The 72,089-nt window shown below is 31.2% G+C and overlaps 2 protein-coding genes across 2 annotated transcripts; both read left to right on the top strand.

The window, feature by feature from the left end:
- Positions 1 to 41,330: 41,330 nt before the first annotated feature.
- Positions 41,331 to 56,532, top strand: LOC136979490 (uncharacterized). Its single transcript, XM_067275498.1, has 4 exons — positions 41,331 to 42,859; positions 47,205 to 47,396; positions 51,831 to 51,971; positions 56,278 to 56,532. The coding sequence occupies exons 1-4, from the start codon at positions 41,348 to 41,350 to the stop codon at positions 56,530 to 56,532; spliced, it is 2,100 nt and encodes a 699-aa protein (XP_067131599.1). The 5' UTR covers positions 41,331 to 41,347.
- A 2,274-nt stretch (positions 56,533 to 58,806) lies between these two features.
- On the top strand, positions 58,807 to 67,816 carry LOC136979489 (glutamate receptor ionotropic, delta-1-like). Its single transcript, XM_067275497.1, has 8 exons — positions 58,807 to 58,924; positions 62,281 to 62,345; positions 62,416 to 62,513; positions 63,319 to 63,409; positions 66,810 to 66,968; positions 67,031 to 67,178; positions 67,244 to 67,473; positions 67,559 to 67,816. The coding sequence occupies exons 1-8, from the start codon at positions 58,807 to 58,809 to the stop codon at positions 67,814 to 67,816; spliced, it is 1,167 nt and encodes a 388-aa protein (XP_067131598.1).
- Positions 67,817 to 72,089: the final 4,273 nt, after the last annotated feature.

Raw genomic sequence — 72,089 nt, 5'->3', positions numbered from 1 at the left:
TATATTTTATAACGTTATCCATATTTACTGAAAAATTCAAATATTTATCTTATATTTGAGATCAGTAAATTCATTTCCCATAGAAACTCTTCCCGGATGGCTTTCCTTTTGCCGAACGTCCTGTGTGTCGCGTTGCCATATCCTTTCGAGCCGATATTTTAATTTAAAAACAATTATAAAATATGATTTTACATTTAATGTTATTCTGAACAACATTTTCTTTATTTCAATGGAAAACACAATTGACAATAATACTACGTACAATCCAGTGCTCACCCTTATGTTAGGACACCGTTGAGTGAAGAAATAAATATGGAGTTTTCTGTAGGTACTATATAAAACTTTTCTACAAATAAAGTATTATATTTAATTTTCATGCATTTCCTTTCATAAAGTATAGAATAAGTGTTCGGATCATTTCCGCTCGTATTGATACTTTATCAGTTAAGTGTATTGCTATACAATCGGAAGTGTATTTGTTAACTACGTTCGCTTGTGTGAGATAAGCAGAGGGTCAGGGGTTTATCCTCGCTGACCACTTACACTGCACGGGTTGGCAAAACCCGATCTCGTTGTCGTTTCGGATGGCTAAGAGGGCAAAAAAGTGAGTGGGGAGGTGCATCGGTAAGTCGACAGGCGTCTTGGATTGACAGGAGACAGGTTAACAAATAAAACATTTATTGAATAACTAGAATAACATACAAGGCGATTACAAACTATTCTACAATACTATGCGATTAAATACGGTTATATGCAAGTAGATATAAAGCTCTACAAGTTCTAAACAAACAGGTGGCTATAAGCTAAGGCCATTGCCGTTGCGGGACAGAGAGTTTACAAAGGTCCTAACAAAATACCTCTTGGTGTGAGATTGGACGATATAATTCGATGTATGGCGGTCGCCGACGATGTGGAAGAGTTGCTGTAGGTCTTCTCCGACGGGACTTCGTTCCTGGGCATGGAGACGGACACAAGTACAATAATAACTTCCTATGCGAGCGCCCCAAGTTTCCGGTGGCGCGAGCTTTTATAGTGTTAGTGTGGGAAGCTGTCGGTTGTTGACGATGACTTGCGAATTCTTGACAGCTAAGTGTCAACTTTCCCATCTAACTGTTGATAGTTACTGGAGACCTCTGCTCCGTTTCTCCGCGAGGAGTTTTTTTTCTATCCGTGGTTGTTTACAAAATTCTTGAACAAAAAAAAAATGAAAGTTTTCTTTCATTTACACAAATTTTCCCGCTAAAATCCGCGATCTCACACTTGTTTACTTATTAATTATTATTTTTTCGGCAACATTGCCAATTGCTGGTTGACAAACGGGTCGTTTTAATAAAATCTTATTTAAAATTCAGTGTCAGTTCAGATTGGCCTGAATGAAATGTTTTTCATCTCCCCGGTTTTAGTAAATGGAATTTTTATAAACTGTTCTGAATACTGCTATTGTTGGGCTGTATTTTTATTCTTCTTCTTTTATTCGTCTCCTCTCAGGTTCATATGGAGTTTATAGCCTTAATTCGCCTTTCCTCCGAAGAGTGGTGTAATGATCGCTTCGCGACCGAAGAGCCAGGTGTTTATCTCACGGCCTAAACGTACGCGCGGGAAACCGTGCCTTCCGGGAGGACTTTTATGGGGAACTGGCCTCCTATTCAGCTGTTATTGGCTAGGAGAAAACCCGGAAAACTCCTAGCAGCCAGCCTGTCCGAGTCGCGGCTCGAACCCATGACTGAACTTCCCAGTGTTTAGGGTCCGGTCACCACCGCTATGAGCGGCAACGGAGACTACTCGGCCACTGGTGGGCCTGGGCTATAATTTGAAAAAAATATAAACTCATAAATTCTCACTGTCGGCGTCTGTCCGTCCGAGTTAGTTTGGTAAAAGTCGAGACCATATTTGGAAAGTTCAGGGACAGGAGAGTCTGATTAACTATAAAAGAAACCTCCGGTTTGGCGTTATTTCAATTTACACCTTTTCCTCTTAAAGGTGTTAGGCAGATGAACGGAGCGATTCGTATGCTAAAGAAAAAGTATGATGTACAGGGGCAAGCCACTACTAAATTAAGATGGAAAGCATATATTTTAAAGTCAATAAATTAAAAACATGATTAAAAATTTCTGCTTGGCATTGTGACAATGCCACAATATATAATTACTCATTACTTAATAATTTTTTTTACTGATTACCTAATGAAGTAATTGTGAGTTTGTAAAAAATGTATTCAAATATCTATTTAAAATTTGACTTTGTTCTTTCATGTAAATTTAAGAAAAATACGAGACTTGTTTATATTGTAAATAAGAAAGATTAATACCTATTAATATAGGGAATGTCCGGGAAGTCTGTACACTTAGAGTTAGAGAAACTGCAGTAAGAATTAGAATGTTATTAAATATTACACACATTAAATGTAATGTTGAATAGAAAATTGCGTATAATGTAGATGTATACTTATCATTTAATGAATTTGAAAATATGTTAAAGGTTAATAAGTTCTTTTCCAACATTTTTACCCGAAAAACTAATTGTAACAATAAATTGTATTAAACAAAGTTATATTTATTGAATTTCTATTTATAACTTTAAGTACAACGTAAATAGAAAAAAAAACTTGCGAAAAGAATTATACAAGAAAGCAAATAATACTTTCTCCTCTTATGTTACCTAATTATACCTTAATTCATAACAAAAATTCAAATTCACAACGTATTTAGTTAATTACAACAAAATGTTTAACGATATAGTACAATTTGTGATAATCGTTTGTATATTTTGTAAACAAAATAATAATTATTATATCGTAATAAGAAAATTCTCGCTCCTAACGCTTCTCTTACTGATACTTCTCATGAATTAAATTACTGCGATTTGTTCTCTTGAGATATGAATTTCGAAAAAAGCGACAAAACAACCAACCAAGTGAAGCATATAAAAAAATCAACAACAACAGACTCGTGTTGGTCTGTTCGCAATATTTCCCGCTATAATACATGTATGCTGCTAACAAATTAACAAAACAACCCATAACCATTTGGGCAATTTGCATTGTAGTAATGGTCATTGCAATAAACACAGGTACTTTGACCTTCATCGCTGTCACAGCGTAATAAGTATACATGAAGCTGTGTACAAACATGTTTATTGTAGCGAACAAATACAGAGTAGACGCTTCAGTGGAATTTACATACCATACAATAACCACAGCTAAAGAGTGATGATACCAATGCAAAAACATTAGCTTTCGTTTACGAAGGACAATAAATAATGTATCTCCGAATTCAATAAGTTTTGACCATGTAAATACAGATAACCAGAATGGAAACGGGTGATGTTTTAATGCAAAGCTGAGGTTGCATACGGTGAACATAAATCCGAAATCTTGGAGTAAAATCCACAACCCTGGAAGTAATCTTAAGGTGCCACAAATACTGAATGCCGCCAGTAGTATATTCCAGATGACAAGTTGCCAACGAAGCTGAAACGGAGGCCTGGACTTCATATAATTTTGCAAAGAAAAGATAATTATTAAGTATGCCAGTGACATTGGAATAGTGTAAGGATAAAAACTCTGAGTCCACTTATTGTCAACGTATTGATGTAAATTTTCTTCTATATAAAGCGATTCAAATTCTCCTTTTCGTGTGAAATTTTCGACTGTCTCCATAGTATTCTGAAACAGGAATATTTATAATTAAACACAACTAGTATGTATTTATGGTTTAATCCTTGCATATGAAATATTTATATATAAATCATATCTGTTCTAAGTTTTGACTTGCTAACTACACAATTGTGACGTCCATCATTATTACAATTAACCAAGTTATATTTGCCAATTCAGAAATTTATACCTAATATCGTAATTACAAAGTTATAAGAATAATTTTCGATTATCTTTTTTAATAAATAAATAATCTTCTATAATCTATAATATTGACTTGAATGCAACGAAAAAATATTTTAAAATTAAATAGTCTAATTATATTTATTTGTATTTTCCTGATAAAATAATTAACATATGTTAAAGTTATATTAAGCGAGGTAAGTCTGAAATTATATAATAATATGAACTCTTTTTCATATTGAGTGAAAACATAGCCTTGAAGTATTCTACTTCGGACATTTCTGCATTGAAGAAATAAACAACGTTTATCCACGAATTAAAAAGTCGTTGATTATGGTCACCTTGAACGTTCGTACGGATCTTATTTCAAGGCAGTCAAGATAAATCCATACCGAGTCATTAAATTGAAGGAGGACCAATTCTTTGACTTCCAGTCTCACTCAATGTCCTTTCCATATCAACGGTTCTCTATACTGAAATTCTGCTCTGAGAATCTTTTTTTCCTTGGACTCAGACAAGCTACGAGAAAAATGAATCTTTCACCACTATAGACATTCAGATGCACAAAGATAGAAAATACCAACAACAACAGCATTGCTCAGTTTTAATGCTTTCCCCTACGATAAAAAAAGTGATATCAAATCCATGTTCAGGTGAATGCTACAGAGTGTCAACGAATACTACAAAGCTGCCTAAAAAAATAGAATAAACAGTGATGATGATGCTGCTTAATTGCGACGTGGCTTTGTGACAGTAAATTTCCTATACAACTTTTATTATAGGGAAATCCTATGTAAAGAATATAAAAGAGGTATAAAATACATACTTTATTTGTAGATACTTAAGAAATAAAGCTCATTAATGAAAGCAGATCCCTGTTGAATTTAATTTAGTTAATGCAAGCCTTGCAGGACCATACCCCTTGAACACGAAAATACCTCTTTTCAATGCCCATTCTTAATTATCCCTATAAACAAATTCAGCCAGGAATACAATGGAGTGTTGGGAACCATCAAAATCTCCATTCTTTTCTATTGATATAGCCTACAACTCGGTAAATTTAAATAATATTTTTTAAGAAACGAGTTTGTAATTAACAAACATATTTAATAATCCTCACTAGGCATTGAGATATTTAATTTTTCAATATAAAAATTAATTATTTATATATTATTCTAATGTGTTCTAATAAAAAAAAGATAAGAAAAACAACCGAAAAGCATTAAGTAAAATGTAAAATATTCTATTATTCGTGTTTTAAAATATAAATACAAAATAAATATCTTTACCTGCTGTAAGGCTGATTGTTTAAAAACAACTGAACTAAACAAAAGGAATATTCTCATTATATATTTTTGAAAAATTTTCCTGCTAATCTGTATTCATTACGACACTGTAGGTATATATAAATATATATAAATATACAGGCAGGTCTCTTGAGCAACTTTCCTGTCACATTAACAAAAAGTTAAGAAAACCGGAAAGGAAATCCGATATGACTGTTAAATATATATATATATTAATTATTATAATAAAGCAAAAGCCCCTTTTCGGGAAGTAGGGATGAGTTTTTAAAGTGATTGTAAATGCTAATAAAGCGAAAAATTTTTATTAAGTGTTCCGCCACTCGAAATATGGACATTAAAAGTTCTAGTTGACTTTTAATATCCATAATTAAACCATATCAATACTCCGAATATAGAAATAGTGCTAACAACTTTTAAAATTTTTGGTTTTAGCTTGCTCTATCTGTTCAACTTAAAATTTATTTACTTCTACTGAGACAACAAAACGTAAATCAATTCTTATGATTTAAGCAGAGTGTTAGCGAAGTCTCTTCTATATGGCTTATAAAATTTTGTTTATATTCAAAATTTGTTCAGTGGATTTTGATAAAACTTGACCACATTACATTTACTTCCTAATGGAATTTAGAAAACATAGAAAAGAGCATTACGTACGTCCTACTAAAAATACGTGTCAAATTCCGAGCAAATGTAATTTTACCAATTCCTTGTATTAAAAATTTATGTTTATTTAACTTATCTTTATAACAATAAGTAGAATATAAATGTATGAATCCAAAACAAAAATTGCAATACGACTTACATCATAAAACAAACAATCCTTACTGTTATTGTGTTACTTTATTATACTTTAATTCAAAAGAAATTCAAAATCAGAACATGTTTAATTAAGTACAACCAAATACTGAAAGATAAATATTATTTATGATAAATTCATTTAATATGCAAACAAAATATTAGTCAGTGTATAATTATAAAAAAAATTCCTCACATCTAAAATATCCATTAGTAAAATTTTTGATGAGATATATTAAAACGATCTGTTTTCTTGAAATATGACTCTCGATAGAAGCGACAAAACAACCAAGCTAGAGAAAAAAATATAAAATTTAACAACAACAGATTCGCGCCGGTCTGTTTGCAATATTTTCCACTATAATACATATATGTGGCTAATAAATTAACAAAACAGCCCATATACATCTGTGCAATTTGAATTACAGTAATTGTAATCGCGATAAACACAGGTAGTTTTATCTTTATTGCCGTCACAGCGTAATAAGAATACATGAAACTGTGTACAAACATGTTCATCGTAATACACAAATATAAAGTAGATGCTTTGTTGAAATTAAGATACCATACAATAACAAGAGGCAAAGCGTGATGATAACAATGCAAAAATGTCAGCTTTTCTTTATGCAGGACAATGAATATAGTGTCTCCGAATTCAATAAGTTTTGACCATGTAAATACAGATAACCAGAACGCAAGCGGGTGATATTTTAATGCAAAGTTGAGATTGCACACGGTGAACATAAATCCGAACTCTTGGAGTAAAATCCACAATCCTGGAAGCAATCTTAATGTGCCACAAATACTGAATGCCGCCAATAATATATTCCAGATGATGAGTGGCCAACGAAGCTGAAACGGAGGTTTGGACTTTATATAATTTTGCAAATAATATATGATTATTACATAGGCAACTGACATAGGAACGGCGTAAGGTAAAAAACTCTGAGTCCACTTATTGTCTACGTATTGATATAAATATTCTTCTACATAAAGCGATTTATATTCTCCTCTTCGTGTGGAATTTTCGACTGTCTCCATGGTATTCTGAAAATGAAAAAAATGTATATAATTACTTATGGTTCAGTTTTATCTGTGCTTGTAAACTAAAATCAACAAAGCAGTTAATAAATAAACTTTCAAAATGTTGATTATGCTACAATGAAAATTTCAAACAATTTAGCAGCATGGAGATAACTTGTAGTGTGACGAAAATACATTATGCATAAACTCCATTAATTTATATTATGCTATGTAGTAAAATTATTAGTAACGTAATATTGCTTTGTACAAAATTAAGTGTAAATCCGTAGTTTTATAAACTTTTGAATTAAAATATTGGTTCTAAAAGATAACGCAGTACAACATACGGGATATCCGCTAATTGGAATCTCTCCCATAAAGAGTTTCTATAGGAAACTGGTTTACTAATTTGAAATATTTGCTACGCATTTTATTTTCTTTAGTGAAATATGGATAATGTATTAAAAATAATTTAACGTATAATTCGGGTGCATATTTGAGTGCGCATGCGAATGTAGCATAGCAAGACTCCCACGAAATGCCTCATTTCGCCTCAGGCTGCAGTATGGAGACTTATGTCACGTCAATTGTAGAGTATTGCTTTAATTGTGCGTGAGTAGATTGATCTTTGAATGTCTGCTTTAAATACGATCACACCGAACATGCTGTAAAATCGATCGGCTGTGCCATGTGAAGTGCTATGCTCATATGTCCTCGTTATGCTTTATTCGTGTGCTTGCTCTAATGAGTAATTGCCTGAAAAGTGAATATTTTAAAGCACATAATATATTGAAAGTCTCTATTCACGCCAAAACATTTAACTTGAATACAGATTTTTGTTTGAGGAAATGAAATTTCGATGGCATGTGTTTACTGTTTCCGTTTTAATTATGCAATAGATAAAAGTAAGCGTTATTGGGCAACAATTTGAAAAAAAAAATTGCAGATCTATAAATTTCCATTGTAATCCGTCCATCTGACCGTCTTTTCTTAACCTCGAGAACGGAGTTAGGTAAATGAACTTTTTTTTTTATTTTTAAACTCTTCCCGCCCTGTGGACACTAAGAGGGCCTCTTATAGACGGCCCATTGTGGGTTCGGTCAGGCCCACAATGGGCGACCGGGTGGTGAGGGACGGAAAGGTAGATGAACTATGAGACAATATCTGAAAACCTTAGGGTAGGAGACCCTGTATGACTAATTATAAGCTTTCAATGCAAACCGAAAGTCACGTTATTTCAATTCAAACGTTTCCCATGATAGGAGTTACTGTAGATGACCCGCACGACTCTATTGTTAATAGAAAAGTATAATGTACAGGAATAAGCCAAAACTAATTTAAGGTGGAGAGCGTATATTTAAAATGAAATAAATTAAAAATATGATTAAAAAATTGCATCCTGGCATTGCGAAATAACAGAATAAATAACTGCTTGTTACATTTAACTTATTTTTGTTATAACTAAATAATATTCAAGTAAATATTTATATTATGACAATTAGAACAATCATTAAATGATCATGAAGTAAAAAATTATAATAAATTTACTGCATAATATGAATCATTTTCGAATTATTGTAATAAGTTTGATTTATTGCTAATAGACTTATTTAATATTCTTTCATCTGTATTTATAATGTAATTCGGTAGTTGTTTGGCTTATTATTCTTTTATCTGTTTAATTTATTAAGAGTTTTTTAAAAAATATCTTGCGTTAAAAATTACTAACATTATATAAATTTTTTTCTTATTGTGATTGCGAATTGTCTTGATTAATTCTAATTTTCTTTATGGTAATTAAAATTAGAAAGAACACAGTACGAACATAAATCAGCTAATTTGATGATGTTTCGCAGGGATTCTAGAATTTCTTTAATGGGCTCTCCAGTATGTCAGACCCCCTTCTTCACTCCGCAATCACTCAGACTGGTGATCTAGCAAAACACGTGATTAATATGGTGAATCAAATCATGGTTCGAATGGAAAAAATGTGAATGATCGGGTTACAAAAAATGGGTGTTTATAAACGTTACTGCATCCACGGTGACTGAAGGGGTAAAAATCACTGAATATTGGTCACTGAGTTTGCGACTGACCGACGGGCTGACCACGTGAAGTTTGACGGACTTCACGTGAGTAACACATATATTTGGGCGTAATTTTCTATAGAAGATCCTACCGGAAGGCACTCTTTGCAGATCTTTGTTTACTCCCAAATATTCTTTTGCTTATTTCATCAATTATATCGTTACTACTGCCCTCAACGTGGAAAGATCCAAAATTAAAATATGGAAAACTTCATATTCTAAAGTGTTTCTTAAATATTTATTATATCATCCTTAATTTAAATTACTCTATTTAAGAAAAATATTATTAACAATAATTTTCTTCTACATATCAATATAAAAGGTTTCAAATAAAAACAAAACTAAAATATTATAAACTTAAAAGAAAAATAAATCAACCTAGTGTATTGCATAAACTTGTTTTCTCGATAATAACTCTCTTGCTAGTATAAGATGTAATTAAGTTTTAAAACATTTTAATTGATAATTTAAAGAACATAAAAGTATTTTTAATTCATTTACTTACAAACTAAATTTATATTATTGCGAGAGGAGAATTCATAAATATATTCCTTATGAGGAATTAAAAAAACGACATTATTTATTGTTACATCGTTACAATTCTGGAATGCAATTTTTTATTATATTTTTAAATAATTTAATTTAAATTATATACTCTCCATCTCAAATTAGTACAGTACTGTAGTGTCTTGCCCCCGTATAGTACATAACAGTTTTTCGTTAGCAATAGAGTCGTGCTAGTAATCTATTAAACACTGTTCATGATAAAATTTGAATTGAAATAACAAGACTTTTGATTAGCATTAGAAGATCGTATACAGTTAATCGGGCCTACTGGCAGAACCCCTACTAAAACTTGTCTTTTCTTTTATGTAACCATTTCCGTTCCAGAGATTAAAGAAGAACAGACGGACGACGGACGGACGGACGGACGGACGGACGGACGGACGGACGGACGGACGGACGGACGGACGGATAACAGTGATAATTAATAAATCTACAACATTTTAAAATTGAAGTCCAATTATTTTCTTGTTCAGAATACGAGATTTAAACAAGTTTATTAACTTTTTATATTGTTTTAATGTTTTTAAAACAATCGCATTTTAAGAAAAATTTTAAATCTAATGCTCCCTTATTTTTTTATATATATTTGAGTAAACACAGTTACTTTTAGTGCTTACATTTAACTAAAATATGAATTTTGATTTTTAAATTTAGCAGATTCCTCGCATTTACTATCGTAGAAAACGTCATTAAGTAAATTGTCTTGAATTGATTTATGTTTTACAATAGGTTTGATGTAATAGTACATAGAGATGACCAACAAAATGATTAGAATCTAAACCTGATCCTATATATTTTGTTGATTCGAATTTCATCATAAATAATCCCTATCATAGGTTTGGCCAGTAATATAAGGTAGTAGTCATGCGGACCATCTCTGAAAAATTCCTGTGATCATTGTCCTGGACGATAGGAATAGAATTTCCTGTCATACCGCCTCAACCTCACGGCTTTCATGCCAGATATATAAAATAACTTAATAGATGTAAGTACAGGGTAGCCCATAAATTTGTAAATAGTTTAAAAATTCATAAAACTTTTAAGAATTGGTATATTTGAATTTTGCGGTTTGCGTAAAAATTATTATCACGTAGGGGGATTTTTTTTGGTAGAGAAAAAGAAAATAGTTCAAATTTTTGTTAATAGAGGGCGATGAACGCAAGAAAAATCACTGGAATTGTGCAAATCTGAGTCTTATAAAATGAAGGGTGTACGATTAACAGCTCATTTCTGAATATTCCTGTTACTGGCACTGACATACGGTTTTCATTAAGACGTTGACGTTGGTGTATAAAGCACTGTTGGTGAAGTCGTTTTATCTCAGCCACGAATCGCCGGCTGAAACTTTACAAAGATTTAGGACACAGAAGAGAATGAACAAAGCAGTGGCGTGCGGTGACATTTGATGATAGGGAAGCTGTGTTTCTGTAAGAAGCCGACTTACAGGGGCTATCAATTAATTGCGCGTCAGGGCCCGTTCGTATTCGTTTGTTCGATAAGCCAGTAAAAACCGTATACTTCTTTAAATGTATTTTTAATAGATTATCTGACGTACTTAATAAATAAGAAAGTTCAATGTAATTACCTCCGTTATTAGATTCAATAAATTCCCTATGCCCTCTAAATGCCAATTCTTGCTTTGAAAAAAAACATATAACATCTATTAATATAGATATATCTATTAATCGTAATTATCTTGTTATAATTTTCAATATTTATTTTATATTGTCTACCAATGTTATTTTGTCTACCATTCTATTTTGATTTCCAAATTGCTTCAATTTTACGAAAGAATCGTCATTCGTCATAAATTTTATCGTCAAAATGTCGAAATATTTTGTTAACGTATTTATATTTAATTTAGACATTGGTCTTTCTCTTTGAATAATGTTTTCTTTTTCATTATATGGTCTTCAGCCAAAACTTTTTTAAAATAAATTTTTGAATCACTAGCCACGATATAAGGGCTAAAATTAAAATTATAAAAAAAAACTTACTTGGTAAAACAAAATGTGTGATGAATATACATACCTAGTACAAAAAATTCTTCAATTGTATGAATATACTTTTAAAGAAACTTATAATTAAATATAACTTTGTGAAGAAACGTACATAAAAATAACAAAATATTCTTTACTTTTGTAAATCTTAAAACAATCCACTTAGTGAAATAGCTCCCTACGAGTGGCTAATGAATGGAATCAGAGACGTTCTGGTAGGTGCGGCGCGTGCATGCACGCAGGTTGCCAAATCCTGAGGGTGCCGATACTGGTTAATGTCAAATGTCTCTTTTGTCACATCACTAGTATATCTCAAAGACGCCACAGGGCTGTTGTAAATTTTAAACGTTTCTCACCATAGCTGTAAAAATCTAAATATGTTAAACTTAACAGTCATTTGTTTTCAAACTAATTAGTTTTAATACCAGGTGTACACGGAAATCAGTTTCCCCACTGTACTGAGCTAGTGATTGGTTCGGTTAAGCTTTTGTTTAAGTAAAATTCTGGCTCTTTCAGCAGGGTTTATTTATGTCCCCATTCCCTAATCTCTTAATTATTTAACTACTTCTTAGTAGAAATAAGTCGAAACCAGTTACTTTGTACTTGAATATCTGTAGTCTTGGGAAAACATTGGAAAGACAAATTTTTATGACAACGGATATATAAATCGTAAATTTAAGGAAAATAAATTCTAGAGCTTTTCTTGTACCTTGTACATATCATTCATTAAATTTGGTTGTAAATGATGCTGCCAAAGTAAAAGTTAATTTTTTAACATTATACAAGAATTATACGCGTTTTTTTTGCATTCCCTTACAGATGGGACATACTATAATCGTAATATCACCGGTTTAACATCGAAATCTGTAAGTAATATAAGATGGGAAACAGAATAAACGCAGAATAAATATATCAAATACTTTAATGAATATTTTTTTTTAACTCCTGTCAACTATACAGAACTATAATGAAAACACGCCAGTAAACTCCTATCGGTTGGGTTAAGTTATAAATGTAGTCTAGGGTGGGCAACCTTTTTATATAACATGGGCCAGAATAAATTTTACGTTTTTTCCGCGGGCCGTAGTAGTTAATTGACGCCTTCTTGTAACTTGTAATTTTTTTAGTCTGCAAATATGAAATAAATAAATAAAAGTTAATTACTACATTTATTTCTCTTATCGTTCTCGAAAATTACAAATAATTGGAAAAATAACTAATAATTAATTATTTTTCCAATTTAATAATCTATTAAAAATCTCGCGAGCCGGATAGAAACTTTTCGCGAGCCGTAGCTGGCCCGCGGGCCGGGGTTGCCCGCCGTTGATCTAGTCTACTCATGATTCACATAATCGGGCGAGGGCAGCTGAATATCTAGCAGGCAGGCGGCTAACAGCCCACAACCGGTTTGGGATATAAAGTTGGATGCTTTATGCGTGTGTTGCTTCTACCAGCTAAACTGGGTGAGGTTGGTGCTCTGTAAACGCATTGCCAATGTCTATGTAATCTGGCTGATTGAAACTGACCCGGTTTCGACATTCCTTCGCCAGTGAATTATTCGAATATACGTTAGCAATCTTATCGTTTTTTTTCACATGTAGTATAGAAATTTGTAAAAGATACATAATGCAGTATAATAAAATATTAATTTTAATTAATTCAAAGTACGTTAAAATATGAAAATTTATATTTTATAAAATACAAGGGAAGGTCATTGGAAGCGATGGAAGCGCGCTTTCATTGCTTCCAATGACAGCACGCCACTGGAACAAAGGTTCAGGTCCAATCACTCCTGCTGGATTGGTTTCTATTTGTGAAGCCACATCGGAGGTATGGACCTCTGATAAACGTGGTGCACCACTGCGTGGGCAATTTCACAAACTTCCCGTTTCTTTGAAACGTCGTACTAGGGAAACCAATCCGGCAGGAGTGATTGGAAATAACACCTCTTTAGATCACTCGTATTGCGTTCCCTTACTCCATCAATTTAATTTAGTACATATATTCACTTACAGCTATATGTAACTTGCTACAAATTTTACAGACTTATCATACCACACTTTTCAATTGGAATGTTTACTGTAATATTATTAAGCTTTCTGATTATAAGTCTTTAAAATTTATAGCAAATTACATATAGCTATTAATAAAGTTTATCACAATATAGAACTAAAAGGAAATAATTATGATTAATTTAGTACACATTTTATGAGTTATACAAATCTTACAGTCCTCACTAAGACATGAGATATTTAAGAATTTTCCAATAAATAAATTAAAATTTATATAAGAACTAAATAATGTTACCTGCAAAGTTGATTGTTTAAGGACAACTGCAGAATAAAAGGAAAATATTCTCATTATGTATTCTATTTAATTTCCTGCTAATTAAGAAATAAGAAGAGTGAAACATATAACAGAAATTTACTACTCAATTATTAATAATTGTATTGAACTTCATAACCGATATATTATTTGGAATAACAATCAATAAAATCATAAAATATCAATCAATAATCAATAAAATATTTCATAATGTATATGTGATTTTCTTTATTCCTTGTTCATTCAATATACTCTGAGCAGGGGCGACTGCCGACTGGGCATAGTGTCACCTGGTGCAGTAATTCATGGTATCACCTCATTGATATCAATTTTTTGACGTCGACCTTTATTTTTTGCTTTTCATTTGCAAAAGTAAAAGTTGTAAAACAAAAAGGAAACGTAAACTTTTTAGAGGATTTTAAAAGTGAGAACAAAAAAGTAGTTTATAACCATCCTTTTTCCTTTCCATGTGGCGTCACTGACTTAGTGACCCACGAGCTAGTACTAAAAAAATAATAAACAAAAGTTTACCCACTTATCAGAAAGGTTCGCCACTCCTGCTCTAGATCATCACTGATACGCAACTAACTGATTGCCCCTGGAAGTTGGCTTCTTACAGAAACACTGTTTCCCTATCATCAAATGGCACGCCACTGATACTATCTAGTATACATAATGACAATTATGTAACCTAGATGTAGGGCCTATACTAGATATACACTGGATTAAGAAAAAGATTAATCATGCAACAGTAGGTGTCACAGATATTTTCCATAGAGACTGACCAACTTACAAGTATGAAATTTCATCGCACGTTGATCTAACAGTGATAAAAGGGTAGGAAATAACAAAACCGATGGTTTTTTTCTGTATATAACTTGCCTAAATTTCAGAGAGGAAAAAAAAGGTCTTACTCAAATCTCGAAACTACTTTTATCACAAATAACGCTAATTAGAACAGAGTTTGGTGTGTAAAAGCATAAGGTACAAATATGGTTTGCTTGACCTAACTTTGCATCATACATCTTCCACACAATAAACTTTCATGTGACGTTATAAATCAAATATTATTGCTGTTAAAAATGAATGAACTATTGTTTTATAGACTAAAGGGGAGAAAATTTTCGAGGAAATTTTTGCCTTTAATCATCATTACATCAATGATTACTCTATCCACTGAACTACAACACGTGATTGCATTTCCTTTCAAGGCAGTTTACATTGCTAAAAATATACGCTTCCACCCTCCAATTTTTGATCACATAGAAATATTTTTTATTTTGTTAACATTAATATTTTTTCAGATAGTTTTATTTTATCAATATTTGTAAAAATATTATTTAAATTGTGTATTTAATAAATATCTGGTGTATATCTATTGTATTTATATATATATATATATATATACAGTGCTTATTTTGAAATCAGAAAACCTGTTTACGCACCAGCGCAAGCGACAACCAGGTGTAAAAATTCTCTATTCGATTGGACGAAATTGATATAAAAACATCTTTTAGCTACCGATAAAGTTAGAGGAAATACTGTTAACTTGTATGAATTGATACAAAGAAGAATCTTAAATGTAAGTTATTCTTTAACTGTGTTTTTTTCCAAATTTACTAAAGCACATGTACTTAAATTACCGATCAAACGTATATTTTAAAAAGTTTTCGTAGTTATTTAAAGTGTAACGTGCACAGGTTAATACAAGTCTAATGTAAAACACAGGTGAGTCCATGTTGACTCTCGCTCTCGCGTTACACGTTCCTATGTTCTCAGTGCTTTTTCGCTTTACTTTTTTGGTGTTTCTTTGTTATGTATACTGTATGTTATTTTTCCTTTCTCGGCTCTGTTATATATAACAGAGGGAAAGTATGGGGAACGATCAAAAATGACTCCCCCCCAAGATTTTTCTCTATTTCCGGACTTATGACAGTGAAACGTCGAGAAATGCAAAAAAAAAAAAAAAAAAAAAAAGAGAAAAATAACAGAAAAAAATAATCGGGAGTTTTATTCTGTATGTATGGATGTTAGTGTATGTATATGTGAGGAGCAGGATGCTGTTCAGCCTGTTTAAAGAGTAATAACTAATGTGATTTTGTCGATAATTTCTGAAATTTTGCAAAAAGATTCGCGTATTAGGGTGATTGATACTGTTAAATTTTGGTGATTAAAGATTGAAGAAAGGTTGAAGGGAGATAGATAAAATCGTGCGTCGTAGGGTCAAACTTAATGACGATTTCACTCCTTATTAGCATTTACAAAGAACCTTGATAGGCGTTCTTAAACTTAAACAAGTAGCAAGGCACATGTTTAAAATTTATATATTTTAACTTCAACGTCTAAAGTCAGTCTGCAATTACGTAAGTCTTTTCAAAAATAGTTTATTGCTTAAACTTAATTTTTCTCTCATAACACTAAAAACATACATATGTTCCACGAAATATGTGGGTTTTATAATCACACAAACAGTTTTTTTTTAAATAATGTAATAAACTCTTACGAATGTATGCAAGTGATGCTGTATTTATACAGACACGAAAAATGCAAGAACAGACATTAAATCAAGAGAAGGAAAACCAAGCAAACGAATGACATGTGCCTACAGGAGTCCTGTAGACACGTGTCATTTGGTGTGGTCTGTCTACTTTATATCTACATATCAACTTCATCATTGGTCAGGCAAAACTTAAATGGGTCTAAATCAAAGCTAACTTAATGCGCACAGGATGAAAAGAGTAAGGAAAATATCAAATTAATAAAGATAACTTTAGCAAATAATAGCTGCTTATTTATAAGAACAAGACAATTTTTTCTATATAAATGCTATTTTATATTATCAATTCACATACATAATTGCCTATTGTTTGGAAAGCAGGCGTAATAAGGTAAAAATATCATTTTCAAATTGGTTCGTATTGTCAGTGGCGAATCAAGAATGGATAAGGGCTTTTCCATTGACACAGAAGAACTTAAAATTTCTGTGTTTGAACTTCATAATTTTGCTTTAAAAGCATTATCGATGACAAATATGGTTCATCGGACCATCAGCAGATGTTAATAAAAAATACTTATAATTATTTATATATTTTTATTTTTGGAGTTATCCCTTCATTTGATTCTTCTGGATTCGCCGCTGCGTGGGTTAATAGTTCTATATACTAAAATAGAACAGAAGTTAAAAACAAGTTTAACAATTTATGATTTACACAAGCTCACCAGTGATTGTATAGATAAGACCACTGAAGCTGGTAGTTAGTTAGACGTGGTTTCACGCCTCGCACAACGGACATGCGACGTAAAGTATTCCAGATTTTCTTCACATAGTATTACCTAAATAGGGGCCAGTTTCCCATAGAAAGTCTTTCCAAAAGGCATCCTCTATCGACAGATCATGTACATATCGCGTTTAGGGATTGCAATTGCTGGATCTCTCATCCAGCAATCCAGCTGGATCCAGCGTATTCTTCGGCCTGCTGGATCCAGCACTTGGTGCTGGATCCAGCGATGCGGATCCGCAAATACTCAATTAACTTTTTAAATAATTGTGAAAAACTCTACGTCGTCGCGTTGCCGCTTTGCTAACTACTAGACTGCTACTAATTACTTACTCACTACTTTACTAACACTAATAATTAAATTACTCATAAATAAACTATACCTTAATCAATTCAGCAAAATTTAATAAAATAATAACGTATTCAATCGCTTTTAACGATCTTCCTCAGTTACAAAAAAATACATTAACTATAGAACATAAAATGTGTTTGGAATAAATATAAAAAGAATAGTGCTTAATTACATCCCATTTTTTTTAAACAAGAAACATAAATGTACTGCCAGGTCTGATAATTTTCGTATTGTATACCGACGTAATCCCACTGTTTTCAAACTTTTAAGAAACGATAAAAAGAAAGAGGATTGGAGTTCAACAACGGGTATATATTCGGTGCCTTTACACAACCAACGTTTCAATTCCAAGCTTGTTTATGTGAGTGCAACGTTGCGCAGTTTAAAACAAAGGCTCAAGAGCACAAATATACAATCAGTAAGAACCTTGACAACACTACGCTGGCATCATACACAAGACAGAAGGATGTTAACGTCTAATGGAATCAAGTGGCAATTATAAAAACGACGACGAATAGGCAAACGGTCAAACATCTTGAGAGATTGGAAATTTGCAAGGCGCACATGACAACTGGTTGTATAAACCAGTGATTCTCAAAGTGGGGGTCGTGAAAAATATTTGGGGGGTCGTTGAAAAATTGATGCCAGATCAATTTTTTCAAATATTTTATAAATTTACTATAGATTCATGTTTAGAAATAATAGAAATAAAAATATATAAAATAATTTTTACTTAAATAAATTGCACATATAAATAATAAAAATAATATAAATATTTAAATACGAGCCTAACCCCCTCTTTCCGGGATGTTTTTTGACACATACTTATTCTTCGGGGGTCCTTTGAAATTTTTAAGTGCAGAAGGGGGGTCGCGGTCCAAAAAGTTTGAGAAACACTGGTATAAACCATAGAGATGCGGACTCGTTGTATAAACCATAGAGATGCGAACTCATTGTCTACCATGTGGAGATCCTTTTACATTAATTAATGTTATTAACGGACAATGCTGGTTTCATTGGATCTTATATACAGGGTGTTTTTTTTTAAACTGACGGTACTCAGAGACAACTGTAGAGCAATCTAACAGCCGGACTGTCGCCAAATTTGGGAGAGTGACTAAGGATGACATGGGAAAGAGATTCCGCAAAGAAAAAAGTAGTACCCAAATTTTCCGGTAGGGGTGGATTTGGCGCTGTTGTAGCAAAACAGCTAAGAATATGCATAAAATCCAGCTGCAATTAACAAACACACGAATGAATAATCAGACAGAGGTTTCAGTGTAATAACGAAAGTTTAATTAATCAGCAAATAACCTTCTCCCTTCTTCAATGTGATCACTGTCTTGCTGGACAACTCATTGCATCCTGAACACCGTGTTCTCTATGGTCGATCGTAACATGTCCGCAGGAATGTTCATCACAGTTCGAGAAATATTGTCCTTCAAAGTCCTCAAGTTTGGGACACTACCAAGATAGACCTTGGACTTTAAGTAACTCCACAGGAAAAAGTAACATGGGGTTAGATCCGGGGAGCGAGGTGGCAATGCAAGTGGATAAAAGCGACTGATGACCCTTTCTTCAGTGAAGTGCTGGTAGCTTTTTTGCTACAACAGCGACAAATCCTCCTTTACCGGCGAATTTAGGTACTACTTTTTTCTTCGCGGAATCTCTTTTCCATGTCGTCCTTAGTCACTCTCCCAAATTTGGCGACAGTCCGGCTGCTAGATTGCTCTACAGATATTTCTGAGTACCGTCAGTTAAAAAAAACACCCTGTATAATTATATTTTTTCGCTATTTATTTTGTTTATTTATCTATATTTTGTCCGTTTGGGCGTTATCCGTTAATTTTCATATTTATTCCGAACACATTTTATGTTCTATATTTAATGTTCTATTTTTTTTGTAACCGAGGAAGATCGTTAAAAACGATTGAAAACGTTATTATTTTATTAAACTTTGCTGGATTGATAAAGATGTAGTTTATTTAACTTATTCTACTTCCACTACATAGTTTTACATACCTTTAAATAACTACAGACTAATATGTAGAGCCTGTATATATGAAAACTGGTAAGACTGATAGCCACTTAGCCACTGATTATCCATCCTTATATTATTATAATATATTAATATATTATAATTATAATCTAACTAAACATTTAAAGTTAATTATCTCTATCTCAAATGTTAAACCGAACCAAAGTTAATTTTACTACCTAAATGTGTAAGAAGTTTTACTGATTTATAGTGACCAGTCTAAATAATAAAAGCTTTTAAAGTATTTTTTTAAAATGTTTTATTTCATTAAAAAAACATAAATTGGAGGATAGATAGATAGATAGATAACACTTTATTGCACCAAAAATACATCCGCGCTGGATCCAGCTAGAATGATTTCAATCCAGCAAAAATCCAGCTGGATTCAAAACATTGCTGGATTGCAATCCTTAATCGCGTTGTCGTATCCGAATAAACCTGAACCATACCGATTTACAGAAACCTTTGATAAGGATAACTTTATGGTACCAAGAAATAATAATTTTAATTAGTAACCAAATTTTAATTATATTTTAAAGTACACTTTCGAATGGGCATACCAATCGTTCGAAAATGTTCTTTCAAAAGTAGTAGACGAGTGGTGAAATCATTGAGGATGGGGGTTTGCGCTGAGCGATGAGGGACAACACGATTTTATTCACGTATCAATCACCTGAATTGAGGCAAGTTACCCATAGAAAAGTTCATCACTCTCCCTTGACAGATAGTTCTTATTCGCAAGTCGCATAGTCTTCGATAATGGAGTGAATTAGATTCATGGATAAGAATTCATGAATCCAATTCACTTGATTATCGAACGAAATATTAAGTCAGTTATTTTAATGCTGTTGACTTATACTCTACGTTTAGATTTATTAAATTTCTGCATAAATGTTGTTGCGTGCTAATAGTGAAAACTTTTAATTTCAAATTTTCCTGCTAAAGATTCTTTTGTTTTTTCAAGTGTATATCTTAACTTTTGGCAAATAGTTATCATATAACAGATTAAAAAAAAATTCTAAGCTTCTAACAGGAAGTATTTTATTGCTATCTACAATTGAGTTTAGTAATAACATGCCTAAAATGCATGCTGTAATTATACAGCCGTGTGTACTAGATCACAAAAATAATTCCTATTTATTGATAATTTTTTTATCTCGTAAACTAATATTGGGTGTTGCTAAGAATTTAAAGTTATATCATAACTTCTCCTTAAGGAAAATTCTTTATGAAAAATAATTTTAAAATTTTCCTGAAGTTGTTTTCCAACCAATATACTATAATTTTCTTTGAAAATACAGTAACTCCTTTTATATATGTTTATTTTACTAAATATTTAAATCATTGATAAAAATAAACTACAAGGAAGTAAATAAACTTAATACACGCTAATGTAAAAATATGTTATAAAAATTTTCCGTACTGAAGCATTTATTGTCCATCCAAAAAAGAAATCAATGAATATTTTTATATACAATAGAATCTCGATTCAACGAACTTTCCGCTTTAGTCCGTTTAATCGAGATTTTACTGTATTTAACTAAACTTAACAATTAAGTTATAAAATTTTGCTGTTAAAATATTATTTTTTAATCGTCTCTAATTAAAAACCTGGCAATTTCAAAAAATTATGAATGTAAAAAAATTAATATTATGAAATATATTCCTGAAAGTTTACGTAATATTATACTCATTTCGTTTTTTTATATTATATACAATTAATACATTATACCCTATATTTTACAATTCTGATATAATTTTAATTGCAAAATATTTAAAAAATATATTAACCCCTAAGATATAACTTTTATAAATATAAATTTTGATGATAAAATCATAAAAATCGCTGAGTTAAACACGTTCGTTCATTAAGTTGTTTATTTTTCACGTGTTTAACATTATTGAAAAAAATACCTTATTATATTTTCCTTTTTAATTTATTTAAATAATATTTATTTATTGATATTTTGAAATTGTTCGGAAGTGAATATAGAGGGAACGATTTATTTTATCGTTTTCCTTATGAAACTTTTTCCTTTCTTCATCATTTCAAAACGTCTGATCGTTGGTAAAACCTACCCTTATTGTACTGACGGTAATGAAAGATTTTTTTTTTGTACTTTTAAGTTTAAATTTAAGAGTATATCTTCTAATATATATATATATATATATATATATATATATATAATATATATTACCTTATTATAACATTAAATACTATTATTCTTTATAAATTCTTAAATGCATTTTAAGTTGAATAAGTCTTGAGTTAAGCTTTCCGGAATTGATGTGGCTAATGCCTCATATTAATATCTTCATATAACGATATGAAGCTATATTATGAGGTTTGTAAGGTTGTCACTCTAGTCTCACCTAATCTGCCGAACCAGAAAAAATTCCGGTTTAGACAGGTTTTTATTGTAAAACAAGCTATCAGTTATTGCTTTCACTTTGGAAACTTTTGATTTAAACTACTGTTCGATTCAAAAGTTACTTCCAGATAATTACCTTCCTTAACCAATTGGATAGATATGTTTTCTAAATATTGAATATAATTCACTCTGCGTTTCTACATTATATAGTACATGGTAGTTCAAGGACTTATCGTACAGGATTGCAGGTTATTTACATGGACAAATTAAATCTTTGTAATAGTCATTCTGCAAGATGCATTTCGGGTCTAGAACCTCTTTCAGTTGCAGACAATACAAACAGTGGATGCCGGTTCTAAGTAAAATCAGAAGGGAAATATTTTGAAAACGTTTAAAATAATGTAAAAGATACTATAATTGTAAGTGATAATGTAATATCACATGCTGGGTTAATAAAATAAATTAAAGTAATAATAATAATTATTATTATTATAATATTAACAATAACTTTTATTACAATATAATAATTATTATTATTTGTAAAAAAAGGGAGTTACCTGGAAATACATTTACTTAATTATGATTAATTATTATATAAAATGGTATAAAAACAAAGGGAAAGTTGTAAAACTATTTTCTTAGTCTAATTGGGCTGCAATTTGAAAAAAATTGTAGATTTATAATTCCCACTATCGTCTGTCTGTCTGACTGTCTCTCTTTAATCTCAAAAATTGGAAAAGACAGATGAAAGCCAAGAAAAGACGTAGAAACGTTATGGCAGAAGGCTCTGATTTACTATATAAACGTCCGAATTGAACATTATGTTATTTCAATTAAAATATTTTCTCTATAAAAGAGTTAAGTAGATGACCAGCATAACTGACTAACAGTATGATGCACAGCGGCAACTACGGTACTAATTTAAGATGAATAACATATATTTTAAATTAAATGACTTAAAATTATCGTTAAAATTTACAGACCGGGATCGTGACAATGTTATATTTAAAAAAATTCTTGTTTTCAGCTCTCTTTCTGTTTCTCCCACATAATAAAAAAATGGTTCACAACAGTAATGAGAATTTATCTACTGAAACGTTATTTAATAAATCAATGTTTTCTCCCTTTTATAATGTTAAAATTCAATTGTTTAATTAACGTGTTTTCAAAAGTTGGTGGTAAACTAATATTATAAAGTGTAAAAAATTCTTCAAATTTTAATAAAGTATTCAATACTACACGCTGACAGCACAACGCTTCAAACCGTAAGAAAATCATTAGCTCAGAAGTTACGTGTAGTATATACAACATTATTAATATAAATTTTGTTTTTCAGATGATGGATAATACAACCGAATTCTCCAAGTATAAAGGACAATTCGAACCGCTTTATGTTGAAAAATATCTATCAAAATATATAAATTTTGAATTGATTGAATGTTTTTCTCCATATGTCATATATATAGCAGCTATTTACATTATAGTCATCTTCACTCTGCAACATTATATGAAGTCGAAGCAACCGTATCAGCTCCGTGGATCACTTTTTCTCTGGAATACTTTATTGGCATTATTTAGTATTTGTGGAACATTAAGAATGGTTCCTGGTTTGTGGATCATTATTCGTGATTTTGGATTTACATTTTCTGTCTGTAATATCACTTTCGTTTTAAAACATCACCCCACTGAATTCTGGGTTTGTATATTTGCATGTTCAAAAATCATTGAAATGGGAGATACATTATTTATCGTCTTTCGGAAACAGAAATTAATATTCTTGCATTGGTACCATCATAGTTTAACTTTGATTTTAACAACATACAATGTTCTGGGCAAAATTTCTACTGGTTATTGGTATTGCTCAATGAACATTGCCGTTCATAGCTTCATGTATTTATATTTTGCTGCAAAAGCAATAAAAGTAAAGGTGCCTCGTTCTATTGCAATGATAATTACAATAAGTCAAATTCTTCAAATGATCATGGCTTGTTTTGTTACTGTATGGGCTGCAAATCAGTATTCTATAGGAAAATGTTGTGATCAAAATTATCAGCTGATACTTTTTTCAATGTCCGTATATGCTACTCATGCTGTATTGTTTATTTATTTATTTATAAATACATACTTAAACAAAGGACGTAATTTCACTGTGCAGCAGCGAAAAGTTGACTGATGTGATATTGCCTTGATTACATCTTGTAATTAAGGGAAGAGTTTTTATAATTTTTAAGAAAATAAATTGCTAATTATTTATATTTGAATATTATCAAACTGTTATTTACTACAAGTTTTTACTTCATTGCAATAGAATCCAATAGAATATATTGAATTTTCTGTTATATATTAGGCCTAAATGAACGTATTGTTAATGTAAAATGTTTAATTAACATATATTGATATATACATATATGTATTTCAGTATATTAAATGATGTACCACTTGAAATTAAACATAAATTAATGTTATTTTGTTTTTTCTTATTTTTCTCTAGTATTTTGTAGATTGTTTAGTAAATAATAATAACGATTACTTTAATATTAATTTAAACTCGATGATTATTTTCCAAGTCTTCTTTATAACGTTTTTTTGAATTAAAACAATAATATATACTATTTATATATGCAGAATATATACGATTAATATTTGGAGTTATATCGATATTCCACTTAACGGGTTGTCTTATAAGAGCGTGATGTTTACCACACTTAATATGCATTCATAGTGAATTCATAATATTAAATATGACAAATACCACATTTTTTTAAATGCAATCTGCGAAGAAGGGTTCGTGTTTTGAATTTAATTTTTATTAGGCTCATATATACGCTTATATTCTGGGACTTAATCACCTTTTTGGGGATGTTTTCACTTAGACATCAAGAGAGTTTTGGGTGGTATACTTTATTAAATTGGCTATACATTCTGCACAGTTCTGTCCTTCTTTAGTTTAATGTAGATGCTTTTTGGGTTATAATTTCTTTTACGACTATATAACGTTTTTTTTAAAAAAGCAAAGACATTAATTATAATACATGTATGTATAAAAATGTTTATCTGGTCTCGAATTTCATCTGTCTAACTTCATTCCGTAGATGTAGGACGGATGGACAGAAAAGGAACGACAGTAAGAATCAATAAGTCTACAATTTAAAAATTGCAGCCCAATAAGTATTTTTTCAATTATTAATTAATAATTTCATAATTTTCATTCGATCCCTTATTTCGAAGTATATTCTGTAGACTGCTTGCTTTTAAAAATTATACAGGTTCTAACAACGAATTTAATTTTCATATAGTGAACAGTTTACAAATTTAATTTCAAGGAGTTCCTTCCTGTAAATGTTACTATTATTTTCATTATTAAAAATTAAATGCATATCAATACAATGTTTCTTAATTTGTTTAAATCGCCTGTTGTATTTAAATTAAAAAGAAAACCTCAGTTTTGTTCATAAGTTTTTATTTATTAAAATCTTTCTTGAAGAGACTTCTTCAACTTAGTGAGTAACATAATACTGAATGCTGTTGTTCTAAACTTCGTTATCTCATCAACCGCCAAAATGGTGTTTTCGGTTTCGTAATTAAATAATTGCTTCTTACAAACTTTTATTTTAGAAACTTCTACAAAGTATAAATTATATTTAAAATATATATAAATAACGCAGTGGACTGTGACAGACATTTCTGTTAATAGAGAATGATGAATTATTTTCGGTTCCTTCAATATTTGTATCTTCTTAGAGCGGAAAGAAGTATTGCAATACTTCAAATGTCATGTAATTATTTTTCAAACGAGCGCAGGTTCTAGGGCTTTTGTTCCGGTCTTAGTTTTTAGCGCCTATTAGAATTTTAAGTGATTTAATTGTTTAAATAAATGAGTAACTGTTGTTGTTATAGACATACAAAATACTTTAAGAAAACTAAAGTAATATATAAAATTAAAGAACAATTAGAACAGTCACATACAAGATTTGTTTACTCAAATAGAAGCATCTTTTTCACGAAAAAAACTATCTGTTTTTGTGTTTTCTGAAGAACAGATTCTGCTTTTCTGATAATACCATACCTTGCATATAATAGCCACTCATAGACCCGAGATATAGGAGCTTGTTTTGTCTTTTAAGTTCAACAGCAGTGTTGTTCAATGTAAATTAGTTAAGTTTTATTCGTATACGTCTAGGAAAGACTCCTTCTCGGAAGATGTTATGTGGGAAACTGGCGTTACTAACGTGAAAATATTTAAGCGTTACTAACGTGACGGAAACCCGGAAAAGTTGACGTGCCCAGTCAATCCAAGAGGGCTGATTCCCCGTTCAACTATGTGCCGTTGTTTTATTCAGAAGGCCACTGGTGGACTTATACAGAGAAGATACTTATGTAGGTAAATCGTAGAACGTAGTGCCAACTTTTCCTCTTATACGTGAGCATGATCTTATTTTTGCGAAAAAGACGGTTAATTTATTTATATAATATATAAATATTTCTATTTAAGCTTTTATTATTAATTAAAATTTTAAATCGTAAAACTTTCCTGATAGTCCAGCAAGAAGAAAAACTGATTAATTAAATATTATCGGACTTCCTGATCGATTGCCAGGAAAGTTGTACGATAGAGTTTGCCAGCTTTCATTAAACATTAAATAGCAGCACATATATCTCATATTTATTTAATTCGATTTAAAACTAACACATGAATGATGTAACAAGGGAAAACGATTTTCCAGAAATCATTCTAAGGAAAAATTCTTTAACACTTATTTAAATGATAGAAACGTAAAACAACCTCAGAAAACATGGTTTTTGGGTGGTACCAACTATCAACGTGGTTTCTTTTTACGGCGGCAGGTTAGTAACATTTAAATAAAAGCCAGTTACGTAGAAAGAATTTCCAGCAGGCATTCCTCTTGTCAGATCATCAGCATGTTGTGCTTTATTTTTAATAAGGTACAACATGAAACAACAGGAAATATTTAACTTGTAATTTTGAAGTAGCTGCCTGACACATTTAAATTTGTAACTTCATAAACTTATTCATCTATAAATGTTGTTTACATTCTAATAGCGGAAATAACCAACTTCATATTTTATTTCTAAACATTTGTTTGTTTACAAGTGTTTATATTATCCTACCGAATAGTCGTCATATAAACTAATCAAAAATTCCATGCTACAGATTTATTTAAGTACATATTAAACATCTAAATTTCCCAATTCTTCGAAGGTAAATATAGACGGACAAACTAGTTTAAAGTTTTTCTTATCAAACTTCTAGCTTGTATAATCATTTGACTATACCCAGTCTCCGTGAAGGTACTCCTACCGTAATGCAGGTAAAAACGAATTTTGCATTAATTTTAAAATGTTTTTTTGCACTTCTAAGTTTAAATTTAATATTATTATCTTTATGTATACATTAGTTAACTTATAGAAAGATTTATTCAGAGAACGAAGTTGTTTTCGTTCAATTCTTTTTCTATTATACACTTCATACTAAAGTACAGATTATTATAATATAAAATATCAATTATTAAATAATATTTACCATTTCGAACATAAATGTTTTTAAAAATAAATGAATTTAGTTTTTAATACTATTTCATACACAAACACACAAACGCACAAACGCACAAACGCACACCTCCCCCCCACACACACACACATAGAGAGAGAGAGAGAGAGAGAGAGAGAGAGAGAGAGAGAGAGAAAGAGAGAGAATTTTGTACATACATTCATCCACTTTTAAAATTAAATATGTCTGGCAAGAATATTCAGCGTGCTGTAAATTTAAAGGGTCGTAAGCAAAAATTGGAAGAACCAAAGCCTGCGTAAAGTTTGGGCTGTAGGTAATTACGTCTCTACATTTATTCTCTTCGCCTTATTGTGTATTAGGTTTTGGTATATACTAGATAAATATACAACAGTAAATGAAACATTATTATATTTTGCGTATTTACAAAAATTATTCTAAACGGCGACTGGCAACTTTATTATACGGAGTTAAATAACAAATCAAGTTTTGGTGTACTTTGTGGAAGAGTGCTTGCGTTTTGACAGTATCAAGAGCTGAAATGTCACAGAGGAGCAGTTTTTTCTTTGTTTCCACTCGTGCTACATTCCCTATATTCTATACCTAGAGCATAGTCGTAGAAAGAAGGCGGAGGTGGTACTTTTAAATTTTCTACGGCCCAGAACCTCCCAAACTTTTGTTTTCGACACTCGATTTTTTTATAAAAACTGTAGAAACGAATTGCGTAACCATCTCAGCAACAACGTTTAAAAGTACGCGTAGAGCCATCTGTACAACATCATATTCAAAAGATTTTTATATATTCAATTATTATAAAATCGCAAAAAGCTTACTTTTGAAGGTAGGAGTGAGTTTTATTTAAAAATATTGCATTTGCTAATCATGAGCAAAACCTTCTTTAAGTCCGATTTCGCTCGATATATGACACACGATTCCATCTATTTCACCACTTTCACAATCTTTTACAACGAAAATGTAGCAGCATCGATGCCCTAATATCGAAATCCCTCTTCAAAATTTCAGAAATTTTTGACAAAACATATAGGAATTATTCAGCTTGAAAATGGATGATGCGCTTCACAAATCCATACCTACAAAGAAAAAAAAATATATATATATACAATTCAAATATTTTGTTTTGCATTTCCTGACGTATTCATGAATCAAAAAATTGTAGAAGAGTTGGAAATGCTCAGCTGATTGACATTTACTACTTCATAGATTTAAGAACATTAATAACCTATGTATAAAATAGAAAGTAAAAAACTTATAAGAGAATGGAAAATATATTATTACTAATTGTTTTTACTTCTATGTTCGTCCTTAATATTTTTCTTTATTGTTACTATATTGTATTGTTGGATCTTGTTTATAAATAGCACTTATACTGATGTAGTTTCTGATTAGCAAAGAGAAAAAGTCTTAGTCAAAAGTCGAAACAAAATATCCTTACTTTTATCTGTGGACAATATAGAAACAAAAAAGAAAAAGAGTACATTTTTTTCTTTTTATGTAAATTGTTAGTTAATTTTACAGACTATTTAGATGAAAAACGTTATTGATTAAGTGCAGTTCTATTGTTTATAAATTTGTTTTTATCCATAAATTTTATATTTAAAGTAGAGAAATAAATATTTATATTTAATGTTATATTTTAAATATTTAAAGTAATATATATAATAAATGGTTTCCGCAATGTACAATTTCTTAGTATTATTTACCTCTACGTTGGGTCAATTTGTTCAACATCTGTTAAACTAAGACTATTTTTTTAAATCACTTTCTCCAAACCTAACTCCAATTTCTATCCCCTCGAAATCCCGAGTAATTCACAAGCTCCAGTATTAAGTAAAACGTTAGTAAATAAATAAATAAATATATACACCTTGTGCTGACATTAATATGATAACGAACTTTATCAATCCCAGCTTAAAGAGAGACACGGGCTGTACAGTACCAAACGTGGAAGGCACTTGAAACGCGTACTCTAACTCTCGAACGGATATAAGGCGTCTGTGGAAGGTTAGGAGTGGCCTCGGCCCTCTCTTTCTTATCTTTATTTAATGATGGCAGACAAAAAAAGTTAGAGCATGCGATCCAGCTCTCAACAAAGCAAAGTAGAAAATCCCGAGGTGTTACAAGCAGGAAATACCAAGGAGCCGTTACGTGTGAAGAGAGAGGGAAGAAGTGAGTGTGCGTTGGGAGAGACGAGTGCTCATGGAAAAGGGAGCAGCACATCCAGATGCTGCTTCTTCTGGGAAAGTGTTCTTTACTCGTTATTCTGGCGAAGAAAAGGCCAACCGTGATTGTAGACGAGGAAGAAAGGACTTCGGAAGGAACCAAAAGAGTTGCTCCCCAAAGTGTTGGTGTTGAGATATCCTGCACAGACCAGAATGAATAATCGCTTCAGCCAGTGAAGAAAAAAACCTCTTTCTCTGTTGAAAGGCAAGAAGGCACTGCCGGGGTGCGGTACAAATGCTTAATTACGAGCACGGAGTTCAAGCACATCTCAGAGGAACTAGCGGCTCTAATCGGCAGAACCGATAATCGCTGTCAAAAGACAGTTGTTTCTGCCATCCAGCACCTTTTCTAGAAACTGACAACAATCAAGCTAAAGCAAACACGCGAGTTAAATGCCTTATTCATGAAAATTAAAACTTTAAGCGAGCAGCTGGTCTCGTATTGACTACGGCCGGTAACAGACAAGAGTCTGGCCCAAAACGGAAAGAACTTGACAGAGCATACAAATGTAGGTCTTGGACATTACGCTCGGGTACTAAACCAGGCCGGTCTACCTTTAAGCCTCTTTGCCCGTTTAAATTTTAATGGGTACAGTCGGGACTTCACCAAAATTACAAGGCAAATGCAAGTAAAGCTATTTGAAGGCTAGAGGTAGATTTCTATCTACCCTGGCCTGAAATCAAAAAGCAATGCTCACGAAACTTAAAGGATTTAATGGAACATATGCAATGAGGTCCATTGATCAATAGCTCAGCATTATGCTGGTGGGCCCCCTCAGTTGAGAAAAAACAATTCCGCAGCCCGAACTAGAACTTAATCATCACTCAGGTTTTGGTTGAGTGTATGTAAAACAATCTTATTGTTAATTGTGTGCTTGAACTTTACTTAACTATCAAAGTATGTAAAACAACTTTCAGCAGTGTAAAATTGTATAAGAACGTTAGAGAGTTGGACCTTGCTTTTCTTGCTTTCCTCGCTCTGTCGGAAAGCAAGGAGAGCTGGTCAACATTTCAGTTTACTACTGTTTTTCTCAGTCTAACTTTATTGACATGTCATTGGCTACTGGGTTCGACTATCGATAATTAAGATACAGTCTCTTTGTACTCTGTAGTGCCATTTGGAGGCAGAGTCAATAATTTCAAGTTGTGATATGATGTTAAAATAGATAGGGAAGAAGTCTCTATTCATTTTTCGACAATAAACAATTTAATTGAAGGTTACAGATAAACATAGATAAACATTACAAATGTGAGAATCCAGGGGCTGTTTTTTTTATACTTTTCAACGGAATGATATGTTTTCCCTCTACCTTCTCTGTTTCCCACAAAGTTAGGAACGAGAGAATTGCGAATATTTAATTGACTGTCAATTTCTCACACTTTAATAGTTAAATGTTATGATATGCTAGGCAACTTTGTTTAGTTTTTATCGGCCAGCTAGAACACCTTTGACTTGTCATCGCTACCAAACAAACGGTCACATGATCAGATTCCCACACTAAATACACATATAACTTGATGGCACCGATCTTCGATGCGATCAGACCCAAAGGAATACCTTTTTGCCTTGTGAAGTGTGTAGGTGATGTCCAGCACGTATTTCCCCGGTCCTCTAGATCCTCGTTCTCTACCGATCGTACCATATCGCCAACGTCCAATACAATTAGATCGGGAACCAACGGCTCTCAGTACGAGATAAATACTTTCAATTACTCTTGTGAATTACTTCAATTTCTCTCTCTCTCTCTCTCCATTAAGGGTAGATAGTAAGAGGTAACAATAGTCCTAGTACATCCGAGGACATTATATATGCTTAACAAGTAGCTGTATGTTTAGTAGTAGCTGTATACTGTAATCTGGGTTTTAGATATATATTAAATTTGTTATTTGTTTAAACATCGCGTCGACTCAATTATTCGTACCTTGGACGCCTGTCGACTTGCCCACGGCTCATCCCTGCTCGATATTTTAAAAGCTTTCCAATAATCGCTATAAGCACGAAAATCGCGAATTAAGACTCTTTATTTGTTAACTGCTGTCAGCCCTAACAGTAGAGGGAGGTTTTCTGATTTCCCCTCTTCTGACCATAAACAAACTGAAACAGCCATCAAGTGACAACCTGAGCAGATCTCGCTTATCTGTCGCTGATCAAAGGGGTTTAGAGGATGACGCTCTACCCCCGGCTTCTGTTATATCCATGTGTTTCGGCATAAATCATTTATCGTCGGTGCCAACAATACTTAATATCCGAAATTATCTTTTGCCATGTAATACAATATTTACATTTTTAACAAAATAAATTTAACAAAAGCTATTTTTAAAAAAACATTCTTTTTTCAATTGTTTCCATGTACACAACAACTACATTCAAGTTTAATAATTTTCCAAAAATTTGACACGATAAAAATTTTTTTAAACTATTTGTTTTAAAACTGGTGTATTCATTCATGAATCTAAACGTATCATTAATTACGCACACGATAATCACTTAAAGATTAAAACATCGTACCTATAGGAATTGACTATTACACTGTTACCGGTTTAATATACACATTATGTGGGAATTCTGTACTCATATGTATATAAATACAGAAAAAAATGTATACACTCAGTAAATTAATAGAATTTACTAAATACTACCTCATTTCAGTATACATGTTAAGCATGATTAAATTTGTGTCAAACTGAACACAAACAGCTTTAACGTAAAAGACTTGAATTTATGAAATTTGAGAATACAACACACGAGAAAGAAAGAATACTAGGGTGACAAATGCAAAATAAGAAAAATTTAAAAGGAGGATTCAAAGATATTCAAATATTTCTTCTGGGATCCAATCGTAAAACTGATTGCCCAAATGTGATTCCAAGTCCTTCTGAATTGTAGATTAATTCTTTGGCCCGCATCCGCCATTACACGATTTAAACATTATAAAATAAGTGGGACTGATATCTTTAATTAAAGTACAATATTCCACGCGACAACACAACACTTTCAAATCTCTGTATAGAAAAATATTCATTAGCTCAAAGTTACGTGTAGTATATACAACATTATTAATATAAATTTTGTTTTTCAGATGATGGATAATACAACCGAATTCTCCAAGTATAAAGGACAATTCGAACCGCTTTATGTTGAAAAATATCTATCAAAATATATAAATTTTGAATTGATTGAATGTTTTTCTCCATATGTCATACATATATCAGCTATTTACATTATAGTCATCTTCACTCTGCAACATTATATGAAGTCGAAGCAACCGTATCAGCTCCGTGGATCACTTTTTCTCTGGAATACTTTATTGGCATTATTTAGTATTTGCGGAACATTAAGAATGGTTCCTGGATTGTGGATCATTATTCGTGATTTTGGATTTACATTTTCTGTCTGTAATATCACTTTCGCTTTAAAACATCACCCCACTGAATTCTGGGTTTGTATATTTGCATGTTCAAAAATCATTGAAATGGGAGATACGTTATTTATCGTCTTTCGGAAACAGAAATTAATATTCTTGCACTGGTACCATCATAGTTTAACTTTGATTTTAGCAGGATACAATGTTCTGGGCAAAATTTCTACTGGTTATTGGTATTGCTCAATGAACATTGTCGTTCATAGCTTCATGTATTTATATTTTGCTGCAAAAGCAATAAAAGTAAAGGTGCCTCGTTCTATTGCAATGATAATTACAATAAGTCAAATTCTTCAAATGATCATGGCTTGTTTTATTAATTTATGGGCTGCAAATCAGTATTTTACAGGAAAATATTGTGAACAAAATTATCAGCTGATACTTTTTTCAATGTTTGTATTTGTTTCTTATACTGTATTGTTTTTTCGTTTTTTCATAAATGCATACTTAAACAAAGGTCGTAATTTCGCTGTGCAGCAGCTAAAAGATGACTGATGGGAAATTGTCTTGATTACAATTTGCAATTCAGAGAAGAGTTTTCATAATTTTAAATGAAGATCACTGATTATTTTTATTTAGATGTTTCTGAAAATGATATTTTGTACTTCGTTGCAGTAATGCAGTATAATAGAAAAAAATTGTATTTATGTTATATTTCAAATGAAAGTAAAATTTTCAATTAATATGTCTTTATATTTCAGCATCTAACCTTAGATTTCAGTATATTAAATTATGTACCACTTGAAATTAAACATAAATTAATGATATTTTGTGTTTACTTATTTTTGTTTAGTCGGTATTTAATTGCTTTTATCATAGATAAAAACTACAGTTACTCTATATAATTCCAAATTTAACTGAACGTTAGGATTATTGTTTAAATATTTTTGTAACATTTTTGAATTAAAAAACAGTACATATTATTTATATGTTCACATATATAAATAGCATGATATACTACATACGATTAATATTTGGAGTTATATCGGTACTGCTCTTAATAGTCTGCATTAAAAGATCGTCGAATTTATCATATTTAACATTATGCTTTTGTAGTAGATTTATGTTTTGAATTTCATGTTTATTAAGATTTTTTAACGGTTTTTTCCCCTGACGTTTTATCCTACCTTTTTGAAAACGCTTATGCTTGGATTTCAAGAGACTTTTCTTTTTACCTTTATGTCCTTATTCTTATAAATTTCTGTGTGTATCCTGTGTATTACGTTGTTTATTACTAGGTCTTATTGCACTGCTGTACTTTCCGAGCAGCAAATAGAGATCTTAGTTAGAAGTCGAAACAAAATATATCTTTATTTTCAGGTAAATATAAAAAAATTTTTACCTGAAAATATCTTTATTTAAGGCTCTTTATTTATACGTGGCTGTTTTAATGTGACGTAAGTTACATTCCAGACTGTGATAATATAATGTTTTGACATCTCTGTACCAAAAAAATTAAAAAAGTGATTTCCAAAATTTAAAAATGTAGAATTTTTAAATTCCTACTATTAGTTCACACTCTTCCTATATAATATATATATATATATATATATATATATATATATATACATATCTTGTTCAAATTTTCAATCGTTAATAAAATACTTTTTATTCGTCTATTCAAGTTCAAATAAATTTTTTTAAACTTGTAGTGAATGACACTTGATGTTAATACAGTTTTTTTTTTCAAATATTAATTCATTAATTAAATTTAATTATTGGTTAATATTACCTGTGGTATCGAAGATGGCGACGGAGAAATTTTTTCCCCTACGTTCGAGATGGCCGCGTTTCCGGTAATCTCGAATCAGATTATCGAGTGATAATCTGGAAGCAGATTAACAATGGATAATTTCGAAGTAGAATATCGAGTGATCTAAACGTTAGGGGGCGTACCCGTACTATCTGTCGCATTATGCCAATTAATAAATTTTCCCGTCGCCGTCTAGTAACGTTATCTAGGGAAAAAAATTTCCCCGTCGCCATCTTCGATACCACGGGTAACACTAACCTAATTATTAATATTTTAAATAGAGTTTTAACAGTTTGTAATGAAAATTGAAATCAACAGGCAGTAGCTCAATCGGTAAAATGCAAGGATTTCAGTATTTTTCACGTGAAGGTGAAGAATGCGAGTTCAATTCTTGACTTCAAAAAATAAAATTGAAGAAATTTTATGCTTTGAATTCAATTCCGATTTCTCTTTCTATTTTGCCACTTAATATTGTGATTCTGTCATATGTATATACATATTTATATTGATTGTAATTATTTAATAAAAAGTAACTAAAATAAAATTTTTCTTTGTTGACCTAAGTAGGAATTGACTTTAAAAAAAATTTTTTATATTACTTGTTAATAACAAATTCACCTAACAAACGGCGCCACATACAATTTTATTTACACTAAGATCCCGCTTAACGCGAGGGATACATTCTTAGACGACAAAGCGCTAAACGAAACAGCGTTAAACGAGGTCATTTTAATACAGAGTAAATACGGAAAGGGGAAAACGCGACCAAAAATAAACAGATTTTATTTTAATTTTAAGTTATTTTTATATTAATTTGTATAATAATACATGTTCAATAAAACATAAACATATGCACACAAAAAAATGTAATGTTCACTGTTTTTTGTGATGAAGGTCCTGGTTTTTTTGAAATTCTTGTTTTTGCGATAAAATCGTGTAGTTTTAGTTGTCGCTTTCTTTCTTTAAGGAAATGCTGGTAGCAATAGATCGCATCCAAAACGCCTCCTCTTGCTTTTGCTCTTCTTTCAAAATCTGGATCATTCGTTACAGTTTAATTAACGATTTCGGTTATCGTTACCAAACTTTTACTACGGAAATTTGTAGCGAAGTTCTTTGGGTTCTTCGTTCTCAGAATCTCTATTTCCAGTTCTACAAGAATTCTATGTTCTGCGAATTCTTGAAAGTCTTTGATACGTCTCTCGCCAGAAATCTGCAGTAACACCTCAATATTCTGTTCGATTATATCTCCTAGTCCTGTTGTATTGATTAGGTTGAGCATTTGGTCAACCTAACGATACAGCGAAAGGCTCTTCTCGTTGAGAATTCTTGGATACCATTAGCCGTACTTTCTTGCACACTCCGTTCACGCATTTATCGGTTAATTATTACCAAGCGAAGTTAATATTGCCTATGGCATTCATGATGTTATATTTCTTTTCCAAAATTGCACCAAACAAACATAGATTTTAAGGAAAGTACAGCGCTACCACGAATTGCCACCTTTTGCTGATTGGTTCGTGTTTGGGAATAATCGTATTATATACGAATCAATGAAATTCCGCAATAATTTGAATCGGCGAAAATTTTGAGCTTTTTTTAGGCTTCGAGCAGACCGCGTTATATCGAGTCACCGTTAATCGAGGCAGCGTTGAGTTGGGTCTTACTCTATTTTGTTTAATAATATAAAAGTTATTTTTTGCAAATAAAAGTTCATAAAGCCAAGAAAGTTAGAAAACTGCTGGTTTTTTAAATAAAACTTGTCTCTACCCGCAAAATTATTATTTTTTCCTATTTTGAAATACTTAATAATATAAAAATTTAGAATAAAATATCGTAACAGATGGCACTAAATTAAATTTTAGCGTTTTCGCCAGGAAAATTAAACAACTCGTTGCTGGATTTTTTTATTTTTATTACATTTTTCTAAACATTGGTTTTATCTGAGACCATTTTAAAAAATATATTAGATCTTTGGTTTTAGTTTTCTAAAACTGCAAGAACGTCAAAAAATAGTTTATTATTGAATCTTAATTTTTTTCCCACGAAATATGTGTACATTTTGTGCGTTTTATATTCATACAACCAATTTCTTTTATTAAAATAATGTAATAGACTCTTACGAATGTATGCAAATAATGAGTTATGATGTGTTTATGCAGACAAGGTTTTGTAGGCACGTGTCATTTGGTGTGGCAGTTGATTATATCTACATATCTACTTCATCATTGGTCAGGCAAAACCTAAATAAGGCAAAATCAACGCTAACTTAATGCCCACAGGATAAAAAGAGTAAGGAAAATATCAAGTTAATACTGATATTTTCTCAATAATAATGATGAAGATAACTTTAGCAAATAATAGCTGCTTAATTATAAGAACAAGTCAATTTTTTCTATATAAAAGCTATATGTATATTATCAATTCACATACATAATTGCCTATTGTTTGGAAAGCAGGCGTGATAAGATAAAAAATATCATTTTCAAGTTAGTTCGTATTGTCAGTGGCGAATCAAGAATGGATAAGGGATAAGCCTTTCCCATTGACACAGAAGAACTTCAAATTTCTGTGTTTGAACTTCATAACTTTGCTTTAAAAGCATTATCGATGGCAAATATGGTTCATCGGCTCATCAGCACATGTTCATAAAAGATACAGTACTTATAATTATTTATATATTTTTATTTTTAGAGCTATTTCCTTCGTTTGGTTCTTCTGTATTGGCCGCTGCCTGGGTTAATAGTTTTATATACTAAAATAAAATAGAAGCTAAAAACAAAAGTTTAACAATTTATGATTTACACAAGATCACTAATGATCGTGTAGATAAGACCACTGAATACTGGTAGTTGGACGTGTAGGTCACGTAAAGTTTTCCGGATTTTCTTCCCGTAGTAATACCTAAATAGGAGCCAGTTTTCCATAGAAAGTCTTTTCAAAAGGCATCTCCTATCGACAGATCATATACATATCGCGTTGTCGTATCCGAATAAACCTAAATCTTACCGATTTACAGAAACCTATTATAAAGATAACTTAATGGAACAAAGAAATAATATTCTTAATTATATTTTAAAGTACACTTTCGCATGAGTATACCAATCGTTCGACTAAGTTTTTTCAAAACCAGTGGACGAGTAGTGAAATCATTGCTGTTCATGGTTCGCACTGAGCAATGGGAAACGGTTTTTTTCACGTGTCAAACAAATGAATTGGGGCAAGTTACCCATAGAAAAGTTTATCTTAGAGGCACTCTCCATTCACAGATCGTCCTTGCATTATCTACAACAGCGATTCTCAACGACCCCCACCAAAGGAATAATAACAGTAAGCCTTACTATTACTAATTGAATTTTGACTGTAATTATAAATGTAAATCTTTTTAAATATTATATAATCACATTGCACTAATTTTATACATTAAGAAAATACCGACATTATAAAAAATGTAATACAACTATTCCTATTATTTTATGTCGCTGCGTTTATAGCGACGTGTATGAAAATGCATGTATGACGTGTACATACATGAGCAATTTACAAGTTCCAGATTGATTTGTACGTGCTGGGAGTTGCGACCCTCTTTTAATATCACTGCGACCCCCAGGTTGAGAAACGCTACGATTATGGTGGGAATTGGATTCATAGATAAATTATGGTGGGAATTGGATTCATAGATAAAAGTTCGCGAATCCAATTCATATATTCAAGGATCTTTGGATTGATTGGATTCATTGATAATGATGCATGAATCCAATTCACTCCATTATCGATGAAATATTGAGCCAGTTATTTTAATGCTGCTGCCTTATACTCTATGTTTATATTTATTAAATTTCTGCAAAAATGTTGTTGCATGCTTAATAGGGAAAACTTCTAATTTTAAATCTTCCTTGTAAAGATTTTTTCGTTTTATCAAGTGTGTATATTAACCTTCCGGATAGTTGTCATATCGCAAACTAAAAGTAAATTCTAAGCTTCTAACACATAAAAGATTTTACTGCTGTCTTTAGTTGAGTATAGTAATAACATGCCTAAAATGCATGCTATAATTATACAGCCTGTATAGTAAATTAGAAAAATAATTCATATTTATTTTTTATCTCCTACGCTAATATTGGGTGTTGTTAAGAATTTAAAGTTATATCTCACAACTTCCCCTTAAGGAAAAATTTTTATGAAAATAATTTCTAAAATTTCCTGCAGTTGTTTACAACCAAAATACTTTAATTTCCTTTAAAGATAGCCTCTCATCTATATGTTTATTTCACTAAATATTTAAATTATTGATGAAAATAAACTATAAGGAATTAAATAAACTTGATACATGTTAATGTAAAAACATGTTATAAAAATGATCTGTACAAAAGCATTTATTGTTCATTCAAAAAATAAATCAATGAATATTTTTATATACAATAAAACCTCTATTTAACGAACTTCCCACTTTAATCCGATTTAATTTTAATTGCAACATATTAAAAAATATATTAACCACTAAGAAATAACTTTTATAAATATAAATTTTAATGATAAAATCATAAAAAATCACCGAGTTAAACACGTTCGCTCATAAATATGTTTATTTTTTTACGTGTTTAACATTATTAAAATAAGAAAGAATTATTATATTTTTCTTTTAAATTTATTTAAATAAAATTTATTTATTAATATTTCGAAATTATTCGAAAGTAAATATAGAGGGAGCAATTTATTTTAGAGTGTTCCTTATAATATTTGTGTCTCTTTGATCATTTCGAAACGTGTGATCGTTCGTAAATCGTACTCTTATTGTACTGACAGTAATAAAAGATTTTATTTTGTGTTTGTAAATTTAAATTTAATGCCATACTTTCTAATGTATATATATATTTATTTATACACCTTATTATAACATTAAATACTATTGTTATTATTAATTTTTATTAGCATAGAAGGGTGGGCACTCTGTTACTCATGGGCTAAGAGATTACAAACATTTTCACACCCTTAGTTATTTCTTTACAAATTCGTAAACGTATTTTAAGTTTGAATTAAGTTTGATTAGTCTATACGAGGCATTAGCCTCATATTATTATATGAGGCTATATTTTCAGGTTGGTATATGGAGGCGCTGGAATAACATCTACCTGCCACACCGAAAAATATTGTGGTTTACACAGGTTTTTGTTGTAAAACAAGTTATCAGTCGTTGCTTTCACTTATGAAACTTGTTATTTAAGCTACCGTTCGATTTAAAAGTTACTGCCACATAATCATCTTCCTTACCTATTTGAAGTGGTATGCTTTTCAAATATTGAATATAATTTACTTTGTGTCTAAATCATATAGTACATGATAATTCAAGACTTATGATACAGGAATGCACGTTATTTACATGGACAAATCAAATCTTTGTGATAGTCATTCTGCAAGATATAATTCGGGTCTAGAATCCCTTTCAGTTGCAGACAATGCAAAAAGTAGATGCTCGCACTGAGTAAAATCAAAAGAAAAATGTTATAAATGTTTAAAATAACGTAAAAGATAGTATAATTGTTGGTGATAATGTAAAATAATATGCTGAGTTAATAAAATAAATAAAATATAAAATAAAAGACTTTATTATTAAACAAACAAAATTAATATTAATAATAATAATTATTATTATTATATTGTTAAAAAGTGCAGTTATTTGAGAATACATTTACTTAATTATTATTAATTATTTTAGAAAATGGTATAAAAAAACAAATAAAGAGAGAGTTGTAAAACAATAGAATGAATTTGACGAAATTTATAAAATTATAATTGATGGCTTATAAAAATTTTTAAAGTTAAAAAATAAATAAATAAATGAATAAAATAAAATTATTGTAAATGTAAAAAGAGGTAAAAAGTAAACAGTAATAATAATAATAATAATATAATAATAATAATAATAACTCTCCCGTGGTCACCACCTGGTCGTGGTGGGAGAGCCCAGTAATTTTACTGATCCATAGGGCAATGCAGGCTGGAGCATAAGCTCCTGGTAGGGACACCCATGCCAGTAAGGTCTATGGGGAGAAATGAAGCTAAGAGTGACCACACCCACATTCTGTGGAGATATTCATCATGGTAATAACTAGATCAAAGTGTGATACCGGCTCGGACGTCGCCCGGGTTAACAAGGTCCGCGTTCGTGGGTTAGGCAGAGGCTCACGTTCGAAAAATAGGCCACAGTCTCCCTTGGTTACCGGTGGCGAAAGCAGCACTGGCCCAAGCATGGCTACTGCAATGCCCTCAACAGATGTGAGGAACCAACCCAGCCTTGGTGTTTCTGTGGTAATGCATCCACAGACCACAAAGGCTGGAAAACCACGCCAACGGATGAAATGGACAGTAGAAATGAACGAGTTTATCATCCGTACTTATTACACCATCACAAAACTCGAAACAAACATGACAGCATACAGACAACAACTACACCATAGATTCACACAACAGTATCCTCATCTCACTGTCACCGAACAAAGGGTTGTTGATCAAAAAAGAACAATTATACACAACAACCTTATTCCACAAACAACACTTGAACTTATCAAACAACAGGTTGCTGATCAAATACATCAACAGACAGAAACATCTAACATTAATGAAGATCATGTAACCTGTCAGGATAATCCAGCAACAAGCATTGATAATAACACACATACAACAATTACCACTAATGATACTACAGACACTTCCTCATCCATCACTGATAACATAGACATGGATTTAGTTAATACGCTCTCACTTATATTTCAGGAAACACTCACTAAATATACAGGCACAGATCCCACACAAAGACCACGAATACCAAAAATCAACACGTCGAAGGAAGTAGGAAAAACACTAAATTATGTAAACACTCACTTACTACCACACTACATTCATTCAATTTCTACACTCGCAGACATTCATACATTAGTTTATGCTGGGGCAGTCACAGTAGTGACACACCATGGACTGAAAATACAATCACAGACAAATACACAGAAAACACAATTCTATCACAAGCCTGCCTGGCAGAGAAGAATAGAAACACAAATAAATGACATTAGACAGCAATTAGGCAGGCTGACACAATACACTAAAAACAACATAACACCCAAATTAAGGAAACAGCTCAAAAACATTTTTAAGAAAATAAAAACGCATACAAAACATGAACATCACAACACACACATTACAGAATACATTGATACACTAAAACAAAAACTTGCTGCCAAAGCACGTAGACTCAAACGATACAAAACATGTACACTACGAAAACAACAAAATAAATTATTTACAAACAATGAAAAACTCTTTTACAGACAAATTAATAACAAAGCAAACACTGATACACAGCACAGTGGCACACCAACAGAAGAAGAACTCACAACATATTGGTCTTCTCTTTGGTCCAGTGCTGTCACGCACAATGCTGAAGCAGGCTGGATTGAGGAGGAGAACAAAAACTTACACAACATACCAACTATGCCCTGTGTTGAAATAAGCATACATGATTTCCAATACACTGTTAACAGAACACACAACTGGAAGACACCTGGTGTAGACAACATTCACAATTTCTGGTACAAAAAGTTTACATCACTGCACCAGGAACTAGCTAAACATCTAACACACATCATCAGCAATCCACAAGACATGCCAAATTTTCTTACTCAGGGCATCACCTACATGAAACCTAAAAACAACAATACCACAGACCCCACACAATACAGACCAATTACATGTCTCCCAACACTCTACAAATTATTGACATCCTGTATCGCAAACAAAATATACAAACATATTGAAGAACACGACATTCTAACAGAACAACAAAAAGGTTGCCGTAGAAATCACAAGGGATGCAAAGAACAGTTACTCATAGATTCAGTCATTCTACGGCAAGCACACAAACAACACAGAAACATACACATGGCATATATAGACTACAGAAAAGCATTCGACAGTGTTCCACACAGTTGGCTGCTACATATTCTACACATGTACAAAATACATCCATCACTCATTACATTCTTCCAAAACACTATGCAGCACTGGAGAACAACACTACATCTCAGGGTTCATAACACTTCCATACAAACAAACCAAATCTTTATTAGGCGAGGAATTTTTCAAGGAGATTCCTTGAGTCCTCTCTGGTTCTGCCTAGCCTTGAATCCATTATCCAACATGTTAAACAACACACAATATGGCTACAATATCAGGCATGAAAAAACAACACAGTATACACTGTCACATCTCATGTACATGGATGACATAAAACTTTATGCATCCACACAAAAACAACTTCATCAACTCCTACAAATCACACATTCATACACCAAGGACATACAAATGGAATTTGGCCTAGATAAATGCAAAACAGTTCACATAGAAAAAGGAATCCTGAAGAAAGAAGATTTTGCGCTTGGAAATGGAGACATAATTGAATCCATGGAAGAGGGCGAGTTCTACAAGTATTTAGGATTCCAACAGGCCAAACTAACAGAACATACACAAATAAAGCAAAGATTAATTAAAGAATACCAAAGTAGGTTAAATGCTATTCTCAGAACACAATTAAATGCAAAACACACAGTTAAAGCAATAAACACATATGTCATCCCAGTACTCACATATTCTTTTGGAGTTATACATTGGACTCACACTGATCTTGAGCAACTCCAAAGGAAAACAAGAACAACACTTACTAAGCATAAACAACATCATCCTAAATCCGCCACAGAAAGATTAACCCTTCCACGTAAAGATGGCGGACGTGGCCTGATTGACATAGTTAACCTTCACTACAAACAAATACAGTCACTGCGAGAGTTTTTCTACAAAAAACAAGAAACATCACAATTACATAAAGCAGTAACTCTAGCAGACTCGAATAACACACCATTAAACTTACACTCTCATAATATGGACACAACACAACATATAAAAAGCATAGACACCATTAAGCAATCGTGGGCTCGAAAGGCACTCCATGGCAGGCATCCTTACGATCTGGCCCAGGATTTTGTTGACAAAACTGCGTCAAACAGCTGGTTAGCTCGGGGATGCCTCTTTGGGGAGACGGAAGGATTCATGATTGCCATACAGGATCAGGTCATAAATACTAAAAACTACAGAAAACACATACTCAAAGATGCAACACTCACAAATGACACATGCAGAAAATGTCACATCATGCCAGAAACTATACAACACATCACCTCTGGTTGCAAGCTCTTGGCACAGACAGATTATTTACACAGACATAACCAAGTAGCAAATATAATACACCAAGAGCTTGCAAAGAAACACAAATTAGTAGACATCCACGAACCATACTACAAATACATTCCACAGACAGTATTGGAAAACAACACGCACAAAATGTACTACGACAGAGCCATAATCACAGATAAAACAATTTACCACAACAGACCAGACATCACACTCATTGACAAACACAATAAAATCACATACATTATAGACATATCCATTCCAAACACTCACAATATACAAAACGCATGCACTGAAAAAATTAGCAAGTACACAGAACTCGCCCAGGAAATAAGGCATCTGTGGAGGATGGATAGGGTGCTTATTGTACCTGTTGTTCTCTCCTCTACAGGTGTCATACCACACACACTACACAAAAGCCTGGGCACATTAGAATTGAATAGAAACACATACATCACACTACAGAAGGCCACTATATTGAATACATGTCATATTGTGAGAAAATTCCTGAATACAGACACACACACTGATACACTTCTTTAATTTCTGTTTTGGTTACTATGCCTTGACTTTGGTCCGGCATAGTACACAGCCACCGGTGTTAACCGGGTATATCTCACTTAACCCAACATAATAATAATAAAATTGAAAATAAATAAATAAAAGAATAAAAGTTGATTTTAAGTCCAGTTAGAATAATTTTATAATTTTTTTAAAGCTTTATAATTTTTAAATGTTCTCATGATCTTGTTTAAATAACTTCAATAACTTCTTTCTTCAATAAAATTTGAACACTGTTAAGTAAGATGTAGCAACATAAATTAAAACAGTTGTCTGTGACAACTGAATTAGAATAATTATATATATATATATATATATATATATTTCTTTAACTCTTTCCGCCCTGTGGGCACTAAGAGGGCCTCTTATAGACGGCCCATTATGGGTTCGGCCAGGCCCACAATGGGGCGACCGGGTGGTGAGGGACGGGGCCCTGACATATCCGAACAGACCACCCCCCGAAAAATTCCTGGGGATAATTCGACCCGTTCGGATTCGATCCCGGGTCCCCCAGAGCGGTAGGCTGCCACCTTGACCGCTCGGCCATCCGGCCGTCGAAAAAATAATTATATCTAATAACAGGAAAAGACCTATAAATTCCCACTTTCGGCTGTCTTTTCGTTTGTCTTTCCTTAATATATAGAAGAGAGAAAGGCAGATGAAAGCCAAGATAAAAGTGTTAAAATTAGAGCAGAAGGCCCCAATTAACTACATAAGAACGTCCGGTGTGGATCGGAAGTTATGTTATTTCAATTCAAAAATTTTTTCCTTCAAAAGTTGTTAGATAGATGATCGGCACGACTAAATCGTTAAAGAAAAAGTATGATGTACAGGGAAAGCCACTACTGATTTCAGGTAGAGAGCATATATTTTATGTCAATAAATTAAAAATGTGATTAAAAATTGCATCCCGGCATTGTGACGATTAAATAATTGCTCGTTTTCAATTGTCTTCCTGTTTCTCCCACATAATAACAATAATAATAAATAAATAATAATGACAACTGCATGGAAATTTATGTATCAAATTATCATTTAATAAACCCACTTTTCTCCGCTTTTATAGTGTTAAAATTCAATTGCTTAATTAATGTGTTTTCTAAAGATGTTGGTAAAATAATATTAAAATGTGTAAAAATTTTTCAAATTTATTATTCATCAAATTTTCAAATATACAAAATTACATGCAACAGCACAATACTCAAAGAAATTTAGTAGCTCAATATTACGAGTTGTATATATATACATTATTAATATAAATTTTCTATATTAATAAAAATAACTATAAACAGATAAAAATTATTATAAATATAAAAACGAGATAGAAACATTGCTTAAATTTCTAAGAGATAATCAGCTAGATCCCATTAAAGCCGATAAAACTAAACAAATCATTATAGTAACCCAAAATTGGGTTAAGTTAAAACAACTAGAAATAGTGGGAGGCAACAAATTTCGAAAACTACCAATTAATCCGAAAGAAATTCTATATGAAGAATTAAAAAAGAGAGTTACAAAACTGCAAAAACTTAATAAAATCACAAGAGCAGCAAAAGAGTTTATCCTCAACCAAGATAATGACAGAACACCCAAACTGAATGTGCAACTGAAGACTCACAAAATGGGAGAAAAAGTAAGACCCATAGTTGATTTTAAATTTGCTATATTATATAATCCTGAAAAATTCCTAAAACAAAAACTTAAAAAATATCATAATTCGAAACACTCTATTCAAAACACAGAAGAACTTTTGGATAGTCTAAGAAACGTGAAAATAGAAAAAACATCAAAAATGACTAGCCTAGACGTGATCGATATGTACCTGTCGATAAAATGAGAACTAATTGAAGATAAACTTAAAAAAATAGAAGTAGAATCATATATCATAGAATTAATAGAATTTACGTATATGAGCAATTATTTCGAGATAGATGAAGAATATTACACGCAGAATAATGGTATTTGCATGGGGTCTGTCATAGGTCCTAAACTGGCCGAAATAACAATGATAAATATCGATGAAGAGATCAATAACATAACAGGCATAAAATATTATAAAAGATATGTAGATGACGTTCTAATTATATATAATGATGCAGAAGTAAAACTTAGCACAATCAAAAACATAATAAATAATATAGATAAGGATATTCAATTTAAAATAGAAGAAGAAAATGTAGCTGATAATAGTATAAGATATCTAGACGTTATGATAACAAGAAATGAAAACGAATTAGACTTCGAACCTTTTAAAAAACCATGTTCAATTAACACTACAATAAAGTATACTTCAAATATACCATTATATATAAAACAAAATATTTTTAACATGGAATACCAGAAAATACAGAGTAGAACTAGTAAAGAAATTAATAAACTTAAACATATTAACGAATTAAAGAAAAAGTTTGCTCTAGACGGGTACCCAAGCAGATTGATTAATAAAAGGGAAAGTAAAATTAATAATAAGATTAAAACAAAGGATAAAAAAACTGAACCGAGAATAAAATATGCCAGCTTTCCATACATTAGGAATCTGTATGAGGAAATCGATATAGAGATGAGGAAAAATAATATAAAGCTTGCCCCTAAATACGAAAATTTGTTCTCCAGACTTAAAGCTAAACAAAGAAAAAAGAAACAGAAGATAAAAAAAGATGATATGAAAAACATAGTTTATAAGATACCATGTACAGTACTTGTGAAAATACTAACTTCTATATAGGAGAAACGAAACGCAAACTTAAAATAAGAGTAAAAGAACATATAGCCGACTTAAAGTACAATAGACTAAATTCAGTATTCCATGATCATTGTGTGTTAAATAATTGTAAAATCGATGATAATAAAATAAGTATTTTACGTAGAGAAAAAAAGACATATAACAGAAAATTCAAAGAAAGCGTAGAAATCATTAAAAATAAAAACAAAAACAAGAATTGTATAAATACTAATCTAAGTGTAAAAATCAGCAAAAATCGGATTAAAATGTTATAAAAAATATTATAAAAAATAAAAAAATAAAAAATATAAATTTTATTTTTCAGATGATGCAACCGAAGTCGCCAAGTATAAAGGACAATTCGAACCGCTCTGTGTTGAAAAATATCTATCAAAATATATAAATTTTGAATTGATTGAATGTTTTCTTTAAAACATCACCCCACTGAATTCTGGGTTTGTATATTTGCATGTTCAAAAATCATTGAAATGGGAGATACATTATTTATCGTCTTTCGGAAACAGAAATTAATATTCTTGCATTGGTACCATCATAGTTTAACTTTGATTTTAACAACATACAATGTTTCGGGCAAAATTTCTACTGGTTATTGGTATGGCGTAATGAATTTGTTGGTTCATAGCTTCATGTATTTATATTTTGCTGCAAAAGCAATGAAAATAAAGGTACCTCGGTAAAGGATATTGCAATGATAATTACAATAAGTCAAATTCTTCAAATTATCATGGCTTGTTTTGTTATTCTATGTGCTGCAAATCAGTATTTTACAGGAAAATATTGTGAACAAAATTATCACCTGATATTTTTTCATTGTCCGTAGATGTTTCTTATACTGTATTGTTTCTTCGTTTATTTATAAATACATACTTAATCAAAGGACGTAATTTCACTGTGCTGCAGCGGAAAGATGACTGATGAGAAATTGTCTTGATTACAACTTGTAATTCAGAGAAGAGTTTTCATAATTTTAAACGAAGTAAATTACCAATTATTTTTATTTGAATGTTATTAAAACTGGTATTTACTGCAATTTTGTATTTGATTGCATTAATGAAGTATAAGAGACGAAAAACTGTATTTGTGTTATATTGTAAATGAAAGTAAAATTTTCAATATATCTTTATATTTCAGTATTTAACTTTAGATTTCAGTATATTAAATTATGTATCACTTGAAGTTAAACATAAATTAATGATGTATTGTGTTTGTTTATTTTTGTTCAGTCATTCTTTAGTGGCTTTTTAAATAAATAAAAATAACAATTACTCTATATAAATTCAAATTTAACTGAAACTTACGATTATTTACCGAATATTGTTAGAACATTTTTGAAGTAAGCGTTTAATATGTAAAGTGTAAGATTATATTATGTAACAAACTTAGTGAGATTAAGATTGTTAAGATTTTCTGATTTTGCTGTTATACATTATAAAAATAAAAAATTCAGAAGCGGCTTTCGTAACTTTCAGATAAAAAAAAATTAAAATAATGTGGTGGCGCCATCTGTTACATATTATTTAAAAATATTTTTATATTATTATTTATTGTAATATGGCGAATAGCTTAATTTAAAGCTAAAGAAGAGTTTTATAAAAAAATTTCAGATGTTAACAATAAGTAAGATATTTATTAAAACCGACTCCATTAGAGATATGACATATGACCTCCCTGAAGTTTCGTACCCCCTGATCTTTAATTACCAAAATTTAATAGTATTACTTCCCCGAATACAGAAATCTCCCTGCAAACTTTCACAAATTTTCGACAGAAACTTCAGCAGGTATCAGTTTTTAAATTGGGCTAACAAAATCACGACCCCCCCACACTAACATACATGCAGAGAAACAAAACAAGCTTTTTTATTTCTCGACGTTTGAAAGTCTCGCGAGTCCAAAAATGCAAAATTCTTGGGTCATTTTTTTCACCAGTTGCCGTACTTTTTCTCTGTTATATATAACGATTGAAAAAGTAAAAAAAGGTGTAATTTATTCATTGCTAATTTTAAAATTTTTGCTTATTTAAAAAAGTCTGTGTGTGAATAACGAAATTCCAAAATAGGATATTGATACAAAACGGATATTGACTCATCTACACCTAAAAATAAAAATATCCAAGATTTATTTTATAACACAAAATCTTTTAATATAAATCAAATATAAATTTTTTGTATATCAACAATAAATACACGTTTTATGAAAAAGTGTAAACAAGTAGATCCGGGTTACACTCAAGCTATTAATGTATAATCAAAAATGATTAAACAACGTAATTTAGCGTAAAGATAAGCGACTAAGCTACCATCTTGTGTTAAATTTATCAATTGCAAATTTTATTTATTAATTTAATACCGATATATTCTACAAGAATAATTTAGCTCACAGCTTCTACTTGAAGACGTCATTTATGCTACCTAACTAAACCTGTCGGATCTTCTTTTATATTAAGTCAGTTTATAACAGGTTTAATCATACAGCTCACGTCATACGGGTATGCTTAATATTCGAAACTCTTCGTGACCTTCACTGTCTTACAGTATTGTATACAATAGCGGATCCAGAAATATATAGAAGATTTGCCATGTGTCTAAAAAGATTTTACTACCTAATCTACCTGGGCTTACTCGGAAAAAACGCCCGAAAGGAGTGCAGCTGCTCCTTGCACACCCTCTTAAATCTACCTCCCGTCAGTATTAGATTATCGCGCATTGGCATGTTGTATGGAATGGGTTCACTTCTATTATGACAATTGCTTCTTGTTTTAACAAACAGAAGAGAATAATTTATTTATTTTGTTATGTTAAATGTTTTAAACATTTTTTTATTAAATTGGCGTAAAATGTTTCGTAATAACTTCATTTAATTATGAAAATCCGGAAAACAATTTCATCATTTCCGTACAGTGTCAAAGCAACGTAACGACCTATGAAAGTGAGATAATATAAATCTGTCTCAAGACAAAAATTTTTTATTGATTACATTAAGATATATTATCGTATATCAGTAAGTATTGTTTAAAATATTTGTAAATATATGTTATTTTATGTCGAGTTTTATTATTAGAACTGTTGAATTGTTTATATATTTAATTTATAAAGACTCCGGAGACTTTCTTCATCTTGAATTATTTTCTCATCCTTCAAAATTATTCAGGATAACTTTTTACTAAAATATATTAATTCTTGCATCTAAGTGTTCTGCGTATCTTACAGATTAGATCGACATATTTTATATTATCGCAGAATTATGCAGTAGAACATTAATAATAAGCAAGCAGAAAACATATAATTAAGGATATTAAACTGTGCTGAATCTTGAGTTCTCGATTCACCTGTAAGACATATGTTACAGGCACAAGGCGTATAATACTTACAGTTTGTAGCAAAGTACTTGTATAATGACTTGTTATTGATATAAGTAACTTTATGCAGTAAAAAATGCTCACTACTGTCAGCAAAGTTATAATTTGTATACATAATTTATAAGTTATAATTTGTAATTATAAGTTACAATTACAAATATAAACAAATTATAATACAAATACAATAAATACAAATATTACAAATTATAATACAAATAGAATAAATACAAATATTACAAATTATAATTATAATTTATAATTACAAATTATAATTTGTTACAAAGTTACAAAGTTACTTATAATTTGTTACAAAGTTTTTATTCAACATATTTCGCTTGTGATTTGTAACCGGTAAAGCTTGTGACAACTAAAAGCGTTTCATGCAATAGAGCCTTTGCTGTATCCTGTTAAACTTTTCGGCAAGTTTACGCCAATTCTTTATTTCTACCGTCAAAATAACTTAGATTCCTTTACTTTTATTAGATCCATGCTTTATCTGTAAAAGAACATAAATAAATAAAGACCAACGTAAAACCCACAGGAGTTATATTTACGTAATACAACAACAACAAAAACAAGAAAAGCAGGGACTGGAAAATTTTGGGCGCAAGACCAGTCCGAAACGGGAGAGAACCCGCTATAATCCGAATTATGATCTAACAGATAATTAGGAAGAATACACTTGAGCTTGGCTATTCATTTGGTTTTCGTTTTGTTTAAATACACTTTTGAATTTTCTACACTTGACTATTACCATGTGCTATTGTAACCATTCAACAAGATTGCTGTGTTATTTCCGGACATATCTTCATGCATTCTTACATTACAAGCCATTATTTAGCCAAACGTTTTGCATTTACAGAATCTTTATTACATCCTTTGGAAAAGCACAAATTGCATTGACTAGGTTTTATATGTATTTTTTACTTAACGAATAATACGTTAATTTAGTATTTACGGTATGTAAAAAGTAAATTATGAATAATGCTCATTTTATTAATTTTTTAGAACATTATGGAAAATCTCGAAAATTCCACACAAAGAGGAGAATTTAGATCACTGTATGCAGAAGAATATTTACATCAATACGTAGACAATAAGTGGACTCAGAGTCTTTCACCTTATGCCGTTCCTATGTCATTAGCATACGTAATAATTATTTTTTCTTTGCAAAATTATATGAAATCCAGGCCTCCGTTTCAGCTTCGTTGGCAACTTGTCATCTGGAATATACTACTGGCGACATTCAGTATTTGTGGCACCTTAAGATTACTTCCAGGGTTGTGGATTTTAATTCGAGAGTTCGGATTTATGTTTTCCGTGTGCAACCTTAGCTTTGCATTAAAACATCACCCGATTGCATTCTGGGTGTCTGTATTTACATGGTCGAAACTTATTGAACTCGGAGATACATTATTTATTGTCCTTCGTAAACGTAAGGTAATATTTTTGCATTGGTATCATCATGCTTTAACTCTGATTTCAATATGGCACGTCAATTCCAATGAATCGTCCAGCATATATTGGTGTATGACGCTGAATATGTTTGTACACAGCTTCATGTATTCTTATTACACTGTGACGGCAATGAAGGTAAAAGTACCTGTGTTTATTGCCATGACAGTTACTATAATGCAAATTGCCCAAATGTTTATGGGTTGTTTTCTTAATTTGTTAACAGCATACATGTATTATAGCAGGAAATATTGCGAACAGACCAACATGACTCTGTTGTTGTTAAATGGCATGTCCTTCTCTTACGCTTGGTTGTTTTGTCGCTTTTTTCGAAATTCATATTTCAACAGAACAAATCGTTGTAACTTGCTTCATCAAAAATGTCAGTAATTGAAGCGTTAGAAATGATGAATTTTCTTGTTATAATAAAGTAATTATTATTTTGTTTGAATTGTCATAAATCATATTTTACGTTAAATATTCTCTTTTAATTAATTAAGTATATATTCAAGTTGAATTCATTGTGGCTTGAAAACGAAATATACTCATAGGGATAAGTACCACGTCTGTTTGAAGAATTTTTGTATTAGGATAATGTTTTATTTAATGTAATTTTTAAATTTATACATTTATGTTGTAGTTGAAGTTAATAAATTTAGTCAAATAAAAATATAATTTATTACATTTGGTCAAATTGAAGAAAAACGGATGAACACATGCACACACAAGGCAACTTGGATAACTCGAATCGATCGAAGGAAAAAATTTGGACTTCAAGTGGGAAATTACTTATGGTTCTAATGGCCTATTATAAACTTCACTCGCTAAATGTCATTCTGTTCAGGTACTATAAACTGTTTCGGAACGTGAGCGAATTAAATGTCTAATTTGTTATTTTTAACTAATAATGAAATTACTTTTATCAAACAGAAATAAATTATGCTTTAATGCAAATACAGTGGACCTTCGTTATAGCGCTACTCACTATATCGCGTACTCGGTTATAGCGCGGGCGATGATCGCGACACGATAAGCTCAAACATGTTTATACAGGTCCGTGCGGCGTTAGTGAGTAGTGCATTTTATTGTTACCACGTATTGAGTAATTGTGTATGTATTGAGTTCCTGAATGTATTTTGAATAGTGTTTAATTATTGTATGCATGATGAGTAAAAGAAAAGCTTACAATGTGAAAGAAAAGCTTGACATTATTGCTAAAGTAAAAAGGTGAACCGCGTTACACCGCGCCACTCGGTATAACGCGGTTCACCTTATAACGCGGGTGTTGTTTCCCGCCCGACATGCGCGTTATATCGGGGGTCCACTGTATTAAAAAAAGTTTATGTTATAAATAAAAAATAAAAATTCCACCGTGAAACGTCAATAACCATTCAGTCCCCTCTATTAATAACACATTTCTTATGTCGAAAAGTTCTGAAATTTTGCAGGAAGGATTGTGTATTAGAGGGATTAAAGTCATAAAATTTTGGTGATTAAAGGTCTAGGAGGTGAGAAGATAGAGGGGATGGTGTGTCATATTCCTACTAGGATCGGACTTATTAAAGATTTTACTCGTTGTTAGTATTTACAATTTCTTTTCTTTTTATTTATTTATTTAGTTTGTTTTTTTTATAAAACTCGTCCCATCCTCAAAATTTAGCTTTCTGCTATTTTCAACAGTTTATTATATAAATGTTTTTTGATAAAATATTATAACAGATGGCGAAACACACAGTTTTAAATGCTATTGCCAGAAAAGTTAACAACTCGTTGGTGGTTTTTTGATAGATCATTTTAAAAAAGATTTGCTTCCAGAATAAAGAGTAAGTTTTAGTTCATTGAAACAAGTTATATATAGTTGAGATATTATTAAAGATATTGATAGGAAGTTGTTTTAACATTTCCTTTTTAATATTGTCGGGTTTAGATGATTTTCTTACTTTTAAGTTACTAACGGCGAGTTTTATCTTGGCTATTGAAAAGGTATAATCTATCTTTATATATATATAATAAACTAGATACCATATATATATATATATAGAATCTAGTTTATTTCCTAGTCTAGCCTTATTAATCTTATTATTATTATTATTAGTTCTTGTTGAAGCAAGGACTGTGTTAGGTTTTTCAACTCGATTAAATTCAATTGGAACTAGGTTTTGTTGTTTATTGATTGAACACATGAAACGGACAATTTCCTGTGGAACTACAGCACTTACAGTTACAGTTCATACTCAAAGATACATTTATCCAGGAATCCAGGAATGAGAAGGAACTATATTTATCCATGTCATGCATGGAAACACGCAGGCACAATATGTTAACTTATATAGGTAGCCAAAGCTGGCGTACCATCTGATCAAACAAATGCTCTACAGATGACAAATTCTGAAATTAAGCTGCGTAAGGAAAGCCAATTTCAAGTTGATTATGAGTCTGTCGCTTATTTACGATGTCTGCTAACTGAAAACGTTATTGGTCAAAGTTAGTATTGTTTCATTCGTGATAACAAATGTATTATTTAAATGTATAATAAAAGCTTTTGTAAGCAACTTTTTTATAACTTATTTTTAAATTAGGATGAAAGGATCAAATTGATTCACTCTGTTATAGTTTGAATAAATTGCTGTAATGAATAATTATTCTTATTTTAATTATTTTAATTATTAGTGAAACAACACACGTCTATTGTTAAGACATCTAAAATAAGGAGAGTCGTTTTGTAATGTTGATGTTATCATAGGCCATCATATCGGGCTGAACCGTACTGACGAAAGTACATGTAAACTTGTAAGTATTTGTAATTTCAATTAAAAAAGCAGGCGGGATGTTTTAAAACATTAGAAAAATTTGAAATAACTAAGTCGTCTTCAGTGCCATCAAATTAGATCACCAGGAATAGGGGAGACTGGGGCTAGTGTCACAAGGGGCATGTTGTCACAGTGCAAATAGCGCCTACATAATCAAAACTAAACGGTCACATCATCTTGGAGTAGATTCGTTTACCGCTCGCCTACGTCATCACAAAATTCGAATAATATCCGTTGCATTGTTTTCCGTTAATTAGCGGTTAAAAGATTTACGGCAAGTCGCCAAAATTTTGATGCGTCATGTTTTGTGCCGTTTGAAAACTTGCAATTAGTTAAAGGTGAGTAACAACTATATTTCCTATTAGGTGGGTCCTTAATGTATATATACATTATGAGCAATCGAATTTTCTATTTTGAAATAGAAACTATGAACTGATTTGTTAAGAAAGTTTATTTGGGGCAAATTGTCACACATCAAACGTGGTAAGTTGTCACTGTGACAACTTACCCCGTTTAGTGTACAATCTTTTTATTAAAAGAGATGGAAAGCGATTTTTTATCATCATACGTTATAGTTTTACAATTAGAAAGGGGAAAACATTACTCCAATTAGTTTGTTCTTCTCTTTATCCAGATGGTACGAAATTATAAAAGGAAAATTGATAGAAATGCCCCACCTGAAGACGTTTTACTAAGAGCTGCCAAAGCAATTAAAAATGATGTTCAGCCAATACAATATCCATTACAGAACTTTAGCAAGATTCTGCAAGAAAATAACTGACGAAAAACTTGATTCTGGAAGCTCTACGGTTCAAATGGGTTATAAAAAGAGCAGACAAGTCTTTACCGGTGATGAGGAGTTGGAGTTGGAAAAAGTTTCCGATATTTATTTTGGGTTAAGCGAAAACAAGTACTTAAATTAGCATATTACTATGCAACAGCGCTTAACAAACCGTTTCCTCAAATCTGGAGTGATATCCTAATGACACGCCCTGATTGGTTTACAGGATTCCTAAAAAGGCATCCTAGACTATCGATACGAACACCCCAAGCCACCAGTCTATTTATAGCCACAAGTTTCAATAAGACAAATGCGGATGCCCTTTTCACAAAATTAGAAAACTTATTTAAGCGTTACCATTTCTTTCCCAATGACATTTACAATGTGGATGAAACTGAAATAACTACAGTGCAACGTCCTGATCTTGTTGTTGCTAGAAAAGGATTTCGTCAAATTGGTTCTATCACCTCAGCTGAAACCAGTAACTATGGCTCTTGCAGTATCTGCTTCTGAAAACAGCATTCCGCCGTTATTTGTGTTTCCTCGAGTACACTTTAGGGACCATTTTCTGCAAAATTCTCTTCCAGGTTCTATTAGGAACAGCAAACCAATCCGGCTGAATGAAAAAGGAGCAATTTCTAATATTTTTGAAGCATCTCGTTGAAACTACTAAATGCTGTTATTGCTTGATAACTACGAGACTCACCTCTCAATCCCCGGATTAAATTTCTCAAAAGACAACGGTGTCGTTATTTTATCTTTTCCCCCACCCTGCAGCCACAAGCTCCAGCCTCTAGACCGGAGTGTTTTCGGCCCCTTAAAAAAATGTATCAACTCTGCATTTGCTTTGTGGATGAAGACTAATCCAGGGAAAACTATCACCATCTATGACATTCCAGGTATTGTCCCTTTAGCACTTCCATTAGCAGTTGTGCCAAATAATATAATATCTGGATTTCGCGTGTTTGGAATTTATCCATTCAACAGAGATATTTTCACCGATCAAGATTTTCTTCCAAGCTATGTCACAGATCGTCAAGATCCGAACAGCCCTGCATCTGCAGCCGAAAACATTTTCATAGAACGATCAAATAACACAGAAGATTCAGCAACTCATACAGATTCATTTATAATAAATAAATTACTAACCAATACATGTGCAGAAACTCCAAATCCAAACATACCTTCAACTTCTGGTCCATCTGGTACTCCACCAAATGCGAAAACCTTAGTAGCTGCTAAGTCCCATTCATGTTCAATAATTTCTCCGGAGGTTATTCGGTCACTACCAAAGGCAGGAGGAAGAAAGGGTAACCGTCGAAACAGAAGAAAATGCAAGTCTGCTATATTGACAGATGAGAAGTCACGAAAAAATTCTAAAAGCACAGAGGTTAAAAGAAAAGCGTCTTCAAGACACAAGCCTGCCTCTAGTAAAATAAAGAAAAGATCAGCTGCTTAGACTGACTCATCAGAAGAGGAAGAAAAAAACCTTCTGTTTGGTTTGTGGTGAGAGTTATAGCCGATCCAAGGAAAAATGGATTCGGTGCACCAGATGTAAAAATTGGTCTCACGAGCTATGTACGGATGTAAATCCATTTTATGGTTGTCACAACTGTGATTCTGAAGATGATATGTAAAGATTTGAGTTAATTGTCTTTCGCAAAATAAATAATAATAAATCAGTAGTCTATTTTCTTTATAGAATTGATACAAGTAAATGTCATATTAAGCATAATTTAACATAATCAAACATAATTTAACATAATAAACTCAGGAAATGTGAGACTTAGGCTACCTGTGACAACATACCCCGTGCAGGGATATGTTGTCACAGGGTGACACAGTTTTATGGAAAAATTAATAACTATGACAAAAAATTATTAAATGTTCATACATTTATTATAAACCAAATTAAAAGATATGTAAGTGTATACATTTTCATTTAAACCTAAATAAATTGATATTATAGACCCTAAAACTAGAAATGACTAAAAACTGTGACAACTAGCCTCGGTCTCCCCTACACCAGAAAATGTATTTATTAGTTTAAGTAAACTCGTAGTCCATTACAAATTGTAAAAATTAAGCTGCTTAAATTTCATTATGTTATTGACTTAATACTTTCTCGAAATTATTTACAACATAATTCAGCTGCAATTTGGAAATATCCAGCTCAATTATGTTGTAAATAATTAGACTTATAAATTTCACTGTCTCCTGTCTGTGCCTCATGAATCTCGAGAACGAAGTTAGACAGTTAAAATCCGAGACAAAATCTAAAAAACCTATTGAGAGGAAACCGGATTAAGTATATAACAATTCCTGGTATGCACCGAAAGTTACGTTATTTGAATTCAAAATCTTTTCCCTGAACGGAGTTAGATAGATGGTCGACTTCACTATATTGCTAACAGGAAAAATATTATGTACAAGATCATGGCGCTACAGATTTGAGGTGAAAATATATATTTTAAATTAAATAAATTAAAAATATGATTAAAAACTTCAGTCTAACACGGTGACTATGTCACAGTAAATAATTAGGGAAAGATGATGCAAGGTGGGGACGTCTGTTTATTCGTGGTTAACGTGCTTTCATCTATCTGTTATTTAGGAACTAAATGTCAATCTCAAAAGGAATCACGGGACGAGAGTCCGAATCGCTCTTTTTGTTTGGAAGTAAGACACTTTTTTTTATGTTTTAGCAATACTTCATCAAATTTTACGCCTGCTACAACGTTTCTACAAAGTAAGCATCATTGTGAACTTGTACATTCCCTTTTAGATGAAGATATTATGATATTCGTAGTAACCTTTAAGACTGTAATTGTTTAGTTTTGAAATAAAATTGACCTGTGTTTGCAGTCAGTATGAAAAATGCATGTAAGGGCAAGATGGGGTACTCTGTCTTGTCCCAGGTTAACCATGAATATGGCCAATGAATCCAGAAGTATTTTCGGAGGCGGACATTATTACTGCAGAGACGACAATCAGGTTTTTTCAGCAGCAGTATACAGGATGCTCGTTTTGGGACAACCAAAACCACGAAAACAGAGGTATGTCTAATCTGGGTGCAGAAGCGGTCACTGATTACACTACTACAAGTAGCCCTACTCATTCAGTTTTTACTCAAGTCTCTCCCATATAAATAATGCCAATTCCACATGTTGGATCCAAGAAAAAAAATCGAAAATAGCAGAAGGAGAGTAAAAACAGCTGATGGAACAGCAAAAACAATCAACAACAGTTTCGGCATCCCCAGGAAAACGGTTTTTGTTTACCAAAAGAATTTCCGTAAAATCAAAAGTTACAGGCATCAGCATGGGTAGGCCTAAAAAGAAACAAAAGACAAATGACACAGAATGCTTCTATTGTGGATGGCTATAATCTGCACCTACAGAGAGTTAGGCTAAATATAGTCGTTGTGATAAATGGGCACATTGTTCTTGTGCCAATATTAAAGAAAACGACAGTTTAACCATTTAATTTGTCCGTCTTGTATATAAAAACAATATCCCCATCTTACTCCATGGGTGGGGCAAGATGGTGCATTTACATGTAATTATAAAATATTAAATTATCTTGTTTTTAAAAACGTTTTTCAAATATTAATTATATATTATCAAATGTTGTAGTTGCTGAGAATAAAAAATTATCGTTCTCATCAAAGTGGTTGCGATCTTATGACTTTTCAAACCTTAAAGTCCTCATCTTGACCCACCTTCCCCTACTCGTTAATTTTAATTACCATACAGAAAATTAAAATTAACGAAAACAATATATAACCTCAATATAAAAGAACGAAATTTATATTCTTTTTCCCATTCTACACGAAAAGTACTTTAATTATAAAGACAATTCTATAAATAATACTTGAAATATTAAACAGATTAAAAAATAAATAATAAACGTCACAATAAACAATTGCTCATTACTTTATATTTTCATAAGAATTTCAAAACTTTTACAATAAATATGATTCTACTTTATTATATAGTTCCGTATTTCACGATGCGATTAATATTTTATAAAAGAAAATTAATATTTTTAAACGAATATACAGTATATAGAAAATAACTGCTATTATTTTCCGTTAAAATATCGAGCAATTATTATAATAGCCTTTTTTTTTAAAACAGAATAATGCAAATATCAGTTATTATCGTATTTTCATTTATAGTGATTTAGTCACGATATCAAATGAAAACAATACAAATCAAACACGTTTTGTTATTCAGCAACTAGCCTGTGGAAATTCTACTTGTGTTAATTAATGTCAATTCAATTTAATCTATATTAATCAATAAAATATCAAAAAAAGAAGTGAAGTGTATGCACTTGTTCTCGCCAAATTCACAAATAATTTTTTTCACTATTAAAAACTAAAATCATATTTTATAGCTCTTAATGTAAATAAATAAAAGTTCATAAAAGTCATATTAAATTCTTCTAAACGATCATAAAAGCAGGTATATGTGAACAAATGCGAAATATTATTTCGTGTATGATTTAAAATTCTATACAACTGAGGTTCTTTAAGATTATAGATCAAATGCCGTTATCAAATTTCTGGTTTACTTATTATTAATATTACGTCATACGTTCGTTCCAGACATAAATTGATTGCGTACATTGGTAAACTGTACTTTGTTCTAGAAATTAATACGAATTTTGATAAACTGAACGTTGAAATTAAGGGGAGTGTGTAATTCTATAATGTTTGATATAACGCGAAAACTTCTTTTTTTTTCTATTAAGTTACAGTAAAAAGAACACGAATAAACATTTAACTAGAAACAGGAACAGGTGGAACATGCTGTTTTCATGGTTCTTTCAAAGATTGTTTTCTTATGTTTGTGTTAATAATTTTACTTATTCGAAATATGAGTGCAAAATGATAACAATATATCGAACTCGTGAATTTGAGAAAATATAAATATCAAAAGAATTATATCTGTTTAAACGTTAATATTATTATAAATTGTTTCTCTGATTAAATGACTATAATATCGATCATTTAAGTGTGATAAGCAACTCTCACGAATCTGAATATACAAGTAAATTGAAATTATATATGTCGTTTCCATAACTACAATAAAAAATAAACAATGTCTAATGAATTTATATCATATTGACTTTACAAAGAGAAAGTAAAATTCGGTGCAACGGGGACAATGAATCTTCTCCTGTTTGTCTCAGTTTTCGAGAATTTCAATTATATTTCTTCGAATGAAGGTAAGAATTATTAATTTCAATTATTATAAATATTATTTACTTCAGATAAAATATATTTCATTCCTTAATTCTTTCTATTTTACTTTGTAATTTTAATATTGCAATTAAACACAGAAGAGTAGTAATTAGAAGCAGATGACAATCATTAAAATGGAAATATCTTTACAGTATGAAATAAACAGTATCCTAGATAAGGCGTTTAAAACGTCATACTCGACGTTCCAAACGCCATTGTCAAACTTCTAGGATTCCAGCGTGGCAGCGCTCCACGTTTTAAAGATGAAAACTTCGGACGAAATCTCTCTTATTTGTATACTTCGTTTTCTACTGAAAATAACAGTAGCGTAGAGTTTAACATGTATTTAAAAATATCCAGCAACATCACTTATTTTAAAATTATTCCACTTATCTTTGATTAAACTTTTGGATGTAATTTGTTGAGATAGATAAATATATATATATATATATATATATGGAGATCTTTAACAAAATAATGTTCTGTTCAATTCTACTTTCTACTTCTTCAAGGAAATAGTCAAAAATTTAATAATAGATTACGCGTATTTGATAATTGCAGATAAATTTGAAACCCCACTGCGAAATCAATAAATCGCTAATTGTTTATAACTCAGTAAACAAAAGAACTCTTGTTCGTTAGAAGTGGGTCATATCTAATTTTATGATTTTATTGCACTTGGAAAAATATATAAGTAACATTACACAATTATTTTGGTTAGAAGTAATTTCTGTAATTTATTCATTATTTAATTAAATTATTTTAATTCAATACAGTCGCAAATTTAACAATTAAATACCAAAATTCAATACCAAAATACAGTTCACATCACTGGAAACATTACGTAAATTACCAAAATTTGTCTTTAAACGGGTTAATTTTCAATAATTAAAATAAACTGATCGCAAAATAATGCGTGGAGCACCAAAATCAAATGAATATAATACGAATTATATTAAAATATAAATACAATCATAAATAATTAAATAAAACTATAAACGATAGTGCAAATAATTACAATATAGATTATATATTAATATTATGAAAATATAATATTTTTATATTTTCCAAATTCTTAATATAAACAGTTAAAAATTAATTATATTAAAGCTAAATAGCAAATGTATTTTAAAATTCAGTTAAATTGTTATTACATTTTAGTTAATTATATAATTTCTACAGTTGATGTAAACGATACGTACGAATGGAAGTTAGCTGCAATGAAGGTAAAACGCACAATGTACACATTTAGAACATAGCTGTACTTTATTACACTTGCCTTTTTATGTATTTCAGAATCCGAATTTTGTAACACTTGACGAATCTGAGAGTAAAATGACAGGAGGACTTCATTTTCGTGTGTTCGATGCTCTACAGCATAAACTCAAATTTCGGTATTTTCAGAAATACTTTCAATGTTCTTTTAGCTTAAATAATTCTTAAATAGCAAACGAAAGAAGTTACAATTACTAAATAGAAATATACAGTAGAATTTGGTTAAGATTTTATAGGGACCCAACTAAAAATATTTCTTAAGATGTTCTTAAGTAAGAACTATCTTTCTTAACACGTAACTGCCATTGACTAAGTTTAATGTTGAACATAGATTAGGGTAGACAAAAATTTAAGTCTATCTAAGCAGGAAAATCTTTTGAATGGAAACGTATAGAGAAAAAAGTACAAATTTCTTTACTACGGAAAAATATATTAGAAAAATAATAACTTTTAAAGTTAAACCTCTCACATAAAAGACTCAAAATGTGCGAACTTATTAATTAAGTTATATTCTATATAGAGTATATAAAAATCTGTGTATTTTGTGTTATATATACTTCTGCACATAACTTTAATTAGCCTGTAGCATTTTCAAGCTGATTAAAAAGCTTACGTACATTCTTTGATTAGCTTGAAGATGAAATCCAAGCATACAGCAGCTTGCATTGGTACAAAATGTATAGCAATGTTTTTTCAGCAAATTTTGTACTTTGAAAAAATAAAAAAATTTCGGTGATGCACCATATTCGATAATTCGTCACTACTCTGGTCACATAAGTGCCGGACCAACGTCTTTCTACTGAACCATAAATAAAATTCCACGGTTTTGACTGATATTTAATAAACTGTTTTGCTTAAAAAACAATTTTAATGATTATGTTTCGAAATTCATGTAAAGAATTCTAATTATCTCTATATAATTAGTTATAGCATAGTTAAGCCAATAGACGAATATTTCGGACGATTGCTGGAAAATGGAACGTGGACTGAAATGGCTGGAAAAGTAGCGAGAAAGGTAAGCGAAAACATTATATATTATTCTAAATTGAAGTATTTGATGCCGCATTAAATGAAACTTATTTACGTATTTAACTGAGGAAATACAAAATATTTATAAACTATTATTTATCATTTCTTACTCCACACGATGAAACTTTTATTAATTTTTCCAATATAGTATGCAATCAAGATAACCATTCGTATCTTAGAAAAGATGTAGTAAAATCCTCTTCTTATATCTGCTGATATATTATTAATTAAAACTTCAATTGAATTAAAAATTGGCTAGTTTAATAAAGTAACACAATGTAACGGAAAAGTGAACTAATAGTATGCTTACTATAATTAACTATGGTCACTATACAAAAAACAGCCATATTTGTTTATTATAAAGAGTAAATATTAGCAAAATGTTTATTGTAAAGATTTTCTTAATTTTAAATGGCATATGTCTAGTAAATTCGTGTAATTTGATTGGTACTGGCTTCAAACGGATTAAAGAGAACACCTGAGAGAAGTAAAAACTTTCTGAATAAATTTTTAAAAAGAGAGGATACGTAGGTGCATTTTACGTGTCGATATTTTCATTTTCTGTTACTCACTAAAAATACTTATTGTTCCATGAGTAGCAAAGTTGTTTTCATTGAGAAAGTTATCTATCTAAAAGAAATAGCAGGAGGGTTCATACAATTTCAGCCATGTTCATTTTTGAAAATGAATAACTACCTGTGAGGAAAGGTGAATGAAATATCAGTATTGATAACACATTGATATTCCATTCTTAAAGAAATATGCGCTTCGTTCATCCTAACAAAGTACATATTTGTCATTTGTTATCGAACAATACCTTGACGGAAAACTGCATAACAATACTTGTCTAAGTTCGTTACTCTCTAGTCTCGTTTCGGCACAGTTTGATATGTTATCAGCAACGAAAAAATGTTAGATAAACGGTAGATTTTTGGAAGGCAAAAGAAATGAATGATTTGAAATATTTTACAAAAGTAGCTTACAGGACTATGTTAACAAGTGTTAGGAATGGTAAAATCGTGTAGCTGCAGTACATAATCTGTTTTAAGTACACTGGAAAATTCTGTTCTCTGATTTCATCTGGTTTAAATTCACCTGCGAAAAGTTTCTATAAGAAATTAGTCAGTATTTAGAAGTCAGATACGTGACAAAGCCTAGAAAACTACATGCATCAGCCTGCTGTCAGACTCATCTCTACGACCAGCCATCAGCATTGAGTGTTGCGCTCATATAGTCATCAGTAAACGTTAAGGAAAATCACATTTTTATTCCACTCATATCTTTACACCCCTAATAATATAACTGATAAACATGTTTATAATGTTCATATTTACATTTAATTTTTTACCCTTGACAGTTTGAAAACCCTGCGTTATTTAATTTTTCTAAAGAATCTTAATTCTGAAAATATTTTAAGAAACCAGAGTGTGTAATATAATTTGTACACGGAGTTTAATATGATATTTGCACACTTTACATATTAGAAAAATTAATGGCTATGCCAAATATAAATGAAACTTTTAATAGTATAATTTGGATATATTTAGGAAAGTGAAACGTAAAGAAGGGAAACACGGAGGTGAGACAAAACAATTCGATCACCAACAAAAGATCACTTTTTGATTATTAATCAGAGGTATGACTCCTTTTGCAGATAACACAGTCGAAATACGCAGAGAAATTAATAAGTATAAATTAGAAATAACATCAATGTCGATTCTGTACCATTCTTCAAACTAATATTCATGCAAATTTCTTGATGAGAGTGAGTGGTGAAAGTTTTCTACTTACTTTTTTGAAGAATCCACAAGTTCAGTAATATTTAAGTCTGGTGATTGTGGTTGTCAGGATAGATAATTAAGTTCAGTTAGATATTTCCCGAATCAACACAGCATACATCCAGTAGAGTGGATGGAAACATTGTTATCTTGAATAATTGCATTGCCATCTTCATGGTCACTCAAAATATGCAAATACACAAAATTTGGTAACTCAGAATATGGCGATTTTTGTAGACTGTTGCTTTACCTTTGAGCACAAATTTCGGACTCAAGGAGTTAAATAAAATCGCACTCCAAAATACGGAAACTTCTGCCATGCTTGACTGTCTGTTTTACTTAGTACCCAGTGGTGTTTATGGCTGAGAATCAATGGGTGATGTTTAGACATAAACACCACCGGAAGTAGGAGACACAGAAAAAATTGATTTATCTGATTATATCATATATTTTCATGTTTCTAATAATCATGTTTTAATTACTACACAAGTTGTTAGATGTTTAGGGGAGTGAAGACAGGTTTAGGTATTGCAGCCCTGCCATTTATACCGATATTATCTGTATACAGTAGGGATCGCAGGTTTTCACTGATACTAATACCCATGCACCAACAATCGTATTTTTTTGGAAGTTTGTTAGGTCTGAAATATTTGCACGCTAAAACTAAGCAAGTAAATATTTCAACACAAAAAGTAATGAAGTTTAGGTCCAGTCATATATGCCACGTAAACAAAGAAAACAAGGCGATTCCTCAATTTGCAGGAGTTTCAGGAAGTGTTCAGTTTGACTGTGCACATCAAAGGGTGTTCGAATTATTTAGCCCAACCTCTGTATAAGCAGCATATTAAAAAATAATCTGAAAACTAATAAATATTATTGAAGGTTAAGACTATTTACAACAATTCATCATTTTAAAGTTTTTCTATTTCTTTTATCAACCATAGAAGTAACAATTAAACGACTCGAAGAAAAGACTTCATTAAATCGACAAGTAATATATAGTTAAAATTCACACAAAAGTTTAAAATTGATATCAACCGTCTACTTTTTATTACAGGATCCGACGTTTCTTAAATTAAAAACAGTGGTTACATTTTCTTACTATACTATCATCTTTTTAGCCCTTTTAAATGACTGGATCTGACCATAGTGGTAGTTTTGGGTGTTAAAAAAATTAAGGACATGATAGCATGGTGAGAATATGTAACCACAGTTTTTATTGTAAGAAACGTCAGATCCTCTAATAAAAGGTCAACGTTTGATATCAATTTTAAACTTTTGTGTAAATTTGTGTTAATTATATATTACTTGTCGTTTTAATGAAGTCTTTTCCTAAAGCCGTTTAACTGTTACTTACGAAGTATAGGATGTGATAAAAGGGGGAGAAAAAAACTCAAAAATGATTAATTTTGGTAAATAGTCTTGACCTTCAAATTGAAGATATCCTGGATCAACATCAAGTATATTTGTATATAAATATTATTGAGTAATATTAAATAATAAATATATCTGGAGTCGTAAAAGACATCACTGAACTTACCTGCAATACACTCTTTTACGACTTCAGATAATTTTAATAATGTAATTAACTTATTTTTCTGAGACTAGGAAGCAGACATGGCAATTGTTCCATTATATATTACTTTGGATCGTTACTCTGCTCTAGAATTTTCTACTGCAATAGCATTTCAGTTAACCGTTTTTGTTGTTAAAGCTCCGGAAATGATTTCCAACTGGAAATCGATCATAGCTCCGTTCTCAATTACGGTAAGAAATTCTTGTCTGAAAACTAATAATTTGACAGTAATTACAATATTTATATATTCTAGATATGGATATTGATAATTGTTACCGTAATTATATTTGGATTGGTTTTACACAAAGTAATAGAACGAGATTTAACTGCACAAGATATGGAAATATATTGGCCAAGAAATAAAGTTTTCTGGAGTTTATTTTCTACTTTCTTGAATAAGGGTAAGATGAAACATTACCTTCATATAACATTACCTTTATTTTTAAATTGAATTTTGGATTTTCAGGAATGAATTTGGATTCAATAAAAAAATTCAGATCCAGATTTCTGATAGGAATATGGTGGTTGTCTGTCCTTGTTTTAGTATCTAGTTATAGCGGCACTTTAATGTCATTCATGACGTATCCTTTACCTAAACCTGTTCCGAAAACATTCGATGAGTTAGCAGCTTTCGTCAATAAAGGTGAATATTCCTGTGGAACAAACGCAAAATCTGCTTTATGGCTATCCATTTTCGTGAGTAAAGCTATTGTACATAATTATAAAGTAATAAACAAATAGTGTATATTTTCACATCATAACTTAGTAAACGTCTTGTCAGAATTCCAAATTAAAGACTGCTGAAATACTACGAGATCACATCTTACGAAACGACAACTTTCTAGAAGCGTCGAGAGCCATAGAGAGAGTAGAACAGGAACATTTTGCTTTTATACAGAATAGTTATTTGATGCAAAAATTAATCAAAAAAGAAGATTTACACAAGTACGTAATTTCGACCGATTCATTTTCTGTATTTAGTGAAGCTTACGGAATGAAGAAGGATTTTCCCTTTTCGAAGAAAGTAAACAATATGTAAGTTATAGTCTTGTTTTTTTTTTATATTTTAACCAGGCTTTGATATATTTACACGAAATTTCCTTTCCTCACAGCGTCCATCGTCTGTTCGAATCTGGAATCGTGGAAAAAATCGATTACTCTGAATATCGTAAACAGATGTTACGTTCGGAATTTCAAACTTTAACAATCGATGATATTATAAGCCCGTTATTATTACTCGTATTGGGTTACATATTGTCTCTTCTATGCTTAGTTATGGAGATAATTTATACAAAATTATTTGCTTAATAATCCTGCTGTAAATTTTCTTAGTAACATTCACAGTCATATTGAGTATTTGCTGATATATTTTACAAATGAGGATATAACAATCATGTAAATTACAGTGAGTTCAAAAAGTTTAAATGATTTAACTTTATCACAAAGTTATAACCATTGAATGATCATAACTAGGTGAAATAATAAAAGAACTATGAAAAAGTGAATAAGGAGATATTTAGCTTGGTCTTTAATCTACATTTTCGTCTAAAATTAGCAATTTTTAAATAAAATGTTTAAGAATCATAATTTTTTACGTAAGTATATGATGGTCAACAAATTTAAAATATTAAAAATCGTGTTGGAAAAGTATATTGATCAATTTATTGTAATCGTTAGTCATATCTCTTTTATTAGTAATTATAAATTTAATTCGTCTTGAAATATCTTACTACCAATAAAAGGTAAATATCGTGGTTTTTAATAGAACGTATTGAAGAATATGTCGCTATTTTTCTTATTTTCTTTTTCTGTTTTGTAAGAAATTAATAAATTGTTTTTAAATTTCGTGTGTGACATATTTCGTTTTAAAATTATAATTACTTTTCTGGTGTATAAAATGTAAGTATACCTACATTACACTGAATAGACTAATTTTATTAAAGTTAATACTATGAAGTTTCTATTTTCTTACTCGAAAAGTGAAACGTTTCACATACCCGTGCGCACGTAACATGTTCATATTCAAAACGTCACATGTCCAGAATTTGCCAAATACTGATACTGATTCATTGATAATTTTTTTTATTTGCACTTCTGATTTATTTAAAACGTCGCATTAAGTCCAAAAAGTTGCCTTTCAAATATGAACAGGCAGAGAAACAACTCTTGTCTACAAATGCTGGCACCTATACTGCAGTGAAAAGTTTCCAATGCTGAACATTATTTCTCTCTTGACCAAATTTTGCCTATATTAATTTGTTGAATAAATCAGTAGGACAATATTGCATATGACTAAAAAAGTCATTAAGAGAATAAACTTTTACCAATTTCAAAAATTACATTAAAAAATCTCTTCGTATTCTATAGAATTATCTCAAAATTATCAATAAATTCTGAATTTTCAAAAAAAAAAAAAAAAAAAAAAATTGCGAAGCGGAAAAGAGATGTTTCTTTCCGCACACTTCTTATATTGAAAAATACTGGATGGTATTCTTATCCATTCCGATCTTCAGCAGATGGCATTTAAAATATTCGATTTGATCAATGAAACAGAAATTTAGGGAAACCTCTGTATTGCTCAACCTCTAACTTGAAGATAACATAACCTACAATCAATTATTAATTAAACTTGTCAGAAAATGAAAAAAATAAACTAATCTAACGATGTATATGTAACACGAATAAAAGCTGGACGAGGGGAGACACCGTGCCACACAGAGACATAGCAGACCAAACGAGACGGTGACCTAGGACCAAAAAATGTAAAGTTCGCCAACATAGCACCATCTAATACAAAATATGTTTTAGTGACTTAGCACACAGGGATTACATTTTTACTTTCTTTCACAAAACGCTTGTATAATAATTGATTTTAGGTTATGTAATCTTCAAGTTAGAGGTTGAGCAATATAGAGGTTTTCATAATTTTCTGTTCCAGTATTTTCAATACCAATGAAATGAATGCTATGTCACAAGTGTAGTATGTTACATGCAGATTTTCTGAAATTTTGATAAACTTCGTTCTACAGTTTGCGATCAGCGACAGTTAGTAGAGGGTTATTTTGAATACATTTTATAAAAAGCAGAAGTCGCGTAAGAGATGACCTCCGTTTTCAGGTGGCATTTATTGCAGGTTTGAAAATATTAACAGTGAAGGACATATTAATAACTTTCATAACCCTACATAAATTCTTGAATTTATATAATTTATTAATACTTTATTTATTTCTATTTAATTACTTTAGATTTTTAGTTAAACACAATGAAAATATGTTATGTGAACTTTGAATTTATCTCATAAAATTAATATGAACTGTAAAATATCTCTGTTTATAAAAATAACTAGCAGGTAGGCCCGGTGTTGCTCGGGCAAAAGTAACGATAGCGAAGATTAAGATTACTACATTATAGTGAACATTACCCGTTTTCACAGAATGCAAGAATTGGGTCCAGGTTTCCAGACTAATTAGAGAATTTTTAGATGGGTCTAAAAATATGTTCGATTTCCCGCAAAAACGAAAATAACTGCATCTGCGTCTTGCACGTCGCTTTCTCTTAACACTTCCATTGTTGATGGAAGTGTTAAGCCTTAATCCTGTCCCTTTCCCCCAGGAGGAGGAATTTCGAAAAATCCCTTTTTAGTGAGCGTCCTCGTGACGTACCCTAACTGCGAACCAAATTTCAACTTTCAACTCCTAACTGTTTGGGCTCTGCGTTGATTATTACTATTATTATTATTATTATTATCAACTCGTCTCGATTATATATATAAATAATTGTAATAATTTGTATAATAAAATTTTCATAATTTCAATTTTAAAATAATATACATAATTAACTCCACTCTCCCACTCTCCTCCTCCACTCGACCTGACAAGCAATTAATTCCGGACCGGACTGCCAATCTTGACTGTGGGCAGGTTTTACCGACCTGTAAGCCGAATCAAAAGAGGTACGACTCCTGTCTACCTCCCAGTATTCCCACAAATTGGTTTATCAGGAGTGGGGTTCGAATTCATCGAACAATCGATAAGACAAAAGAGACGATATTCGAACAAATGACACCAGTTAAACAACATACAGAATTTATTACTAAATAAGAGAAAACAGTTATGAATGGTTACATCGATAAACCTTACATACTAATACGGGGGTTACTTACCCGAGAGAGAGCTTACATAATATTGGTCGTCAAACATCGTCAAGGATCGTCGGTGGATCGGATGGAGTGGCGGACGGCGTTGAGATTCGACTCGTCGGCGGCGGAGTGACGTTGGAAGGACTCGTAGGCTTTCGAGTTCGGTTTGAGGCGGGAACCACGAACGACCCCTCTGTCCTCTCACTCCCTCCTTTTATTTCACCTTGTCACGTTACTTTTCCCGCCAATTAGCGAATTTTGTCCGTAGTTCCCCCCTGACTCAGTTTCGAGTTTCGAAAGGAGAGGAAATATAGTCATATTCCGAAGAACTTTCGACATTTGGTTCTAGATTTGGTTTCTGATGTCGAAATTTGTACAAAACCCAAGAAAAATGAATAAAACAAGAAAATTTAAAATCTTTTGTTTTGTCTATCGATTCGAACCCCCACAAGTATAACTGAATCTTCATAATAAATTTCGATTCAGTAAATTGTCCGTGTTAAATAAACACTTTGTAGAAATTTAATTAGTTTAATCCGAAAATGTTTTATAATATTAATATTATAATACTAGTCTTTATTACTTTAGAGTTTACATTTTTGCTATAAATCTAAATAATGCTTACAGATATTACAAATAATAACCTTTAAAGATGTAATGAAAAATTTTGTACGATAAATAAGTTTATTAAGTCAATTATTGTAATATTTTCGTTTCTAAATCGAAACGTAAGGTTGTTCGATTTAGCAAATTAAATTCTGATTTACTTGAACGATTCAATTGAACACTTATCTTATGTGACGGTTAATCGTAAATCATACACGTGTTTTATCTTACATAAAAATTCATTTTACTTCAAAATTAATTTTGTCTACTTGATATATTTTATATTAAAATAAAATGTAAATTATTTAAAAAAATCATTTATTTCCAATTAATTCAAGTTGTAACAATTCATTAAATATATACGATTTATGAAATTACTTTGAGAATTATCGAATTGTTTTTAATGTAATGTTCTTAATAAAAAAACGTTTCGGCTGAAATTTAAAAATACGCAAATTAACACATTACACTTTCATGACGAGTAAAAATTTTATGTTTTTTTCTGCAATTGGTTGAAGAAATTCTGTTTACAAGTAAGAAACTAACAGTATCATAAAAAAAACACTTA

Source organism: Centruroides vittatus, unplaced genomic scaffold (genome assembly GCF_030686945.1).
Source record: "Centruroides vittatus isolate TY-2023 unplaced genomic scaffold, ASM3068694v2 contig_628, whole genome shotgun sequence".
In the NCBI taxonomy this organism is placed as follows: Eukaryota; Metazoa; Arthropoda; class Arachnida; order Scorpiones; family Buthidae; genus Centruroides; species Centruroides vittatus.
Note: the sequence above shows the minus strand (reverse complement) of the source record. Positions and strands in the feature narration are given on the sequence as shown.

Coding starts and splice junctions, on each gene's coding strand:
- LOC136979489 (XM_067275497.1), top strand. CDS start 58,807: ATGAATCCAGAAGTATTTTCGGAGGCGGACATTATTACTGCAGAGACG. Junction 62,346..62,415: donor GGAAGTTAGCTGCAATGAAG/GTAAAACGCACA, acceptor TATGTATTTCAG/AATCCGAATTTTGTAACACT. Junction 62,514..63,318: donor CAGCATAAACTCAAATTTCG/GTATTTTCAGAA, acceptor CTATATAATTAG/TTATAGCATAGTTAAGCCAA.
- LOC136979490 (XM_067275498.1), top strand. CDS start 41,348: ATGACAGCATACAGACAACAACTACACCATAGATTCACACAACAGTAT. Junction 42,860..47,204: donor AACACAGAAACATACACATG/GCATATATAGAC, acceptor ATTAAAACAAAG/GATAAAAAAACTGAACCGAG. Junction 47,397..51,830: donor AAGATGATATGAAAAACATA/GTTTATAAGATA, acceptor TTAATTTTTTAG/AACATTATGGAAAATCTCGA.